General features: G+C 35.6%; 6 protein-coding genes across 7 annotated transcripts in view; 4 read left to right on the top strand and 2 right to left on the bottom strand.

The window, feature by feature from the left end:
- LOC109169583 (UDP-N-acetylglucosamine/UDP-glucose/GDP-mannose transporter) overlaps window positions 1–380 on the top strand; it is a 6481-nt gene extending 6101 nt beyond the window's left edge. The window contains exon 10 of the mRNA XM_019318457.1: window positions 1–380. This exon is cut by the window's left edge and continues 11 nt beyond it. Within this exon, the coding sequence (XP_019174002.1) occupies window positions 1–64 (64 nt within the window). The 3' untranslated portion in view covers window positions 65–380.
- A 24149-nt stretch (window positions 381–24529) lies between these two features.
- Window positions 24530–27071, top strand: LOC109169356. 2 transcript variants are annotated; one of them, XM_019318238.1, is made up of 6 exons: window positions 24530–24540; window positions 24983–25388; window positions 25498–25585; window positions 26126–26225; window positions 26348–26439; window positions 26537–27071. In XM_019318238.1, exons 2-6 carry the CDS (start codon window positions 25196–25198, stop codon window positions 26898–26900), a joined length of 837 nt encoding a protein of 278 aa, XP_019173783.1. In that variant the 5' UTR covers window positions 24530–24540; window positions 24983–25195; the 3' UTR covers window positions 26901–27071. The 2 variants fall into 2 exon arrangements, with proteins under 2 accessions (XP_019173783.1, XP_019173784.1); XM_019318239.1 differs by lacking the exon at window positions 24530–24540 and having other exon boundaries at window positions 25202–25388; window positions 25500–25585.
- Window positions 27072–29784: 2713 nt separating this feature from the next.
- Window positions 29785–30785, top strand: LOC109169594 (ATP synthase subunit b', chloroplastic). Its single transcript, XM_019318476.1, has one exon. It carries the CDS (start codon window positions 29967–29969, stop codon window positions 30615–30617), a length of 651 nt encoding a protein of 216 aa, XP_019174021.1. The 5' UTR covers window positions 29785–29966; the 3' UTR covers window positions 30618–30785.
- An 808-nt stretch (window positions 30786–31593) lies between these two features.
- LOC109169570 lies at window positions 31594–37834 on the bottom strand. Its single transcript, XM_019318442.1, has 11 exons — window positions 37728–37834; window positions 37348–37448; window positions 36564–36674; window positions 35983–36081; window positions 35720–35806; window positions 35054–35162; window positions 34083–34888; window positions 33532–33696; window positions 33190–33429; window positions 32544–32759; window positions 31594–32124 (listed from the first exon to the last, which is right to left on the bottom strand). Exons 2-11 carry the CDS (start codon window positions 37435–37437, stop codon window positions 31891–31893), a joined length of 2157 nt encoding a protein of 718 aa, XP_019173987.1. The 5' UTR covers window positions 37438–37448; window positions 37728–37834; the 3' UTR covers window positions 31594–31890.
- Window positions 37835–47878: 10044 nt separating this feature from the next.
- On the bottom strand, window positions 47879–48870 carry LOC109169452. The gene is made up of 2 exons (XM_019318334.1): window positions 48622–48870; window positions 47879–48541 (listed from the first exon to the last, which is right to left on the bottom strand). Exons 1-2 carry the CDS (start codon window positions 48868–48870, stop codon window positions 47879–47881), a joined length of 912 nt encoding a protein of 303 aa, XP_019173879.1.
- A 14096-nt stretch (window positions 48871–62966) lies between these two features.
- On the top strand, window positions 62967–63723 carry LOC109169450. Its single transcript, XM_019318333.1, has 2 exons — window positions 62967–63233; window positions 63367–63723. Exons 1-2 carry the CDS (start codon window positions 62967–62969, stop codon window positions 63721–63723), a joined length of 624 nt encoding a protein of 207 aa, XP_019173878.1.
- Window positions 63724–72089: the final 8366 nt, after the last annotated feature.

The raw sequence follows: 72089 nt of genomic DNA, 5'->3' as shown, positions 1-72089 counted from the left end.
CGGGCAGCTTCTCGGTTTCATCGGCTCTGGTCTATATGCCTACTACAAGCTTATAGGAAAATGATTGCTGAGTTCTGGAGGTGTCTTCCTCAGAGGCGAGATAACGTTGCAGCATTTTTGTACAATTGATTTAGGCTTCTGAAACAAAACTCGAGTAAGTTTGACACAAGAACCCTGAATCCATTCTTTTGGAATGAGCTTTTGCCGTTGTTTTCTATGTGCAGTACCTTGTGTGCTGAGTGTAATTTAGGGTATGTAGGCATTGTATCTAACTGCAGCAGCTCATAGATGAATATACTGTGTAGACGACTTTTTTTTTTTTTTAATTGCTACGTGAAGAATCAATTCATTCCATCCAATCAATCTCTCATTTCTCCTCTTATTACCATTTCCCGAATCTTTTGATTTACAGTGAAACTCACAGTGATTACTCAATAATGTGTCTTGGGTGAAACACGCCTTAATAAAGAGGTAAATCTATCTAGCTTGTCTATAATTAGCCAGCTCAAATGAAGAAAGGAAAATAAATAATTCTGGAGTCAAATTTAGAACCTTGTAAATACTTAGTCAACTGGGATTCGGGATAAGAAAACCCTTCGCTAGCCAAATTGGATGAAATAAAGGGAAAAAAAATATTCAAGGAATGTTGGTTTCTACTCAATTAAAAAAGTACAAATTTATGATGTATGAAAACTTTTGAAGGTATAGTTTTTCATCTCGAAAACCTTCTTCACATCGAACTTTTTGAAACTCATTCTATGTAGTAAACAAATGTTTATTTGTTTTATACTTACTTTAATGTTGTTTTAGTTTTGTGTTTACGTTTGATTAGTTCGATGTCAGATTGTGTTGTTAGTTTTGTTCGCAGAGATACCAATTTGGTAGCTCATGCTCTAGCTAAGCATGTAAGTGCGGTCTCAGAACAATTTGTCTGGAGGGATGTTCCTCTGTTCGTTTGTTGACTCTTCTTTATGCAATTCAAAGTTTTTGGCCTTAAAAAAAAAATTACAAAGTATCTATTTAAGAAACATTTTTACATCATACCAAAAAAGAAAATAATAATGTGAATGGGTAAATGACATTACTTTGCAATCATTGTACCATGGACCATTTTTTACCTTCTAAGGTGAACCACAGACATAAATACATTGATAATATACTAAAGTTCATTTTAATATATTGAATGTTCATTTTTTAGAAGTACATTATTTATATACGGAAAGCTATCAAATAATGAACATTGAGCATAATGAACATTGAGCAGGGAAAGTGGAATTATGATATGGTTAGACAGCTGTTTGTGTCTGAGATGCTGATTTAATTTTACAAACCCCAATGAATATTAATTTTGGTGATGGTTGGTATTAGATGTGCGATATTAGGGGTTGTTACACGGTTAAAAATGATTATAGAAGTATAGGGGAAATTACAATCCCCATGGCACTGTTTGGAACAACATTTGGAAGCTCCAGATCCCTCAAAATAGAGGGATTTTCTTTGGAGAGCTGTTTCTAATATTAGGAGGAGAGTTGAACTACAACTAGTAACTTAATTAGGAGAGTAGAAGTCCCTAATTTATGCCCAGCTTGTGGTGTTATGGAGGAGGATGTTATGCATATTTTATGCACTTGCATTTATGCTAGGCATGTGTGGAATATTACACAACTTCAAATCCCTAACTTTGGTGGTCATGATTTTATGCAGTGGGGGATGGTTGGTTGGGTAGCTCTGCAACATTTTCTGGTGTTCTAAAGGAGCAAGTTTGTGGAACATTTTCTGGTGTTCTAAAGGAGCAAGTTTGTAGAATAATCTACGGAATATGGAAGGCTCGAAATATGGCTGTGTGGGAGCACTCCTTGCCGTCTCCAGCTCTCTTATGGCGCAAATTCTAGTTTACATGGTCTGCATGGGTAGCGAACAATAGAGAACGCCAGCTTGCCTCCTCTGCGCCTGTCACTACCGAAGTAACCCAAACCACGCTGCTGTCAGCTTCGACAGTGTTTTGTTATACTGATGCTGCTTTCCATGGGCCAAATCACACACCAACATTTGGTTTTTATGTTCGAAGTATGGATGGCACCTTCATCGCGGCAGCTAACTGGCCTCTCTCGTGCCCATATGATCCTCTCCTGGCCGAAGCCATGGCTGTACATGAAGCACTTTCGTGGCTAAGGGAACACGACTACTTGAACGTCAGACTTTACTCGGATTGCGCGGTTCTTGTTTCAAGTTTTCAAGATGCTTATTCGTTTCATACTTACTTTGGTGTTGTTTTAGTTTCGTGTTTACGTTTGATTAGTTCGATGTCAAATTGTGTTGTTAATTTTGTTCGCAGAGATACCAATTTGGTAGCTCATGTTCTAGCTAAACATGTAAGTGTGGGCTCAGAACGATTTGTCTTGAGGAATGTTCCTCCTCCGTTTGTTGACTCTTCCTTGATTTAATGCAATCCAAAATTTTTGGTCTTCAAAAAAAAAAAGTAAAAGAAAATTACAAGTATCTATTTAAGAAACATTTTTACATCATACCAAAAATGAAAATAATAATGTAAAATGATCAAATGGGTAAATGACATTACTTTGCAATCATTATAACATAGACCATGATTCACCTTTTAAGGTGAACCACAGACATAAGATACATTGATAATATACTAAAAGTTCATTTTAATATATTGAATGTTCATTTTTTGAAAGTACATTATTTATATACTGAAAGTTACCAAATAATTAACATTGAGTAAATAATGAACATTCAATATATTAAAAATAAACATTTATGTAGTGTGGACCATAATCCACAATATAATTTGTCATTAGTTTGTAGGCAAATTATTCTACGCACCCGAGTCAAAAGGTACACAATTTACATACTAAACATTCATAATTTACCTTTTAAAAACTCACAATTTATAATAATCATGTATTGTAGTAACAGATTCTCAAAATTTAAAAATAATTTATATTCTAAATATTCACAATTCCAATATTAAGAATACGCAATTTAGGACTAGGGTCCACCTTGCAAGGTGAACCCTGGTCCAAGGTATAACAACTGTAGTTTTTATGCTGGCCTTTTGCCAAATACCTTTGGCTTAGTAGTGAAGTAGTCCAAATTAAAGACTCGTATGTTTGAACTTCAACCCTCTATTTCTCCGTCCATAATTAGGCGTTTGGTTGGAGGAAATTACAAATTTATTCTCACTTAATTCTTACTTAATTTCGAAGGCAAGCAAATTCATTCGTTTGATTGGAGGGAATTACAATTGCATTCCTACCGAATTCCTACTTAATTTCGAAGGCAATCAAATTCCTTCGTTTGGTTGGAAGGAATTACAATTCTGCACTCATTTTTATGGAATTAGAATCTCATGCCCCCTTAGTATTTCAATTCCATGGTTTTTTGGAAGAAAAAGAGATATCATTGAGACAAAATCACCCCTCTTTTTTTAACCTAAAATTAATGTATGACCTCTCCCTCTCAATCATAGTGTCTTCTTCTTCTACTCTTAAGTCTTAACATGGAACGTCAATCAGTAGGCCAACCTCAATCAAGTATGTTTTCTTAGAACTCTCTTATGTATTTTATTCTTTTCAAGTTTCAATTCAATTCTAAGGTTTATATACAACGTCTTACATAAATTTTCAAAAGCAAAATTTGAATTTGGTCTGTGTGTTTTCAACATCAAAATTTGTATTTTGTATAGGCATAGCATATTTGCCTAAATTTTCAACAACAAAATTTTAATTATTATTATTATTACTATTACTATTACTATTACTATTACTATTACTACTACTACTACTACTACTACTACTACTATTACTAGTACTACTATTACTATTACTATTACTATTACTACTATTATTACTATTATTACTATTATTATTATTATTATTATTATTATTACAAGCATGGACATGTTGGACTTTATATTACTTTTTCACTTTTAATTCCTATGTATACCAAACATTGAAATTGAAATTCTCAGTAATTCTATTCTTCCAAACCACTGAAAATTTAAATTCCACATTATTTCTCTCCCATGGAATTGCAATTCCTTTCCCTCCAACCAAACGTCGCGTAAGCTATTGCGAAAGAGGTAAATCACCATATTGCAAATTTACTATGAACTATTGTCCACATTGTAATATGGATCAAAACAGAACTTTTGAAATATACAAAAAGATTCCTTTCCCTCCAACCAAACGTCGCGTAAGCTATAGCGAAAGAGGTAAATCACCATATTGCAAATTTACTATGAACTATTGTCCACATTGTAATATGGATCAAAACCGAACTTTTGAAATATACAAAAAGATTCCTTTCCCTCCAACCAAACGTCGCGTAAGCTATTGCGAAAGAGGTAAATCACCATATTGCAAATTTACTATGAACTATTGTCCACATTATAATATGGATCAAAACAGAACTTTTGAAATATACGAAAAGATGACAAATTTCACAAGTTATTTTTATGAGAAATTCACCATGGGAGATTTTTAGTTTGTGAAACTCTATATAGTAATTGATTCAAGAATTGTGTAAGGCAACGGATGGAAATTTAAGTCCTATCATATGCCCTCTGCCTCAACTAAGGTTCAATCTCAGGACCTCTCACATGAGAGAAGACACTACATGCCCTCAACTAAGGTTCAATCTCAGGACCTCTCACATGAGAGAAGACACTACATGCCATTTGAGCATGCTTGACAACAATAATTTAAATTATTCACAAATAATATATATGTAAAATTGATAAAGAATTTAATATATTAATCTGGTAAGTTCCCGTACGTGGAAAATGAGACACAATACAACTTTGAACCAAGCAGTAAGAGTTTAACCCTTACTGTTAGAAGCGGTATATGTTTAACTCTTGTCCCAAAGTTGAATCTCCAACCCTAAAGGCCCCCATACTCTGACCCGACAGAGCATATGAGAGGATGTAAATCACGGTAACTCAATGGTTATATATGTTTAACTCTGATCTTACTATTAGAGGTAGTACATGTTTAACTATTACTATTGAAAGTAGTACAAGTTTATCTCTTACTATTTGAAGTTTCGCCCAACTTGTATTTTCCACGAAACCTTTACTGCACCTAAAGTCTACTATCCAGTTCTCCAAACTTTACCATAAACTTCCCTTGGAACAACTAACATATATTAAACCAATCAAAAATCAGTAATCAACATTCTTGATCTACAAGCTAGCTAAGTAATTTCAGAAGGCACAAAGTTTCTAAGAGCTTAATCATGGTTTCCACATTGATGAACAAGGCTACCAACTTTCAAAAGTAGGATATATTTGAGGGTGTTGGTTTCAGGTGTTTGGCAAAAGAAGACCTCTCTGAATGTGGTGTACGTGGTAAGTGTTAGTAATGTTATTATTATATGTTACATCTTTGATTAATATTGCAATAGGTTAGATTTCTATGGCTTCCCTATTATATATGATTACTTTACGTTGGTTGTTTAGCTCTTTGTATTGTAACTCCTATCCTGTTGGAATGGAACTAGTAATCACTTATCTCATCTGGTATCAGATAGCTTAGGTAGACTCTCTCTCCTCTCCTCTCAACACCACCGCCGATCATTCACCCTCTCTGCCTCTCCTAAACGCCGGCCAACCACCACATCTCCCTAGCATGTTTACCAACTCATTGGAGCGGACTGTCACGGCCGGCGCCGTTACCCCTTCGGCCACCACCCAAAACCCCTTGTCGAGTGCGCATCACTTTGTTTCGACAAAGCTCACATATCGCAATTTTTTATTCTGGCGAACCCAGCTGGTGCCATTCCTCCGTGAACAGGAGCTTCTCGGCTACATCGACGGGGAGACACCATGCCCGCCGCCTACCGTCGACACTGCCCCGGCCTCCGACGACTCAGTTTCCGCCGCAACCACCGCGACTCCGATGCCAAACCCGGCTTACAAAGCCTGGATCAAGCAGGACCAATCCATCTTGTCTCTACTCATCTCTTCACTCTCAGATGAAGTGATGCATCTGGCCGTTGGCAGAAACACATCCAAGGAGGTCTGGGAGTCCATCAGGGCGGCTCTTGGCAGTTCCACTCGTGCCCGGTGCCTGGGCCTTCTCGGCCAATTTCATTCTCTCCGGCAGGGCAATGGTAGTGCGGTGGAATATTTGGGCCGTGCTCAACTCTTGGTGGAAGACCTTGCGCTCGCTGGCCGGCCTATATCGCTCGACGAACAGAACCTGTTCGTGTTCCGGGGTTTGTGCTCGGAATTCTGAGCTATGGCTTCTTCTCTCACGGCGGCAGGTAAACCCGTAACAATCCCTCAGATCTCCGACTTCCTGCAGGCACAGGAATTCATGTGACACCCCATAAATCCAAACGCTAATCAAGGATTAATTAGAGAATTAATCCTAGTCTCCTTGTTAATTTATCCCTAAAATTCTAAAAATTCAATAGTCGAAGGACTAGAATTTGACTAGTCAATCAAGGTCAAATGGTTGTACCTTATGCTTATTGGGTTGTTCCCTTGTTTCCTTATTCTTCCAACTTTAGTAAGGGCAAAAGTGTCTTTCTACCTAAGATTTGTGCTTCAAGCTAACCTAGCAACATCTCTTCATTTCATTCACCAACAATCTAAACACAAAATCTCTACCTTCTCTCTAAGAATTTGGTAGCTTCTTCTCCAAGCTAAAATTTGGGCATCCTAAATCTTGCAAGTTGTCTTCCAAGATTCATACTTTCCTAATCTTGAGCATAGGGGAGGGTAAGATCCTTGATCTTTTGGTGTTTTTAACCTCCTTTTAGATGTCTTTTTCTAAAAATAGAATCTTTGTTGTCTTTTGGTTTGTTTATGAAGTTGGTGTGGATGAAGAGCTTTAGGAGAAGCTTTCTAAGGGTGAGAAAGTGAAGTTTTAGGCTACAAAGGTAACCCATGCTTTACAAAACCTATTTTCTTACTTATATGATGATTTCTTAGCTTCTACATGTGATTCTTGTGTTGATTTGTGAGATTTGATGCATTGTCTTGTGGTAATGCATGTTTAGAGCTTGTTCTTAGGGTTCTTGTATGCCATTGCTTGGCTATTTCTTGGGTTCAAGTCATATTGTTGTATCGTGTGAGATTTTGGATGTTTTGGACTTGAAGTTGGACTTGTTGTTGAAAATCCTCGAAGGGATTATTTTTGGAGTACAGGTGTACCCGCGCCGGAACGGCGGGCAGGGCACCACCCGCGGGGAACATGGTTCTCGTGGGTTGTGTACCCGCGGGTGGAACCACGGGTGGAGGTCCACCCGTGGCCCCACCCGCGGGGAACATCATTGTCGATGTGCAGGGATTTGTTCCCCGTGATTCTTTTGACTCGGTATTGATGTTTTGACCTCCCGATGTTGTTTTATTGGGCTATTTGTGAGTCTTCTTGATGTTTTATATGTCTAGAACGATGACTTAGGAATCCATGTTAGGATTTGGTGTCTTGAATCGTGCTAAGTGTCCGACTTTGTGATTCGTTGGACTATTGTGAGTCTTGTATGTTCTATGGAACTAATTTTGTTTACCTGTTTGATAAGCATACTAGTTTGATGTTGAAATGCTAGTGTGTGCAGTTTGTTCTTTCCTATTGAGATTGGCAACTTGTGTTGACCATCGTTTGGTGTCGGATTGTGATCCTTCGTTGTTGAGTATGGTTCCATATCTTTGTTGTGATCCGTTTATTGATTCATAATTAAATAAATATTTGAAAGTATATCAATGCAAGATTATATATGAAAAGTTCAACATAAGTAATTTAATGTCTAATTTGTTTATTTAAATATTGGAGAAAATAAAGACAATAAAACTAATGAAATTATTTCTCTTATTTAATTTATTGATAATGAATAATTTTTTTTTGAATAAATGCATTGTAGACACATAATTCTAAATGCATATATATTATTTTTTGTTGTAGCTACTAAATTATTATTTTTATTATTTAATAAGAGTAAAATAGAGTACTAATTATGCCAATTTTGATTGAGATGGGATTCGAACCTAAGACCTTTGTTATTGAAATCAACGAGTAAGTTAACGGTAAACTAACATAAATTAACGGAAAAGATGATATTTAACGGAAAAGTTAACGGAAAATCATATTCATTAAGGATAAATTAGGAAATCTTAAGGAAAAATTAAAATCTGATCAATCTGAGTCATTCATTTGATTAAAACATTTGACAGCCATTTTTTCTACCCATTATAGGCCTAACTCTCTGGGGCTCTTATTAGTATAGTAGATAGATAGATTTGTATAGATACATTATTGTATGTTGTATGTTGCTAATTTAAGAGTTAACAATCCAAATGGTTTAAAATGTTGTAAGTCAACCAGTAGTGTGGTTTACAAATAAATTTTTAATAATTTAAAATTTTGATTAGTTTTTTTCCTATTATTATCAATTAACTTTTTATAGTCAAAATAACGATTGATATTAGACCATAACATTTATGCTTATATGTTTTATACCGTGCATCGCACGGAAAAAATACTGGTTAAAATAAGACAGAGAGAGTATATCATAAATACTTCAAAACTTGTATAAATATAATGTCATTACATAGCTGAATTACATGTACAATCAATACTTTAAACCCATGTACCATACAATCAAAATTCTCATGACTTATCAAGGATCTTGTAGTCCAATGTTATCTGGTTGCTTCCCTAAGTAGGAGGTGATAAGTTTGAGTCTGAATAGAAGCCATCAGTAGTTTGGGTATCTCCTTCCTTTATAATTAAAAAAAAAAAAAAAAATCTCATGACTTGACTCATTGGATTGAGATGCGTGAAAATTTGCTAATACTTTATAGTTTAGTGAACCTACTCCAACTTCTACCATTTGTTTACAACATAGAATGAGTTTCAAAAATTCAATGTGAAAGAAGGTTTTCGCCTTTTCGGGATGAAAAACTATTGGGATTTTTATACATCATACACTTTTTACTTTATTTAGTTGAGTAGAAGCAACATTTCTTGAATATCTTTTTCTCTTTCTTTCTGCCAATTTGGCTACAGGAAGGTTCTCTTATCCCCAATATCAATGATGAGATTTGAAGAATTAGAGACAATCCATTCAAATTGATCAAAACAGTTTGACTAAATATTTACAAGGCACTAAATTTGACTCCTTTGTGAGAATTATTTATTGTCCTTTTTCATTTGAGTGCTCGGGTAGCATTCGTACGAGATTTCGGGATTTGCTCACTCTAGAATTTTTTAGCACTAGTACATATCATCCTTTAGTTTGTAGAATAGTTTGGAAGCATGTACATCCTCTGGTTAGTTGTATAGAAAATTATGAAGGATTCTAGAGAACAAATCTTAGCCGTTTTCTAGCACTAGTACATATCATCCCTTAGCTTGTAGAATAGTTTGAAAGCATGTACATAACACTAGAATATTTAAGGATGTTATAGAATATTCTAGAACCTTACGGAATCCTCTTGGTTGTATAGAAAATTATGGAGAATTCTAGAGAACAAATCTTAGCGGTAGGATTGAATAAATCTCCACTGTCCATTGAGGAGGTGGAATGAGTATAAATATCTCAAGGCACCTCATTTGTAATCACTCCAATTTTAGGACTCTGTTATTTCATTAAAATCTATGAGTAACAACATACAAAACATGTAGAACTACAGTCAAATTGATAAGTAAAAGCATACCTTCAAATTGAAAAAATTTCAAACATGTAGAACTACTTTACCTGATTAAATTGAAAAAATTTCAAACATGTAGAACTACTTTACCTGATTAGTATTAATTTGACCCTCCATTTCCATCATCAGATTGCCCACCATTTCCATCTTCATCTTTAGGCAATCTGAAATTTTACAAAAATGCATCAAGGTAAGATTTTATTTCGCTAACCCACTTCTACGAGAATGGTGTGTAGAGCCTGGAGCCTTTCAAAACACACATTCAAAACTTCACGAACAACAGGCCCGCACTGATTGCGCGGTTATAAACCCATTCGCCTATAAACCCATTTGCCTAACCCATTCGCCTATAAACCCATTTACCTATACCATCCGGCTGAGTGGCCGGATCATCATTGAACCGCGGAGCCTATAATTTTTATCTTTGAGAGACTTCATCTTCTTGAGTTGTTAAAACTATTCTTGATATATATTGGAAGTTTGGCCAATCTAAAATATAAGAATAATACCTATATATAAAAAGTAATTTTGCATGGCAGTTAGGTGACAATTATATCATTTAAGAGGGCGCATAATGTATTGTACATCTTAAGAATTTATGTCTATTTATATTCTGTTATAAAATTATGTACATCCCATTATATAATAATGTACATTCTATAATATAATTGATAATATTGTTGATCAAGTATAATAAAAACCCTATGTAATAAAGTAATAATAATAAAATTAAATTAAAATAATAACAATAACAATAACAACAAATAATAATAATAATAATAATAATAATAATAATCATCAAAACAAAACTATATACAAAATAAAATTTAAATTTTAAAAAAAAAAAAAAAAAAAAAAAAAAAAAAAAGAAGACAAAGGTTTTGTGAATGATGTGGATCATTTTGATCCCACATTGAAGTTTGGAAAGACGAGCTATTGAGCTCCTCAATATAAGAGGAGCAATGCTCATCTTACAAATATATAATTGCTTGCCCATCAATATGGGCAAGTATTGAGAAGTCCAAATGCTTATTTTTTTGTACTATTGACCGGACAAATTATGCTATGGAACTCTGCCCACCTTGTAAGGTAGACTTGGTTCAAAAATTGTTCATAATTATAAGTATATAGTTCAAAAATTATGAACATATAGTTTTATAATTATGAACATAGTGTTGTAAACATAATTATTATGAATATATAGTTTTATAATTATGAACATAGGGTTGTAAACATAATTATGAACATATAGTTATGTAATTATTATAAATATAAAGATTCAATAACTGTTCTCACCCTTTGTGTAGGGCATGACGCCCACGAATTGTCCTGCTTTGCATGTGGTACATGTGGTTTGTAGAATGGGTGTTGGGCCCACTTGGTGGTTTAGAGTTTATCTCCTTTATTAGTTAGCCTTAGGCCTCTTTGCTTTATTCTTTTATCTCTTTGTAGCCTTGTCACTTTTAGGCCTTGGCAAGACTTTGTTTTGATTTTTTAATAAGAATTCTTCTTTTCTTGAGAATATATATATATATATATATATATATATATATATATATATATATATATATATATATATATAGATTTTGGTTCATGTGAGGTCAGGTCTTCCCGTGCGGTCAGTGCGACATACACCATTACGTATACATAAATGCACCATACGTTGTTCGAAAATACACCAGAATGAAATGCCAAAAAATACACCAGAATGAAATGCCAAAAAATACACCACACAAAAAAAAAATACACCACACATAATGGTGTATTCTCGAACACTGTATTGTGCATTTATGCATACCTAATGGTGTATGCCGCACTGACCGCACGGGAAGACCTGACCTCACAGGAACCTAACCCTATATATATATATATATATATATATATATATATATATATATATATATATATATATATATATATATATATATATATATATATATATATATATATATATATATATATATATATATATATATATATATATATATATATATATATAGGGTAGAGTTCCAGTGAGAACATGTGCTTAGGTGAGAACGTGAGAACACATCATATGCATCCATCTAATATTTTTTAATGGTCTAGATTAGATTAAGTGTGTGCGAACGCGCATTAAATGTGTGCAAACACAGTGTGTTTGCACACATTTAATGCGCGTTCGCACACACTTAATCTAATCTAGACCATTAAAAAATATTAAATGGATGCACATGATGTGTTCTCACGTTCTCACCTAAGCACATGTTCTCATATGATCCTAACTCTCTCTCTCTCTCTCTATATATATATATATATATATATATATATATATATATTCAATATAATGTACACTCAACACACAAATAATGTACTTGTAAAATGTACACTAAGTACAAACATAATGTACATCCCCTAAATACAATGTACATTATTTTTGTTTGAATGTACATTATTTTACAGTATACAAAATATGATCTACACAACTTGTGTGGACTATGATCCACACAATAATGATAAATTGGGCTACCGACCATGGTCCACCCTTCGAAGCTTTCAAGCCATATTCTTGCGTACGTTACTTGTTTTTCTAGCCATCTTACCGTTTGGATTTGTGATGTAATTTCTTAGGGATTTTGGAGGAGATTGGTTATCAATCAGGCATTTATTGGGGTTTAAGGTTGACCAAATTTTGAATATCCGAATCTGCAAAGAAAACCAAATTTATTCTAGATGAATTCTTTACTCTCACAACCTACTCATTCTTCAACTGACTGATCCAAGCCGGCCACAGAAATGCAGGTCTAGCCTTTGGTTTTAGAGAACTGATTGTTAGCACTACCTAAGATATTCAGATGCAACATCGCCAGTATCTATTAGTTACTTGCATACCTGATCTATTCTATGCCTGTTGCTAGTTGGTCGAAAAGCTGAACTGATCCACAACTTTCCAAATTACTGTAACAACAAAAGCTTATACAATTGTATAGCGATGCGCTTTACCACTTTCTTAGCATTGTTTACTATGAACTATTGTCCACGCTGTAGAATTAGAAGTAAAATAAAATTCGTGCAGGTTGCCTATCATCCGGATTTGGTGGTGGCTAATCTTATTAATCTCGAACAGGGAAGGTGGAATTGTGATATGGTTAGACAGTTGTTTCTGCTCAGAGATGTTAATTTAATTTTACAAACCTCAATGAATATTAATTTTGGTGATGGTTGGTATTGAATGGGGATATTAGGGTTGTTACACGATTAATACCTCCAATAGTCCTCTGAGTATTAGGGTATTACCAGGTGTGGTCCTCCGAGTTTAAAACGACCACGAGACGTCCTCCGAGTTTTAAAAAATAACCACCCATGGTCCTCCGTTAGGATTGGTGTCAAATGGTCGTTAAGTGCGAGGGCAAACCGGTCATTTCTCGTATGAGTTAATACCTCCAATGGTCCTCCGAGTATTAGGGTATTACCAAGTGTGGCCCTCCGACTTTAAAATGACCACTAGACGTCCTACTAGTTTAAAAAAATTACCACCAGTGGTCCTCAGTTAGGTTTGCTGTCAAAGGGGCGTTAAGTCTGAGGACAAAGTTGTCTTTTCACCTATATTTCTTCCTCATTCGTTCATAGCAATGGTATGTCTGCAACATTCGCCGCCCCCCCCCCCCCCCCCCAGATGCTTCTTGAAATCCTCCCACCATCGCCTTCACGTCCAGTTTCCTGGTCACTGTCACTAGATCCTTTTCTGTATCCACTTTCACCACTTTTTCTTAATCACGCATACCGCATTCATGGAGTAAAAGGAAAAGTGGGGTACATGTATAGGAAAACTTTGTGTTCAAGAATCAGCATAGAGAACTACCTGATAAGTGTAAAAAACACACGTTTTCAAGGTCCATTAAGGGTGAGTTTTAAGCTATAAACAATCCTTTGTGTACCATTCTTATTTAATTTGTGATCTAGATTGCATAATGTATAGCTAGATTGTTGTAGGGATTGGATGATTGCTTAGGTTTGATAGCATCTAGGTATTGGATTGATGAATTGGCAAGAGATTGCATTTCCTTTAGTCCTACTTGTCCCAATCTCTGCCCTACGATCCGAGAGGGCTAGGCCCGAGAGAAGATGGTAGACCGCCCACCTTATGTTTGATTAAATGCCTCCACCGACGTAGGAAATGAGAGTCTATGTTCTACGCAACCTAGTGTAGGTGCCATTAATTCTTCCTAGGTAGAGTCTTGCATTCCTACATAGGTCATCTACCTTAGGCTACTAGATGCATGAACCCTAGGTACATCGTCTATCCAATTTCCGTTTCCTTATTTTGATTGTTTCATTTTCAGTTTATGTTCCTTCCTTCCTTATCCATTGCATATGTTTCCTTTCACATCCCTACCTTGCACCTAATCTTCTTATCAATGCGTTGTGACAACTAATTGTCTTGCATTCTAATCACTCCGATTTTCCATCATTGAGTTCGACACTCGGGGGTGTCACAACCTTCGTTTACACTTCACCATCTTCACATTCCATCACATACAAAACTACAACATCACTACCCTGGAACAGGAAACAATGGAGGAAGGATCGTCCAAAGACTCCATCTTTGAGAAGAGAGAGAGAGAGGAGTTAATGGTATAATCCACAGGTGGTTCGCCAATCATCATAGCTACCCGTTTTCTGAAACCCATGGCTTTCGCCATTGACAGTCAAAGGCCAAAGCTTCCTTCGTTGCCATTCTCGCCGAAGTAGAATGGCCTCTAGAGATGGCATTCTGTGGGTGGAGGGACCAGCAAAACTTGTGAGGAGGAAATATAGGTGAAAGGACATCTTTTCCCTCATACTTAACACCCCTTTGACAGCAAACCTAACAGAGGACCACGTGTGGTAATTCTTTTAAACTAGTAGGATGTCTAGTAGTCGTTTTAAAGTTGGAGGACCACACCTGGGAATACCCTAATACTCGGAGGACCATTGGAGGTATTAACTCTTTCTCATAGTAGAAATGACAAGTTTACCCTCACACTTAACGTCCATTTGACACCAAACCTAACGGAGGACCACAGGTGGTTATTTTTTTGAACTCGGGGGACATCTCGTGGTCCTTTTAAACTCGGAGGACCACACCTGGTAATACCCTAATAGTCGGAGGACCATTTGAGGTATTAACTCATTAAAAATGGTTATAGAAGTTTAGGGAAAATTATAACCCCATGACACTGTTTGGAACAACATTTGGAAGCTCCAGGTTCCACCAAAATAGAGGGTTTTTCTTTGGAGCACTCTCTCTAATATTCTGCCTAGGACTAGTAACTTGATTAGGAGGAGAGTATAAGTCCCTAATCTATGCCCAGCTTGTGTTGTTATGGAGGAGGATGTTATGCACATTTTATGCACTTGCATTTATGCAAGGCGTGTGTGGAATATTACACAACTTCAAATCCCTAACTTTGGTGGTCATGATTTTATGTTGTGGGTGGATGGTTGGTTAGGCAGCTCTGCAACATTTTCTGGTGTTCTAAAGGAGCAAGTTTGTGTTATACTCTACAAAATATGGAATGCTCGAAATATGGCTGTATGGGAGCACTCCATGCCGTCTCCAGCTCTCTTATGGCGCAAATTCCAGTTTACGTGGTTTGCATGGGTAGCGAACAACAGGGAACACCAGCCTGCCTCCTCTGCAGCTGCCGAAGTTAACCAAACCACGTTGCTGCCAGCTTCGACAGTGTTTTGTTATACTGATGCTACTTTCCATGGATCAAATCACACACCACCATTTGGTTTTTATGTTCGAAGTATTGATGGCACTGTTGGGATACCCAGTATGGGTACCCAGTTGGACTTAGCACTCGACACTCAGCACTTGGATCATGACCAGCTAGTCTTGGCAACCAGTCATTATTGGAAGGCAGTCATCCCCGACAAGCAATCATCCTTGGTGGGCGGTCATCCTCGGCAAGTAGTCATCCCTGGTGGGCGGTCATCCCCGGTAACTAGTCATCCTTGGTGGGCGGACATCCCCGGTGGTCAGTCATTCCTGGTGGCCAGTCATCCTTAGTAACCAGTCATCCTTAGTGGCCAATCATCCTTGGCGGTGGAAGAAATTATTATATGGTAATCCCGAGATTTGGCAAGTGAACCCTCATAAATTACCTTCCTAAATATTATTTCCAGTCATATATCACATCTCATTAACTAACAGGGCGTTTGGTTGGAGGAATTTTAAATTCTCTTCCCACTTAATTCTCACCTAATTCCAAAGGCCATTAAATTCCGTAGTTTGGTTGGAGGGAATTGCAATTCCCCAATTTTCATGGAATTAAAATCCCATGTCCCCCCCCCCCCCCCCCCCTTTAATTCCTGGGATTTTAGAAAGAAAAAAAATACTGATGAGACAAAATTACCCTTCTCTTTTTTAACCTAAAATGAATGTCTGATCTTTCCTTTTAACAACAACAATGAGCATTCTGGACTTTATACTACTTATTCCCTTTCAATTCCCATGTATACCAAACATTGGAATTGAAATTTCCAGTAATTCTATTCCTGTCAACCAAACACTGGAATTTAAATTTCCACTTTATTCTCAGTAATTCAACTCACATAGAATTTCAATTCCTTTCCCACATAATTCCCCCCCCCCCCCCCTCCAACCAAACGCCCTGTAAATATCTCCACATTCCCTAAACACATTTACATTCCCTAAATTCCTCGATCTACATTCCACTATACATCCCACTCTACCATAAATATCCAATTACCATAAACATACCACCTTACCATATGCCTTGTATTTATTCTACTATAAATACGAGAAGGGAGTCCAATGAGGGGGGCATCTTGACCTAAGCCATCTTTACCCTAGCCGATCTTCATCTACATCATCTTCATCTCTCCACACGCCATCTTCTCGCCATCTCTCTACATTTACATCTCTCTTTACTTTTCTTTAAGAGAACACAAATTGTACGTATACTTGCTACTTATGTAATATAGTGGAAAATAGTGGAATTTGGCTTGGCACCGCCCAAAAAGCTCATGGTTTTCATCTTTCGGTTTCCACGTTAAAAATATTGTGTCTCCTTCACTTTTCCCCTTCACTATTTATTTATTCCTTCCTTGCATTTACAAACCCTAGTGTTTATCGGTGATGTTGGACCACCGTGTGGTTACCTTTAAAAAATCCTAAAACCAACATTAGCGCCATCTGTGGGGATCGATACAAAAGGTCCTGTGATACCTACCCCATCAATATTATAGTAAATAAAGGTTATTCGAGACGTTTGGTGCTCAGGGCTTGTAGGCAGTCTGTCTCGCCCACTGAGGGACTTGGTGAATTGTTACAGATGATTCAAGATGTGTGGTGCTCAGGGGTTCGTAGGCAGTCTGCCTCGCTCACTGAGGGACTTGGCACCGCGATTGCTGCTCTCGTGATCGAGTTTGCCTCTCACGATTGAGACAACGGTACGGGTGGTGAAGGACGGGAGATCTCCATGTAGCATGTACGAATTCTGGCAAAATTGTTCCTTCTAAATTCATGTGCCGACTTGACATTCAAATCGTTCCTACCAATTTACGTTCACGTGTTAATATCCAAGTGAGGCAATCTCCAGTATACCTCAAAGCACGTGATTATATGGAGGGATAATGCATGCATATAAGCATAAGGTACGCATAGCTTTATACATAAAACCTTGCATAATTAAGGCAATTGATTGTGGGAGTTGAATACGTGGCGGCAACTGGGGAAGGCATGGCAATCTCTACAACAAAAGGCAAAATACAATTGGTTTCTTACTCCATGCCAGCAACACCACGTATGCCGCACCATTATATTATTGTTTGGGGGCTCCCCCACAGTACCACTACCCTTACTATACATGATAAATTTCCCAAATTATATAATTATGGCAATCAAATATGTCATGCAATAATTTTGTGCGTGGCACTACATGCATGGGAGAAAGCCTGGGACCTTTTATTGGAGTGCACACGTGTATGAAACTTCCCTTTTCTTGGTGGCATACAATTATGGCAGTTAGGGGAGATATACATGTACACGCGGCGGAGAAAGGATTCAAAGCCAATACAGACATACAAAGCCAATCTTTCTTTTTCGTTCGGGTATTTATTCATCTGCCGCGACGAAGCATGCGCGAGTCATGATTCAAGACTTCACCCATGGAGACAGTTTTGCCGGTGAACTCCAATCGCAGCTCCAGGCCAGGCCGGCAAGATTTGGTTGATTTTGCCCGGACAAGCTCAACGTTGTTGCACATCCGAGTGTGTTAATAATGTTATTATTTCCTATTATATTTGTTATATATTATAGTTAATAATTATGTGGTGTTAGATTAGTTGGCTAGAGTTAGTTTATTAGTTAGGAGAGATTTACGTTTTCGGATTTCATATATTATTGTAATCTCTATCTTTTGTATCTGAATAGAATTCTGTCTGACATCCACACAATGCATGACATGACAAGAGAGATTCTATTAATTCATAAATTAGAAAATAAAATGAGGGAAGTACCGTTCGCCAAAGGATAACGAGCACATGTTCGTTGCCGGGTCCATTCATTCCTATTTCGGCGAGTCAAAAACAGCACTTTTCCAAGCTAGCTCTCATTTTATCTCATAGTTTCATACAAGTATAAAAACATCACAAAATAGCAAGATATACAAGCTAAACTGAAACTGGCAGAAAATTTCAGAATTTTGACCTGGATTGCAGAATTTTCTGGGAAAAAATGGTAACACATTTTGGCACAAAATTTTGCAATATATATGCAGTTCAGCAAGTCTAAATTTTCCAACACTGCACCAGGCAGAAAATTAACACTGCCAGAACTTTATAGAATTTTTCTAGAACAATCAAAGCATATTTTTAAGAAAATATTTACACAGACATCAAATACCACAAGTCTAAGTTCTCCAGAAAAAATTTCATGCCAAAAAGAGTTTAACAGGTTTTTCACAAATTTAATTTTCAAACTGGGCAAATCAGAATTTTCCAAGCATGCCTCAAATTTTATGCAAATAAATTCAACACTCAAGAGGTGCATTGTAAAAGCTTTGGTGTGCATGTAGCCCATTGCATTAAATAGACATGGATGTCATTGAAAACTTTATCCATCACCACACTTCATATTCCAACTAAGTAGCAACAATTACTAATATCATCAATTAGTAGCTTACTTAAACATAAATAAGCTAAGTAATGAGAGTTTATGAAAGAAAGCTATACAAAATCTCCCTACTTCAGGATGCAAATGATACAAATATAAGCAGCGTGCCAAGGCAATTAATCTCATATCTGCTTTCAGTGCTATACATCTTAGCCAATAAATCTTCTTGGGATATGGTATCAAACTGTGTGAGAAAGGTTGTTCCTCAAGTAGCAATAAAGCAAAAATTAGCTTGGCAATTGGTGGCTGATATTGCTTAAGAGAACTCAATTCAAAACATAGAATAATTGAATGAAGATATAATCAATAGACACAACATTAGAAGTATTCACAAAGCTAGCATTAACATTATTGCCAAGTGTTGGTATATAGTAGTTCGAGTAGCAGGCCTTAGACCATTTTGAAAAGCAGAATAGTTTCTACTGGCAAGTGGATTAGGAACATAGAAGAAACCATTGTCACACTACCAACATTTAGATATGCAACTATATGGTTGAATATTGCCAACATTTAGAGGAATTATTTCTTCGGGAAAAATTCATCAACTAGTCTGGCTAACAATTGAGACAAGAAAAATTGATACCGTCACTTAAAAAAATAAAAGGTATATCATATCTATATCAGGAAGCATCCAAAATTAAGCATACAGCAACAATAATTTATCGTAAATTATTATTTAAAAATAATTATAAAAAAAGGCATCCGCCAGAGACGGTTTTTTAATTAAATAATTTTTATAAAATATTTTATATTTGGGTTGGCCTGTTATTCTGTTAGTAACCTGAAAAACCTCTAAATTAGAGTAATAGAATGAAATTAGTTAGTTTAGGGACTCAATTGTTTTTCTTTTTCAATGACATAATTGCATTATCGTGTGCAGTTCAATGATTTATTTGACCCTTATTCCATAAAATAATAACATAGCAATATTCAATCAATACTTATATAATACCTTATAGCATAAATGTAGTACTTTATAACAAAACCGTAATGGACAGTTTGCAGAAAATAAAGTAAAAACATAATAGACTTACATATATAACCAATACTTTAAGTCTTGTATATAATATATACTTTATAGCATGAATGTAATACACATTTTGTCATAAATCATAAATAAAGTAAAAACACAACAAAATTACATACTCCCTCCGTCTCATTTTATGCGTCGGGTTCGGTTAACGAGACTTAATTTGAGTTCTTTACAATTTAATTTTTCATAATTTTAAGCTTAGAATTAGTATGTAAAATTTATATATTTAGAAACTACATTAATAGTACTATTAAATACAATAAATCAAATTTAAAATTTATAAAAAATGCTAATAAAAATGATCAAAAAAAAGAGAATTGATTTGACTAATAAATAGTAAGACAATATATATATATATATATATATATAGGGAATGGTTCAGGTGCGGGTATAGCTTCTCGTGCGGTTGTGCGGTGAGATTTGAGCCGTTGATCAAATTTAGATCAACGGCTCAAATCAATGAAAATTTAAAAAAAAAAAAAAGTGTCTGGAAGAAAGAAGCATAAGCTATAAATGGCACACCTTAAGTGATAGAAACAATGGCGCACCATAAGTGATAGAAACACGCACCTTAAGTGTTAGATCTTAAGCACAAACTCACGCACATTAAGTACAAAACCCACACACATTAAGCACAACCTCACGCACATTAAGCACAAAACCCACGCACTTTAAATATTAACTCACAGACTTTAAGTTTCAACAACTATTGACATTAAGCACAAACTCACGCACATTAAGTACAAAACCCACGCACATTAAGCACAACCTCACGCACATTAAGCACAAAACTCACACACTTTAAGTATTAAGTCACAGACCTTAAGTTTCAACAACTACTGACATTAATCACTAACCTCACACACATTAAGCACAAACCCTACGCACATTAAGCAAAACTCCACTCACATTAAGAACAAATCGCACGCACCTTAAGCACAAAAGTCCACACTTTAAGTTTTAACAACTACTCACGTTAAGCACAACCCCATGCACATTAAGCACAAAACTCACGCACCTTACGCACAAAACTCACGCATCTTATATACAAAACTCACGCATGTGAGTGGAGTTTGTGATTAATGTGCGTGAGTTTTGTGCTTAATTTGCGTGGGGTTGTGCTTAACGTGAGTAGTTGTTAAATATGTCTAATCTGGGCATTTCACAAGGTCAGGCATGATCGAATAAAAAGCACCGCGTCTCTTATCCGCCACGGTATCCTATCCGTTCTCGACGCCGTCAAGTCGGCTAGCACTCGAGAGTCGACTTCAACCTCAGTAGGTCGTTTGGCAAAAGCAACGCACCATTGGACAGCAAGTTGGAGAAAAAGAGCCTCGGTCTCGAGAGTTGAGGAGGCTTCGAGGCGAAAGCATAGCCCCACCGCAAGGCGACCACATGAATCCCGCAGGCAAGCTCCACCCGCCGCCCCATCAGCCAAGTAAGGCGTGTCCGTGTTAAGCTTTAGTCTCCCCGCCGGCGGTGTAAGCCACCTGATCTACACGGTTGTCCTTCGCGAAGGAGTGCCAAAGCGTGCCACGAGTCCAGCCGCAAGGAGAAAGTCATCTCCTGGGCCTCGGCGGCGACAATTCCGTCAGAGAGATCAAGAACAGTTCATTTCTTACCCTGCTAATAGCCTCAAACGTCGATAGAGGCCCGTCATCATAAAGACCCTAGTTGTACGAGCACCACAGGACCCAAAGAGTTAGCGAAGGAACCAGTCTCGCACACTAGCCTGTTGCCGAACCTGGTTTTGCTAGAAGCCACCATGCATGGCATGCTGCTTTGATTGAGCTTGCAGCAGTCCGAGGCAGCCCAAAAACCCCAGCAAAAAGGCCCCAAACTTGGCGAGCCATAACAGCCTGATACAAGCAGTGCTCCAGTTCAGCTGAATCACGGCGACACAGAGGACAAACAGAGGGAAAACACACCACCCCAAGGTTCTTAACAATGTCTGGAAAAGGTAAAATCCGGCGAAGCAGCCTCCACATGAACAACGAAACTCACGAAGGAATCCCACCACCCCAAATGCAAAGGGAGGACAAACTCTGACCTGCTATCAGTTATAGGCATGGTTGCAGTAAGCGCTAGGCGCTAGTCGGGCGGCCGGACAGCGCCTAGGCGGTCTAGGCGGATTCTAGGCGGCGCTAGGCGGGCACCAAAAAAATTTTTAAAAAATAGTGAAAGACTTGTAGTTCGACAATTTTAATGAGGTTGTTTTCAACGTTCACTCAAATAAAACATCTAAATAAATGAAATAATGATAATTTATAAGTCATGATGTCATAATAATATTAAAATCAATAATTAATGAAAGACGACATCGGTCAAAATTAGACAAAATCGGTTAAAAAGGGTTAAAATCGAACCAAATCGGTCGACTCGACCGAGTAGGACGAGTTGACCGACTCTGCCGAGTAGGACGAGTTGACCGACTCTGCCGAGTAGGACGAGTTGACCGACTCGGCCGAGTTTGGCCTACAGAGTTTTGGCCGCCTTTAGGCCAAAACTCTAAGGCTCAGTGCCGCCTAGCGCCTAGGCGGCCGAGTTTTGCAACCATGGTCGTAGGGACTCATACGCTGACGAGAAAGTAAAATCGCCAAAAGAAGAAGGTGACCAATACAGCGCCCCCTCGGATTTAACCACTGTATTCTCATCCACAGAGTCTTTGAGCTACTCCAGCTGCACGGGGGGGAGCCTAGGTATTTGGCTCGCATGTAATCACTCCACAACGAATCTCCTTGGAGCCAGTTGAAGTAGAGTTTGGCAGAAAAAGTCTGCTGAATGCAATCAAGAGACCGAAGCCCGAGTCCTCCTTCTTCTACAGGAAAACACACTTTTCTCCACGAGGCCCAATGTCTTTTCAGCTTGCCGTCGTCCATACCCCATAAGAAGTTGGCAAACCTGGATTCAAGAGCTTTTTCAATCTGCTTCGGCAGGAGGAGTGAAGAGGTAGTGTATAGCGGCACCATGGAGAGTACGTGGTGGATTAGTGTCAAACGCCCCACCCCCCACCCCCCACCCCCACCCCCACCCCGAGAAAGCATTTTTCGTTGCCAGTTGTGTAAAGTACCATCAATCTTCTCTAGCAAATGGTGATAATATATAAATCGGTCGGTTTCTGCCCTTGAAGAGGTTAACCCCAAGGTAACGAAAAGGCAAAGCTGACCTCTGCATTCCCAAAACCCTCGACATGGCATTAGCCCTACTGTGCGTGCATTTACTGGAGGTAATGAAAAAACTCTTGTTGTAGTTAATTTTTTGTCCCGACCCGTCTTGGTATTGATTTAATACATCGGCAAGGGCGGTTAACGAGGCCGAGGATCCATTTACAAAAATCACAATGTCATCCGCGAAGGCCAAGTGGGTGACCGGAGGGCAGTTTGGTGCAGTGGAATATGGAGACAACAAACCCACCCCAACTTTCAAGATTAAGGGTCGCGACAAGGCTTCTGAGGCCAAAATGAAGAGGAGCGGCAAAAGCGGGTCCCCTTGTTTGACTCCTCTAGTTGGCTGAAAAAATCCACAACTGACACCATTAACCAGCACTGACAGTCTTGTTGCTTCCAAATTGTTCATGACAATGTTTGTGAATATAGCCGGGAAGCCAAGTCGTTCCAAAACCGCTCTTAAAAAATGCAATGAAACTCTGTCAAAGGCCTTCATCAAATTATGATTGACTCCATACTAACAAATCATGGCTCCGCCCCTTAATATATCTTATTAGCTCGTGAATGGACTGATTAACACATAAAGACAAACGGATATGAAAAGTTGTAACATCTCTACTAAACTACATAATTTGAAACGAAAAACATTATCGTTAGTGCTCACTTACGCAAATTATGCCGTGGAATCGTGTTCACCGAGAATGGTGAACACAAGTCAAAACGACGTCGTTTTTAGGCAAAAAAAAAAAAAGAAATCGCGGATGTGGAGTTAACGGCGCGTTACTGATCAAATTATGAATTTTCTGTTATAAGATTATGAATTTTATGAAAATTCATAATCTCATAACAAAAAATTCATAATCGCATAACAGAAAATTCATAATCTCACAACTGAAAATTCATAATCTCATAACAGAAAATTCATAATCTTATAACAGAAAATTCATAATCTCATGGTTCCAAAGTGAATGTGTAGGCATGGTTCCAAAGTGAATGTGCAGGCATGGATTCATAATTTATGAATGTCCGTGATTTCGGACGGGAATATGTAGGCATGGTTCCAAAGTGAATGTGCATGCATGAATTCATAATTTATGAATGTCCGAAACTCCGAAATTATGAATGTAATGAAAATTCATAATCTCATAACAGAAAATTCATAATCGCATAACAGAAAATTCATAATCTCATAACAGAAAATTCATAATCTCATGGTTCCAAAGTGAATGTGTAGGCATGGTTCCAAAGTGAATGTGTAGGCAGTTACGTAATTAATTAAAAAAAAAAAAAAAAAAAAAAAAAAAAAAAAAAAAAAAGAAGAAGAAGAAGATAACGGTGCACTAACACCGTTGGAACCGTGTTCACCATGAATGGTGAACACGGTTCCATGGCATAACGTCTGGCTCACTTATCCCCTACTTTATCTTTAATAAAATGTGACGAAAATTCATTAAACATATTCATAAAAGAATAACAACAATGAAATTAAATTGGGAAGGTTGAATATAAGCAGAGATTTTGACGCTACCAAAGGTTTTAATAATCCATTTTGGTCAAATATTTTATGATTTAATGATATTAGTGTTACTTTTCATAAGGAAGGTCTCATACTTTTCTCAAAAGGTTGAATTTTCAATCTCAAAAGTCTCCACATGCACCCTGACACGATAGAACATTTAGAAGGATGTAAACCACAGTGATTCAATTGTTCAGCATACATGATCAAATACCGATGCGTACAAAGAATCTGCTCACACTTTAAACATAATCTCCACACTACAAGAATGTCTCATGCTATAAATAGGTTAAACTATACTAATAAAAAATAAAAATAAAAAACCATTTTGGAAACTTGACCAAATTGTGGTCATAATCAAACATATTATAATGTTTGGCGCGTGAAATAACAGTGTTCGAACTGAAATAACTGTCATGTCGAGAAAGAGAAGCGGAGAAGAAGGAAGTCGTTCCATTCTCTCTCTCTCTCCCCACCCACATCTTCCTCTTCATTTCTCTCTCTAAACTCTCTCCCACAGACATAAACCAATTCTAACCCTAACCCTAATCCTTGCACTCATTAATTAAAGAAAAAAAAAACACAAAAGATCTTTTCCTTTTTCAAATACAAACGCCATTATTGTATTTCTTGTGAAATGGTGAACATGCAGGCATACGATGAAAGCTGTAATAGCACACCCATGATCAGATTCCAGCGGAACGGGTCATTGTCCTGTCCGGTCGAATTCTTGCGCCATGACGGCCTTCCGAGGAGGAGTTTTTCATACAGCAAGATACCCCAGAGGCCACTCAAGCTCAGCGTTCTCAAATTGGATGGATCTTCTTTCGGTAATTTGAGCTTTCTACAATGTTTTGATTTGTGGGTTCGTTGTGTTTGTGGAGATTAATTTTGTTTCTTGATGTGGGTTCTTTTTGTTTTTGTTAATTTTGATGATAGAGATTGAAGTGCCCAGGAATGGGAATCTGGCGGAGCTGAAGAAGGCGGTGGAGGCGGCGTTTAGTCATTTACCCTGCAAGGTCTCATGGTATGTATGTATGTATGTATGTATGTATGTATTATTGCTGCTATTACATGAATGATGAATGCAAGATTTTTGGATTATTGGCTCAAGATCATTCCCCTTTTGGTGAAATTTTATGAATTTGATTTGGTGTTGGCTGAGTAGTGAGTATTACTAAATTCTCAATTAGTGGGCATTGTTTAATTTCAACTTAGATGAGGTGATTGATTCTTGATTCTCTTCTTGTGAATAGAAACACGCGTTGTTCTTCCAAATAGGGTACAATAATAACTCGACTTTGAAATTAGTTGGAGCCCAATGCGGTCCCATCTTGTATGGCCAACACTTTGCCCCTTAATTAAGCCAGCCTGGTGCGAACGGGGATTAGTCTAGATATGGTATGGGCTTAAAGGGGTCTCCTATAGTTAGGCCTATTTAGGATACCTCATTGTCTAATCGAGGTGTGTCTATTGCTGGTTGAAAACTTTTAAAAAGCTCTGCATCTATGTCTCAGTATCTTTCTAAATTCCAACTCCTGTTATGACTAAAGTTTTGATCTTGCAGGCCACACGTGTGGGGACATTTTTGCTTGAGCCACGATTATGAGAAGCTACTCTCTGAGTCTGATCCTATTGGACTTTACGGGATCAGGGATGGTGATCAGGTGCTTTGTCAATCCACATTTTTGAGCTTTTATTTAGATGAATGAATGGTTATCTCCCATTCTTTTCTTTACCGCTGTGTTAGTGAAATTTCTGAGAATCATATGTCCCTTACTCTTTTCAGCTTGAATTTGTGCGACATGTCTCAATTTCTTACTTGGGAAAGCGAACAGAAAGAGAGGAGGACCCTGATCCCGATCTCTATGAACCCTGTCTGTAAGTTCTTCATTTTCCTTGCATTTTATAGCATAAATCTCCTCCAATTTATACATGATGGACTGAAGGGAAGCATATTTTTATGTATGTTATGCAGTTCTAGTGGCTTTCAAGATAAGCACCCAAAATGGTTAGAACATGACAAGCATTTCCTGGGGAAACTAGAGTACCATAGAGTCGATATTTATGATGATGTTGAGGATGAAGAAAAGGATTCTGTAAATGGTAGTCCTCGGAGTAATCGTAAGCAAAAGTTGCTCCACGTTCTCAGGAAGTGGTTCACGCACCACCGCAAATTGCTGAGCTCTGAGAAGAGGTTGCAACGGAAAGGTAGTATGTCGAGAATCTTCGTAGACAATTGTAGAAATAATATCCGGCTGCTTAGCCAATATAGAAATGGCTCTCGGAAGATAGTTGAATATAATTTTGATACTCGAAGTTGTAACGTCTCAATCATATGAACCAGCAAATCTGGGTTTGTTTTCTGGTTCGATATCAGAAGCAAACAACAATGGATTTTGTCCAAAAATGGATGGATTTATCGCTGCATTTATGTTGATTGTAGCATGATAGAGCTGATTGTATAGTAGCAATATAGAGTTGATGTATGGGCATTTTCTTCTTAGTATGTATATTCTTCACCACATTTTGATAGCAACCACATGGTTTTAGTTGGTAATAATAGATTCAATCACTCACTGATTCACTATTTTTACTCAAGAGTTGTTAGCAAAGTGGAATGTTACCACTTTTAGTTTTCAAATTATTAGTAAAGTGGTGCTTTTGAACCTTTTGTACATTCTATTATTCTTTAAAAATTTTAATTGATCAAGTTACTTGTAAAATTTTACCTCTTATTTATCTTTCATTCTAAATACTACCTGAACTTTACATTTTGGTAGTCAAAATACAGAATAAAAATCGACATTTTGATCCCTCAATTGTTTTCTAACTGTCAATGTAATTTATAATTTTCAATTTCAATCAATTTGATTCTCGTATTGTTTAAAATATTAACTCTAATATAAAATTTGATTACTAATTTAAAGAATTGGCCTATACAAAATTAAATTCTTACACAAAAAGTATATTGATTACACCTACTCAAATAGGTTAGTGTTCTTGTATAATATAGTTATTAAATCAATAATTTGATAAACTCGGTCGGCGTTATCCCTCCTTTTGTTTTTTAATGTGTATCAAGTTCACCAACCTTTTACCTGGGATGCAGTGTTTGTTGTGAAAAGAAACCTCTTTAATCGTAAATCTCCATTATTGCCAACTTCTCCTCCAATAATATGAAACTTAGCTTGTTATTGAAAAATGTATTTTTGGTCTTTTAGTTATACTCATAGTACACACTTAATTCCTGAGTTATATATATTTGACCATTTTTAATCTCTAAGTTAGGTGTAAAGTTGTAATTTTGAACCATGAAAAATCAAATAAATCACTTTATTACTGATATATTAGTGACAAACATAGTCCCCAAAGGACTAAAATTACTACTTTACATATAACTTTGAGATTAAAAATTATCATATATATAATGGAAAAATATTTGATGCACCCCCGTTGTATAGATACTATACAACGGCGGTGAACAAGAAGATACCACCTCATTAAAAATAAATTTAATATTAAGTAAATCCTTTTTTGCAAAATATAATACTTCCTAAATTATTATATTAAACATTACTTAATTTAATTACAACTAATTATTTAATGTATTTATAACTCTTTTTCGTTAACTACTACAGAGTAAAATTTATCAAAACCTCCATTGCCAGCCTACTTTTCTGCAAGAACTCGTATAGCATATTCTTTGGTATAATATTTCTAGATCGTAGACAAAACCCATTTCTACACTAGTAGTGTAGCTGGACTTGTTTGAAAATGAATTATCTAGTGAAGTCCCACCGGTATCTTTGCCTACTCAAACCAGAATACCTACTTTCCTGGGGAAAAATAACTTTTCTCCGAACCTCGCAATCTAATTAACATCGATCTCCCATCTTGAACAACTTGATTTTCATAACAACATGATAACGGGAGAATTCCCAGATTTCATCACTCAAAATTTTACCCTCTAGCTTTTGAGACGTTTAAAAAATAATCATCACCGTCCCCACAAGATTTCGAATGTAACATCAGTCATACGTCTCCAAATCCTTGACCTGTCAGGCAACAACTTGCAGGTATTAGTAAAACCGGCGGGCCGTGAGAGAAAGATTTTCATTTTTCACCATCAATTTCAAATTTATTATTACATGCCCAACTACAGGTTTAGTTCTGCCATATGCTACTTGGAGTGGATGGTGAACTGGAAGAGATCAAAGCAAGCCCTCTTGCCAAGGAGCATCAACTTCTATTCATTCTTGGACTTGTTTTGACAATCAACTCGGGTAGAAATTATTCCAACTTTTTTAGGCAAACTCAAAGCTATGAAAATGTTGAACTCACAACACTTGTCAAGAGAAATACACTCAAGTTTTGTGAATCTTGAGTGCATGGAGAGCCTAGAATCATTTATCCAGTTTCATACTAGAATCATTCATGAATTGAAGCTGTTGCAGATCAGATCAGATCACTATATTGGATATATTTAAGCAATAACCACCTTAGTGACAATAAGCCAAATGAACATGATTAGTGATCGAATTGGTTTCTGATCCTATGCCAATAACAGTGGGCTACGCAAATTCCAAATTCAAGTTCCTTGTCCGCGGAAGGATTTGCCACTGCCAACCTCGCAAGTCGCAACATGAGGAGTGTGATGAAGAAGAGGAAGGAGTGTGGTTCGGCTGGGGCCTGGGAGGGAATGTGAATTGGATTCTCCTTTTTGTTTGTTTTTAACATTCTGTATTCCATTTTTTTTTCCTCATGTGTGTACATTGTTTTTACCTTATGATATGAAGAAAGTTGGGAGAATAGGAGAATGGAGATCATGTTCACAGGGGCGGCAAGAGAGGGGTGAAATTGTTTAGCAGTTTTGATATATTGAGTTATAATTACATTAATTAATTGTACGTCATTAAATTAAGTAATGTTTAATATAGGAAGTATTATATTTTGCAAAAAAGGGTCTACTTACTATTGATATTTTTTTTAATGAGGTGGCATCTTCTTGTTCACCACCGTTGTATAGCATCTATACAATGGCGGTGCATCAAATATTTACTCATATATAATTCAGAGACTAAATTTGTACAATAGGTATAACTAAAGGACTAGAAATACAATTTTTTTCATTAAAGAAAAAAGGGTGGTCACGTGCAGTAACACGTGACCTGAAAGGAATTCTAAACTCCATATGATATCGGCCTCATCAATTTGTGTGGAATAGAAAGAGATAAGACTTTGTTAGATTTTCATCTTTAGGCTCCTCTCCTCACCAATCAAAATTCTCACAAAATATAAAACACAAAAAAAAATAAAAACAAAGAAAAAGAAAAAAAGAATTATTCACTCATTTCCACTTCTGCAAGCAGCAAAGTAGAGGAAGAAGAAGAAGAAGAAGAGCAGCAATGGCTAACATGATCATGGCTTCCTCCAAAGCCCTAATGCCCACCGCTCTCCCTGCCCCAAGGCTCAAAATTTCGGCTTCCCTTCCGAAATTAACCCTACCCGAACTCCCAAAACGCAACCAATTCCACTCCCTCTCCTCCTCCAGTTTGAAATCCCTATCGGTGATTCTGGGCACCGCCCTCGCGGCGGCGCCGCCGTCCATGGCGGAGGAGATCGAGAAGGCGTCGCTGTTCGACTTCAACCTGACGCTGCCGATAATCATGGCGGAGATCCTATTCCTGATGTTCGCGCTGGACAAGATCTACTTCAGCCCGCTGGGGAAGTTCATGGACGAGAGGGACGCGGCCATCAGGGAGAAGCTGAGCAGCGTGAAGGACACGTCGGCGGAGGTGAAGCAGCTGGAGGAGCAGGGCGCGGCGGTGATGAAGGCGGCGCGTGCGGAGATATCCGCCGCGCTCAACAAGATGAAGAAGGAGACGCAGGAGGAGGTGGAGCAGAAGCTGGCGGAGGGGCGTAAGAAGGTGGAGGCGGAGCTCACGGAGGCGCTGGCCAAGCTGGAGACCCAGAAGGTGGAGACCATAAAGGCTCTCGATTCCCAGATTTCAGCTCTCAGTGATGACATTGTCAAGAAGGTCCTCCCTGTTAATTAGGAATTTTTTTCTATCAATCTATGAAAAAAGAAGAAAAAAAATTATATATTACAAATATGCTGCTGCATCTAAATCCCACTCTTTAAATCTAATTTGTATAAATTCTATTTAGAGATTTTCAGTTTTACGTAAATTTCTAAATTATCAAAGGCCTTCAAATTTAGTTGATATTTGATGCAGAAATCATGCCCCAATTGGTTAAAAAGTTAAATTAAATTAAATTAATTAGTTTTTGTTTGTTAATTTTGTTACAATGGAATTGTATTCTGTATTTATTAGTTATTAACGGTTACAATAAAATATGGATATATTTGTTGATTAATTGAAATTGTAATGATGCATTCTATATTGTGTGTATAGAAAGAGAACCCAAAAAAAAAAAAAAAAAAAAAAAAAAAACACTTTATCTTATCTTATATGGAGAATATAAAATATACTCTGTAATAAAAATTTCATGATGATAAGAATCTAAATGAGTGCAAAAAATAAATAAATAAATAAATTTTATTAACTTAATAACTTACATTGTGCTATTGTACTTATTTTATTTTATTGTACACTTATAAATTAATTTTAATTTTATATATTTTTATAATATTTTTCTTATAATAATTATAAAATCATGTAATTTTATATTTATTTTGATTATATAATTTGATCATTATTTTTCTTTATTGGGTACTTTTCATGCATTATGCATGTTTATAACCAGTAATAAATAATACTCCGTAACAAATCATGCCATTGTAATATTAATCAAATTTGCTGTCATTTAAATTTCTGTTAACTTCAAAACTCCTTTCAACTTTCTGCCTAAAAGTTCAATCTCCAATTGAAAGAAAACAATTCTTTGCAAGAGTAAAGAGTCGTTTTAAATTATTTGTATACAATTACTTCTCATCACTTTTTACGTGATTATTTGTTGTAAAAAAAAAAAAAAAAAACCTACTCTCCTCTCACTTAGATCTAAACAGTAAATACTAAATAGGAACCAATCACAAAGACAAAAATGAAAATTACAATGTTAGAATCTCAAGTGTTAAAACTGCTGTCTGTAATATGGACATATCAGTATATTTCTCAACTCTCTTCAAAGATTAAGGTTTGAGAGACTTCTCTGTCTGTCTGACCTGTATACCTAAATGATGCTCACTCACATCAAAACCATCAAGATCCATCCTCCCCAGCCCAGGTAAACCACATAGTAATTTGGTAAATGGAAGCTGCAACATTACTCTATGATACGAGAAAATTATACAACATTTGCGGTTTCTTATTCATCTAATTCATCGTGTTGTATATTTTCACCTTGGGGCTGAAAACACATTTTCGTTTCAAGAGCACACCTCAGGACTGAGTTTACCTGCTTTCTCAATTTACCATTATTAATGAAAACATTTGTTAGCATCTTTCTCATCTTCTCAATTATCTCCATCGTATCAGTATCCACATTATCTGTTGTATCATCAACAGAAACTGAGTTGGCTCCTCGGCTTAGTTGTTGCACCTAAAAATAAAATAAAAATTGGATCGCAGTTAAAATACAGCGTTTTCTGGAAATGGGGAGGATGGGGAAATATGAGAGGAAAATATTATCAACAATTTAGTAATGAAAACATATGCTTGGGATCATATCATCATTCATCAAGAATGTAACAGTGAACAGACATAGTAAGAAGAAACACATTTGAGAAACATGAAACTGCAGCATACAAGTGCAACTGCATCACTTTAAGAGCATGATGCCCCACAGTTTGGAGATGTTTCTCGAAAATACTGTTCAAGTTTCGGTGAAATAGGATTTAAACATGCCCTTAGTAGGCACTATGCAGCATGTGTCCATAGCCTCATCATGTCTGAAATCATGAAATTCAATGTGGGAAAATTCCAAAAAGAATAAATCTGAAAAAGAAACCCTGGAAGTACCTCTGTGAGCAGAAGATTGATTTGATTGTCAGAAGTTGTGAGCAGCTGCATGGCATCTGGTAGTGATTGAAATTTTTTAATAAGGTTTCCCTCTTCATCAGCTAAGTTGATGTTGCACTCTTCAACCCTCTGTTGAAGAATTTCACAATCATGCAGCAGCTTCATCCAAGCAGTTCTTGATTGCTCACTGATTTGTCTTTCCTGTGCATGCCGCCTCTGAAAATCCATGTAAAGTTTCAAGAATGTAAAATATATTAAATAACATTTAACAATCCAGATAGCTGTTAACACATGAAGCCAATTTATCCTCAATATAGAAAGTTATGATTTTCATTGAACAAATATTTTGGTGATCAACTAGCTTTCATATTCACCCATGCCCTTTTGCTTTTTCCAACGTAGTGAAGTAAATAGAGCTCAAGACTATATGAATTGTGAAAATTGGCTTTGATATGGTAATTGTCAAGAAGGGAGATAACTACTTGCAGCCTCAACAAGGTCTAAAGACCATAAGATATATCCAAAGAAAAGGCTAACTAGATGCTTCAAGGAAAGAACATGTACTACTGATTCTAGAGAAAAAGGTTAACTAATTGTTTCAAGGAAAGGACATGTACACTGCATGAAATGGAATACCAAGATATACCTCAGTTTCAGCTTTCTCCTTGAATGATTCGTTAAGTTGATGCTTCAATTCTGATTGAGAGCTTCGAAGAGTTTTAACTTCTTTAATGAGAACTTTAATGTCCGCTTTTGATTTTACTTCCAGCTCTTGATGTCGTTTCAATAGCTCCTCAAACTGTAGTTTTGTGGCTGTTAATTCCTGTTGGAGTGCATCTTTCTCCTGGTTGAGATTGGTTATTGAGGAATCTTTATTTATTTCACCCTGATGAAGTTTCACTAATTATAATCTGGAATGATTACTATACAAAATAAAAAAAAAAACACGATAGCTAAAGGAAAAGGTATATGGTTAAGCAAGCACAACCTGTTGTGAATTTAGTTTATATTCCATCTCCATTGACTTCCGCCGAAGATCTTCCATGTCCCACTGCATCTGAGTAACTCTTTCCCTCTCAACCAAAATTGCCTGTTCAAGGTTCTCTTTGCTTTTTTCTTTAGTTGCTTCAAGCTCCACTTCCAAATCTTTGACCTATACATAGAATACCTAAAACCTCAGATAAATCGAATACAGTAATACCACTGCAATTCATGAAAGTCTTCCAGTGGACATAATCAAATCAATAGATTTTAAACTCTCATTCGTGGTATAAAGAAATTCCAGAAGCAGTAAAGGAAGGTAAATTATCCTTACAATAAAGAGTAGAATTCCTTCTAGAGTCCGTTATCCATCAAGAACACCACCACCACCACCCCCCCCCCCCCCCCCCAAACTACATTGGGCATTTTAAATTTTTTTTTTCCCACATTAGCATAAGAAAAACAGAGTAGGAGTAACAAGCATTCAACTTTTTAAATGCCTTAAATTATTTCTACAAATAAATAGCTTAAGAAAAACTATTATAATTCCCACCTTACCTTGGTTGAGAGGTAATCTTTCACAGCAATTTCCTGGTTTAATCTTGAAATAAGATCCTCCATGTCAGTTTTTGCTGTAACCAATCTCCGCTGCATAGTGGTAAGAACCCTATGCATTTTATGACGCTGATCTGATGGAAGGACCAACTGTATATGATCAGGAAGAGCCAAGTCTTTTCCAAGAATTTCTGTGTTTCCAGATGCTTTGGAAGCTTTAGGTATCTCAGCACACCCATCTCCAAATGAATTGGGAAATGAGGAATTAGCCAATTCACTGCCTCTTTGAGAAGCGATATCACTTCCAACACTCTCAGCTGATAACTTTCTAGCATGATGAATTATGTGACTATGATCTTGCTCTGAAAAATGTGCAGTCGTATCACCTGAAATATATGAAGATTTCATTGCACTTCCATTGCTCATACTCTCCTCCATAACATTACTGATCTCTTTTGCATGGGTCTTATGCCTAGGGAAACTTCCAAGTTGCTCTAAAATAGCCTGTCCCATGAACAAGCCCTCATCTATATTGGACATACCATACTTCATAAACTTATCTATTGGACTCGATAAATCCTCATCCAGTGAGAGATCTTCAGTCCCCAGTTCAGAAGGATTGCCCCTCCCATAGCTGGTTGAGTCAACATCAGATGCCTCATAAGCAGTGTCACTACCATAATCAGATGCAAGTGATGAACTGCCAGCTACTACAGACAAGCCTGCACTAGGATGAACTTCAAGAGAGGAAGCAGCGTTATTTACAGGTGATCTTGGTTCTGAAGTGAGCTGCTGTTCATCTTGAAACGCTGAAACAGTTTATAGCAATAACTTTCATTAGAGAAGCAAAAACTAAAAAGAAAGAAGGCATACCAACATTAAACAGAGTTAAAAATAAATTCCCACACTTGTGTGATAAGTTACATTGTATATATCACTAGTTTCCAAAATGTGATAGGCAATGTAAGACATACAAGATCTAGCAGCTGCTTCGAGTTCAAGAAAGGATGCTGTTGCAACACTCCTTGATAAATCAATATCAGATAGTAATTTTGCCATCCATTCCTCCAAAGAAGAACGTCTCTGCACAATGAAGCCATTGAAAGTGAAATCCACTTTTAGGAATTATTGTCAGAGTAATTCCAGCAATATGATAGAATTGAACAGATAATAGCAGTTATTTAATTAATAAGAATAAAGATGGACACTAAAAAGATGTCAATATAATATTGAAGCACATGGAAATACTAAAATTCCCTTATAACTCTATTTAGTGACCTGAATTGACCTATTCAGCTAAGAAAAAGATAGGATCATAGGATGTACACAAAGTTGAATGATTTGTTATAGAAATAGTATGCATACTGAAGTAGTTGAAAAGGAACAATAGATGAGAAACGGATAAGCATTATATAAAGGTAATATTGTTTTAAGTTAATCAAAATTCGCAGATACTGAAAAAGACTGCACTCAAGGAAGGTTATCTTTTGGAATGTCCCAAAAACAAAAGGGAAATTATAAATCATGAGAAATTGAGGAATCGCTAAAAGTAAATCGTGATAAATGATTCCGCATGCGTTAATATTCATTAGAAGAAAAAGCCACAGTGGTGGTCAAAGTCATAGAATTAGTTTGGTTACCTCTTCCAGTAAGACCTTGGTTTTCAACCGTGAGAATCCCTTTGGTGGGGCTGGTGGGAGATTTTTCTTGGGGAATATTTTTTTTAGCTGTTAAATGAAATTATTGTCAAATAATGTGCTGCAAGATATGATACAAAATTACAAACAAATGTTGACAAAGATCCACCAGTCTATCAACTGAAATCTGAGCAAGAATTAACTTAATATTCCCTTATGACATATTGAAGATCTACACAATAACTCAAAAGAATGTATAGACTTACCGCAGCATGAAATTTCAAGAAATCATTAAATCTTCTAAGTACAATTCGTGTACTTGTGATCCCATCTGGCGACTGTATGCCAACCACAACCCTGTAGAACTGCCCTTCAAGAGTGTTAATATTGCTCTACAACTAGCAGTCTTTAGATGCAAACAAAACTTGAATAAGATAATTGCCAATTTGCCATCATGTGTAATTTAGTAAATCTTTTTCTTGTGACCAGATCTGAATTTTCTCAAAAAGACGGAAGACGATGGAATTAAGACCAATTACAGCCCATATTCTAAACAATATGACACAGGAGTTTTTTTAGTTGGTGAAGTGGTCATTTCAGAGATAAACACATACAAGATATTTTTAATATTAACACCCCCTCCCCCTCAGAACCCTCCCTATGGGTAGCTAGGTTCACTATTCGAACTTCCAGAATAAATCTAAGATTCATTGAATTCTTCTGTACATTACCACATGTGTTTCCTTTCTAAATGTGGCAAATTCTCCAAATATGTTATAGAAAAGCAATTTTTAAGGGATGACATAACAAACATCAAGTTCTTGCATTGAACAAACAATTTGAATACCACTACAGGATCTGAATCTCTTGATTTTGCAAGGACAACCCAGGAAGGAATTGTGACACAATAACTCCACCCTGTGTGAGGATCATGAGGCCATATAGTTTCCTGTCCTGCCTGGAAAGTGAAACAAAGAAAATTAAGTTGCATAGATCACAATACTGATCTGAATGAGATCAATACGTCCCACTACTATTTAACTCATAAACAAAACATATTCATCACCAATGCTTGTAAATCAATAATAAGAAAGTAGTTGTTTTAATGTTGTTAGATGAACATCCATAGCACTATAAGCAAAACAGCTATTACCAAAGTTTTTCAGGTTTCTGTCAATGGGTAAATAACTTCATACACCAAAGAGTTGTGCGGAAGCTCAATATACAAAATTTTCCATGTTTGCTTCAAAATCAAGTTTGTTTTGCCATCAAACTGCTGCTACTTGGAATCTACACTTCCCTCATCATAATATTACTTATAAACTGATATCATTGTAAGCAACAAGAACTGATTAACATTACCATATTTCCAGTTCTCCCCCCAAAAGCTGATCTTAAGCTAAATTAACATAAATGTTCTTCTCTTAGTTCAAAACTAAGCTTATGTTAGCATCAAGTTCAATGAAATCAAAGTATCAGGAATAGAAATAAAATTCAAAACCAATTGATCCTATATTCAATCAATTGACATTGAAATTAGCCTCATTCAAGTGTGACAAAGAAAATAATCCAGAATTCGGGTAATTCAACAATAAACTAAAAATCGGAAATTAAAAAATAAAAAAACTTACCCATTTTTTGGGGGGCGGACTCCAATCCATTCCCAATGGCAAAGGCGAAGTCCCATCGTGCCTATGCTTCGGCGGACTTTGCCTCTGCATCCCTATTCCGACTACAACAGTACTATGAATCAGTTCACCTCTCCTCCTGTATGCGTGCACATATACAGATTGAAATATCTAATATAATCTAAATCAAATCCAATTATTTATGAAAGTGCAGGCAGTATAATCAACGGAATCCTATGAAACTGAAGGGATTAACGATGGAGAAAAGGAACTAGGGTTTTGGTGATCTGATCATGGAAGGAGAAGACGAGTGAGATTTAGAGAATTGTGGGAAAAATATGAGCAGAGAGGAAATGGCGTATTATAACGATAGAGAGTGAGACCTGGCTAAAAAGCGCCCTCTGCGTAGTACATCTCCTTCCTCTTCCTGTCCATCAGGGAGAGAGAGAGAAAGAAAGAGAGTGCGTGTCAGTTGCGAAATGACGCGCGTCGGAGGCTAATGCCGCACGAGAAAAATAAAACAAAATGCTTTTCTTCGTCTTCATTCTAAAGGAGTGTATTCACAACTTTTATAAATTTTTACATGGAGTAAGGTGGAGGGAATTTAAATTCTATTCCCATTTAATTTCTATCTAATTTCAAATGTTATTAATTTTTTTAGTTTTGTTAGAAAGAATTGTAATTTTATAGATTTGTAATTTTCTCATTTTCATGGAACTAGTATTTTCACCGTGCGATGCACGGAATGAATTTACTATAATATTTTAAGAATATTTAGAACAATATATTGATGGATTATATGAACCCGGGGGTCCAGATTATACAACCCGAATATATGATCGAATTATGACAAGTATAAGATTATATATATAATTATATAAATTATAACATCAAATATTATATAGTGTTATTATTATTAACACTTAATTACTTTTAGATATTATTATTACCACTTATATTATTATTATTATTAGTTTCTTTTCAAGTATTGTTAGTATATAATGGTCGTGAGGCACAATAATAATATAACCATAATTAAATATTCTTGTATTGTATTCCGGAGTTAATGTCATTTTTGGTCCTAGACTTATTGAGGCATTGACACTTTTCATCCAGCATAATAAAAATTGCCACTTAGTAGACACTGTTATTGGTCGTTGGACAGTTTTGATCCTCCGTCAATGAAGCCGTTTGTTAACCGTGAATTAGAAGGGCTTTTCTGTCTTTTTATGTCTTATTCTTCTAATCTTGTTTAGACAAGCGCTGCTGTGACTCCTGTGAGGCGAGATGGCGAGACTTGGCGGCTAAGTAGTAACCGTCAGTAGTGAGTAGCAGCGAGGTTCTTCTCCGGCGAGTTGTGGGTACGGCAGCGAGATACGAGGCAGTAACTCCTTCCGGCGACGGATCAGTAAGGCAGATCTGGCGGTGCAGCAACAGATCCGGCGAGGTTGGGGCCTTCACCGGTGGTTTTTGGTTCCGGCGAAGCAGAGAGGGCAGCAGGTCGGCGAACCCTCCTATGGTAAATAGCAGTTGTAGATGGCGTGATGTAGAATTTGCACTTGTAAGTCCTCCCTTCCATATTGACCACAAATATCCTTCCCATCTCTCTCTCTCTCTCTCTCTCTCTCTCTGACCACAACTACTTGGTGCACAACTTCAAAAACTCTGTTATTCTACCTGAAATTCATTGAAGTTTCAAGCTGAAAATGTGGAATCCGCCGCTCCCCAAAAATCGCATTGTCTGAGGTGTTGGAATGGTCGGTGTTGACTTCCTGGCTGCTGTAGCTTCATTCCCCAACCCGGATGATAAAATTCGGAGCACCAGCTTTGAGGTTCAAGGAGGTGGTAACACTGGCAATGCTTTGATAAAACCCGGATGATAAAATTCGTCTTGGTCTTAATCCAAGGATCATATCTAAGGTTGCTGATGACTTGCATGGCGAAAGAATACTTGATGAGCTTGAAAGGGATGGTGTTGATACATCTTTTATGGTGGTGTCCAAAGGAGGAAACTCACCATTCACATATGTCATTGTTGACAACCAAAAAAAAAAACTCGTATGTGCATTTTCACTCCAGGATATCCACCCATGATATATGAGGGTTTACATACCCAAATCAAAATTGTCTTCAGCGCTTGGAGTAAATATTGTCTACTTAGATGGAAGGCTGCATGAGACTGCTTTGATTATAGTGCAGGAGGCAAAGAGTAGGGGCATACCTATTATAGTTGATGCAGAAAGGTTAAGGGAGGGGTTGGGTGATATTCCTGACTTTGCTAGTTATGTTGTATGCTCGACAAAATTTCCACAGGCATGGACTAACGCCCTTTCTATTCCAACTGCACTTGTTTCCATTATCTTGAGATTGATGTCAAATGTAAAATTTGTGATTGTTAGTTGGGTGAAGATGGTTTCTTAATGTTAGAAAGGACTGAAGCGGATAACCTCAGTTTGAAGAAATGGATGTAGCAGTGACCAATGGATGGAGAATACAAGGATTAGAACATAAAAAGACAGAAAAACCCTTCTAATTCACGGTCAACAAACGGCGTCATTGACGGAAGATCAAAACTGTCCAACGATCAATAACAGTGGCTACTAAGTGGCAATTTTTATTATGGAGGATGAAAAGTGTCAATGTCCCAATAAGTCTAGGACCAAAAATGGCATTACTTGTATTCCATGAGTCACAATAATAATATAACAATAATTAAATATTGTTCAATTCTATATTCTTCTAGGATTTCTATTACCATCATTAATTATTCTCAAATTTACCATAATTAAATAATTTGACCAATTATAAAGAAAGATTATTAAATAATGCACGGGACAATTGTTTAATTAAAAATTTTAAAAATTCATTAATAAAACAAAATGTTCTCATAGTTTTTTCTTAGAAACTCTTTAATAAAGTATTTTTTTTTTTTTTAGAAATTGGTGGGCCAAACCGCCTACGGCAGTTTGCGGTGGATAGATCTCGAAAAAATACGCGATTTCAAAAAAACATTTGTCCAAAACGGACAACGGAGTCAAAAGTTATGCCTTGCCGAACTTTGGACACTTTACAACTTAAAAAAAAAAAAAAATTAAAGGCCGGTTCAGCCGGCGAGGCGGCCGCTGAGGAGGCCGATTCCGGCCTTCTTCGCCGCGGCCAGCGACACGATTTTTGCAACACTGATATATATAGAATAGATATAGATTAGAATAGGAATAGTATTACACAATTTTATAATATTACAATAAAATTTTAACCCAGAATTATTGTAGAAATCAATATATTTTATTAGGAAGAGAGATTTTTTAGGAATTAGGAGGGAAGTTAAAATTTCAGGATTTTATTTTTATATATAGTATAGATTGTATTACACTATTTTATAATATTAGAATAGAATTTTAACGCAGAATTATTGTACGAATGGAAAAGTAGAAATCAATATATTTTATTAGGAAGAGAGATTTTTTAGGAATTGGGCGGAAAGTTAAAATTTCAAGATTTTGTTTTTATATATAGTATAGATAGAAGTAAAAATTGTATTACACTATTTTATAATATTAGAATAGAATTTTAACGTAGAATTATTGTACGAATGGGAAAGTAGAAATCAATATATTTTATTAGGGAAAGTAGAAATCAATATATTTTATTAGGAAGAGAGATTTTTTAGGAATTAGGCGGGAAGTTAAAATTTCAGGATTTTGTTTTTATATATAGTATAGATTGTATTACACTATTTTATAATATTAGAATAGAATTTTAACGCAGAATTATTGTACGAATGAGAAAGTAGAAATCAATATATTTTATTAGGAAGAGAGGTTTTTTAGGAATTAGGCGGGAAGTTAAAATTTCAATAGAATTTTAACTTCGAATTATTGTACGAATTGGAAAGTAGAAATCAATATATTTTATTAGGAAGAGAGATTTTTTAGGAATTGGGCGGGAAGTTAAAATTTCAAGATTTGGTTCTTATATATAGTATAGATTGTATTACACTAATTTATAATATTAGAATAGAATTTTAACGCAGAATTATTGTACGAATGGGAAAGTAGAAATCAATATATTTTATTAGGAAGAGAGATTTTTTAGGAATTAGGCGGGAAGTTAAAATTTCAGGATTTTGTTTTTATATATAGTATAGATTGTATTACACTATTTTATAATATTATAATATAATTTTAACGCAGAATTATTGTACGAATGGGAAAGTAGAAATCAATATATTTTATTAGGAAGAGAGATTTTTTAGGAATTAGGCAAGAAGTTAAAATTTCAGGATTTTGTTTTTATATATAGTATAGATTGTTTTACACTATTTTATAATATTAGAATAGAATTTTAACGCAGAATTATTGTACGAATGGGAAAGTAGAAACCAATATATTTTATTTGGAAGAGAGATTTTTTATGAATTGGGCGGGAAGTTAAAATTTCAGGATTTTATTTTTATATATAGTATAGATTGTATTACACTATTTTATAATAATAGAATAGAATTTTAACGCAGAATTATTGTACGAATTGGAAAGTAGAAATCAATATATTTTATTAGGATTTAGGAAGAGAGATTTTTTAGGAATTGGGCGGGAAGTTAAAATTTCAAGATTTTGTTTTTATATATAGTATAGATTGTATTACACTATTTTATAATATTAGAATAGAATTTTAACGCAGAACTATTGTACGAATGGGAAAGTAGAAATCAATATATTTTATTTGGATTTAGGAAGAGAGATTTTTTAGGAATTTGGCGGGAAGTTAAAATTTCAAGATTTTGTTTTTATATATAGTATAGATTGTATTACACTATTTTATAATATTAGAATAGAATTTTAACGCAGAACTATTATACGAATGGGAAAGTAGAAATCAATATATTTTATTAGGAAGTGAGAGTTTTTAGGATTTAGGCAGGAAATTAAAATTTCTGGATTTTGTTTTTATATATAGTATAGATTGTATTACACTATTTTATAATATTAGAATAGAATTTTAACGCTGAATTATTGTACGAATGGGAAAGTAGAAATCAATATATTTTATTAGGAAGAGAGATTTTTTAGGAATTAGGCAGGAAGTTAAAATTTCATGATTTTGTTTTTATTTATAGTATAGATTGTATTACACTATTTTATAATATTAGAATAGAATTGTAACGCAGAATTATTGTACGAATGGGAAAGTAGAAATCAATATATTTTATTAGGAAGAGTGATTTTTTAGGAATTGGGCGGGAAGTTAAAATTTCAGGATTTTGTTTTTATATATAGTATAGATTAAAATTCGATGCTCTTTTTGAAATTTTAATTCCATAGATTTTAGGAAGAAAAAAAAAATAATGATGAGATAAATTATCCTCCTTTATTTAACATAAAATTATGCCTGGCAACAACGTAACAATGACATTTTGGACTTTAGACTATTTATTCCTTTCAATCTTTTTTTATATCAAACATTGAAATTCCCAGTAATTTTATTCATGTAAACCAAACATTGAAATTTAAATTCTCACTTTATTCTCAGTAATTCATCTCCGAGGGAATTGCAATTCCTTTCCTACGTAATTCTCTCCCTCCAACCAAACGCCCCGTTAAAGAAAGTGTGGTGTTATTCAATTTAAAGAAAGTGTGGTGTTATTCAATTTAGAGTTTAGACTTTTAAATATTATTTAAAAATTTATTGTTATTTAAGTTAATTTTTTTTAAAAAAAGTTTAAAAGTATATTGATATTCCATTCAAACTATTATAATTTTACTGGTATTTGATTTAAATTTTTCAAAAAATTTTAAAAGTATGTTGTTATTTGATTTAGATTATCATAGAGTTTTAAAAAGTTTACTGGTATTCAAAAATTTATTAACTTTCATAAACTTATTGCAATAGGATTTCTGTACTTTTTTATTAATATAAATAGATAAAATTCAACCCTACAATCCCAAACTTTTTTCTTCTATCTGAACCAGGCAAACTTTTCATCAATTTCTATCAAATTTTACGATACGTTTCAAACCTTTCATAAATACTCATATACTTTTTATTTTTATCTCTTTATTTCATGCACATTTATAAAAAATAAAAAAAAAATCATAGCAAAAATTATTACGAAAAAAAGATTATTATTTACTGCTATTCACACCAAATTTTTTTTACTACACGCAATAGAATTGACCTAAATTTTTAACTCAAAATTTTTATATAATTTTATGTAATTGCATGTTCATTAATTATTAATATATGTATTTATTGTTGTATTGCAAGTTTGTTGTTAACTTTTGCAGACCTAGCTCGCGGGGAACAGTAAAATAAAGAGCAGTATAGAGAAGATAAAGAACAGTGAGAAGAACAATTTTATTGCCTTGCAATCTCCAACTTCTGTACATGAATACAATAATATATAAAGTACAAGTGTAACCTTCTCATTAAGTACAAAAACTGTTTCAGCTGTTACAAATAATCATAATAATGTCCATTAAGATTTGATTTATAACACTCCCCCTTGGATATTATTTTGCCATAATCATGCCTCGTTAAAAACTCGCTAGGAAAAACCCTGTGGGAAAAACCTAGTCGAGAAAAGAGTACACGATTTATGGATAATGCATGTGTTGCTTCGGTTGCCTCATTAAAAACCTTATACTAAGAAAACCCTGTGGGAAAAAAACTCAGTTAAGGAAAAAAGAGTACAACCGTAAACCTTCTGGGTTTAGGTATAAATCATAAGAGTATATCTTGATCTTCTGGATCAAAGTGAATGAGTTAATCTTCTGGACTAACAATTTCATTACTTTGAAGATGTTGTTGCTCCCCTTGAAGACAACAACCTTCCTAATCTACGCATACCAATTTTATATACATACTTTTCAAAAGTAGATGTAGGTAAGGACTTGGTGAATAAATCTGCTAGATTTTCACTTGATTGGATCTTTTGGACTCGTATTTCACCACTCTTCTAGAGTTCATGTGGATAAAAGAATTTTGGTGTAATATGTTTGGTGAGATTACCTTTAACATATCCATTACTCATTTGTGCAACACATGCTGCATTGTCCTCGAACAGGACAGTGGGGATCTTTCCATTATTCATTATTCCACACGAGTCTTGAATATTGTGTATTAATGACCTTAACCATACACATTCTTTGGAGGTCTCGTATAAGGCAATAATCTCAGAGTGGTTTGAGGAGGTAGCTACTAATGTTTGTTTAACTGATTTCCATGAAATAGCAGTACCTCCAGAAAGAAACACATATCCAGTCTGAGATCTAGCATTATGCGGATCCGACATAAAGCCAGCATCCGCGTATCCCACTAATGTGGTGTCTTGGTTTCTCTTAAATAGAAGGCCAAGATCCTTTGTACCTTGTAAATATCTGAGGATATGTTTTATGCCATTCCAATGCCTTCTGGTTGGAGCAGCACTAAAACGAGCTAGCATGTTTACTGAAAATGCATTATCAGGTCTAGTGCAATTGGCAAGATATAGAAGTGCTCCAATGGCACTTAAGTAAGGAACTTATGGTCCTAGAATATCCTCATTATCTTCTTTAGGTCTGTATGGGTCCTTATCAACTTCAAGTGATCGGACTACCATTGAAGTACTAAGTGGATGGGACTTATCCATGTAGAATTTCTCCAATAACTTGTCTGTGTATTTGGATTGGTGTATGAATATCCCTTTAGGGATGTGCTCGATCTGCAGGCCGAGACAGAACTTGGTTTTTCCCAAGTCTTTCATTTCGAATTCCTCTTTTAAGCACAAGTATGCCCTCTTGACATCCTTGCTTGTCCCTATGATATTTATATCATCTACATAGATTGATATAATACAGAAACCATTAGTTGATTTCTTTGTAAAGATGCAAGGACTAATATCTTTATTTTCATATCCATGTTTTAAGAGGAATTCACTCAATCGACAATACCACATTCTTCTTGACTGTTTTAAGCCATACAATGACTTTTGTAGTTTTACGCTGAACATATTTTTATTTATATTTCCTTTACATAAAGGATTTTGGATGCTCTCAGGTACTTTCATATATATGTCAGCGTCTAGTGACCCATATAAATATGCGGTCACAACATCCATTAACTGCATTTCTAAATTCATTTTTACTGCCAGCGATATTAGATAACGGAACGATGTGCCACAGGAGAGTAAGTTTGTTCAAAATCTATTCCGGGTCTCTGTGAGAACCCTTGAGCTACCAGTCTCGCTTTGTATCTGACCACCTCATTTTGTTCATTCCTCTTTCGTACAAATACCCATTTGGATCCTACTGGGATCACGCCTTTAGGGGTAAGTATAGAAGAACTAAACACTTTTCTTTTATTTAGCGAGTTGAGCTCAGCCTCAATTGCTTCTTTCCATTTCAACCAATCGGAGCGCTTCCGGCACTCCATTATAGTTTTTGGTTCTGGATCCAGATTATTGAAAGAAATGTGAAGAGCAATTGTAGAGGCGAATTGGTCGTCGACGACTGTTACATTTCTATTAAGATTTTCTCCTGTTTCGAAAAGGTTTATGGCAGATTCTATATTTACTTCAACCAAATCTTTCTCATTTGCTATCATATCTTGGTGAAGGTGTTCCGTATTCCCAGTGTAAGATTTATTTGTAGCACGTGCATTTACACTGGGTATTTCGTCTTCAGGACGATTTTGGAGTAACTGTGATTGTTTATTGTTTTTAATTTTCCACGGATTTACATCTTTTGCACCAACTGGTCTTCCACGCTTCTGGCGTCGGATAGTGTCGGTGTTATTATTTGGTCCTTCGGGGACAATTATCCTTGATGGAGCATTTTCTGCAGGAATATAGGACCTAGTTACTCTTTTATAATCAGTAAACGCATCTGGCAGATTATTTGCTAGTTTTTGCAAATTTATTATTTTCTGAACTTCAAGTTCAGTTTGACTAGTACGTGGGTCAAGATATTGAAGATCTTTTTTCATCCCATGAAATTTCGTGGCATTTTTTCAAAGCTGGGCTTTTCTCTCCCCCTAATGTCGGGAAATGATCTTCATAAAAAATGCAGTCAGCAAACCGTGCAGTAAACTGATCTGCTGTCACAGGCTCGAGGTATTTAATGATAGAAGGGGATTCATACCCAACATAAATACCTAATCGACGTTGCGAGCCCATTGAAGAACGATCCGGAGGTGGTATAGGTACGTAAACCGCACAGCCAAAGACACGCAAATGAGAAATGTCTGGCTCATTACCACGTACAAGTTGTAGAGGGGAATAATCGTAATATGCAGTTGGCCGGAGTTGAATTAGGTTTGCAGCATGCAACACTGCGTGTCCCCAACAATTTACTGGTAGACTGGACCGTTGCAGTAATGGTCTAGCTATTAGTTTAATTCTTTTGATAAAAGATCCAGCTAAACCATTCTGGGTGTGGACGTATGGTACAGGATGTTCCACCTTAATTCCCATGGCCATACAATAATCATCAAAAGCTGACGAAGTGAATTCACCAGCATTATCCATTCTTATATTCTTAATAGGATAATCGGGAAATTGGGCATTCAACCTAATGATTTGGCTCATGAATTTTGCGAATGCCATATTTCGAGTGGACAACAAACACACATGTGTCCATCGGGTGGAAGCATCAATAAGGACCATAAAATATCGAAATGGTCCGGATGAAGGATTAATTGGTCCACAAATATCACCCTGTAGCCTTTGCAGGAAGACATGTGACTCAAAATCAATCTTAGGACGCGAGGGACGAACAATAAGTTTTCCCTGTGCACATGGAACACATGTGTAATCTTTTGTAGAAAGAATGTTTGTCCTAAGAAGGTTATGTCCAGTTGAATTTGAAAGAATCCGGCCTATCATAGTTTGCCCAGGGTGACCTAAGCAGTCATGCCATAGACTGAAAGAATGTGTATCTTTAAACTTCACTGCTAGTGCAACGCAGGAGTGCTGGGGCCTGATATATGAATAATACAGGCCTGAAGAATAGGAAGGAAGTTCTTCAATTTCCTTTTTCTAGTTATTGACCGTTTTGGTCAAAACAAGGAATTCTGTATTGTTTTTAGTTTTAGTTTCTATGTGGAAACCGTTGGACCGAATATCCCTGAAACTGAGCAAAGTTCTTTTTGATTGAGGATATAGGAGGGCTGAATCAATGATCAACTTTGTTCCTTTAGGAAGAATAAGTGAAGCTCTGCCGGAGCCCACAATAGGAATGTCATCATTCGCTATGGTTGAAAGGTTGCCTTTGTGTTCCTTGAACGTTTGGAAAAATCTCCGGTCTGTCAGAATAGTGTGCGTAGTCGCACAATCAACCAAGCATAGGGTTGATTCATCTCCCATATCTCTAAAGAAAAAGAATGGGTATCAAGATAATGTCCAAGAAGGATCCATTGTATTTATTCAAATAGAACAAAAGTGTTCAAAGATAAAGGATCCATTATTCATATAGGACAAAAGAGTTCAAATATAAACATGCACGCAGGCATGAAGTAAAATGGATGTCCATAAGGGAAAGAGAGAAAAAAAATAGGAGTATCACTCCTGATCTCCATAATCAGCTAGTTCATCGCCTAGCAGGTCATCATTCCCTAAGATGAGGGCATTTACTTTAGGCAAAGATGATTGCCCAGAATCTTTCTTCTTTTGTCCTCCTTCCTGCTGGAGCATCTTTTGGTAAACCTCGACCAGATGCTTAGAAGTCCTGCATGTCCTAGACCAATGTCCTTTGCAACCACATTTATAACATGGCTGCGACTGACCGGAGTTCTGTTGTGACTTGTCTGGTCTATTTCTTTGAGTTTGCTTGTTCTGAGGACGGGAGTCACTACCACTAGCTCCCCCTCTGCCACCTCGCTTTGGGCCCCTGCCACGACCTTTCCCCCTTCCCCGGCCCCGACCCCGCCGATTGTTGCTCTGCTGGGCAACAGTGTGTGCTTCAGGCACAGGTGCAGCGCTAGTTGGACGCGCATTGTGATTTTGCATCAATAACTGGCTATGCTTTTCAGCCACCAGTAAATCCGTAATGAGCTCTGGATGCGTATCATATTTTGTATTCCTGTACTGCTTCTGGAGCACAAGGTCATTTGGATGGAACGTGGATAGAGTTTTTTCAATCAGATCCTCGTCCGTAATTGTTTGCTTACAGAGCTTCAATTGTGACACAATTTTGTGTAGGGCGGAGTTGTATTCAGTCACAGACTTAAAGTTTTGAAATCGGAGGTTAAGCCAATCATGTTGGGCCTGGGGTGGACCAATGACGTCTGTTGGTCAAAGCGTGCCTTAAGAGATTTCCAGAGGACATAGAGGTCTTTTTCTGTTAAGTATTCATTCTTGAGGTCGTGGTTAAGATGGTGGTGGAGGAAAATGAGCGCTTTTGCCTTCTGGGCTGCAGTGCTCGTAGATGTCTCTTCAATGGTGTCCAACAGTTCTGTAGATTGAAGATATATCTCAACATCAAGCGTCCAAGTGAGGAAATTGCTTCCATCGAGGGCGAGTTCAGCAAATTCCCTTTTTGCGAGAGCAGCCATTTCTACAGAAAATATTTAAATGAGGACAAAAGAAACAGAATGTGTGGCCTAGTTTATTTCAATAAACAAAAAGGCCCAAGGAACATATAATATTGCATACAAAAAAAATGATCCAAATAAATGAGGGCTTGAATAAGTATAAAAATGGCCCATTAGAATGAAGATGATCCATTAAAAAAATGGTCCAATCAAATAAAGATGGAAGGATTTTTTTTTGTTTTATGAAATAAAAAAGAACCCTAGTGCAAGGGAAATAACGCTTCTGGCGTTATTAAAATTTGAAGCCACTCCCCTGGCCATTTAATTTAGATAGAAAAACGGTTTCGATGAAACCGATGAGAAAGCGGAGAGATTTCGATGAAAACGAAGAGAAAACGGAGAGACGTCCGCCACTCCCGCAGACTTCACGAACCACCATCGATCGCCGCTACCGCGGAGGAATCCGGCCGTCGCCGCCGCCGTCCTTCTGACGCGACCGGTGAGGGGCGACCGAAACTCGCAGCGATCCAGTGCCACCGTGCCGGAGGATTCTCGGTCACCGGCGACAACGACAAAAACCGGGAAAGGGATTCGGTAGAAGAATAAATAAATGACAGCAATAATAAATTTCTTACGGTATTTGCAAAAAAAACACCGATCAGGTATTTTTAAAAAAAAAAATGATTTTGCAGAACAAACTACGTATTCATTCACAAATTGGCATATATTTCAAAAACAACATGTATACATTCAGATACAGATGATTTTGCAATCAGTATGCATATATACGGAATGTTATATATGCGAAAGATTGGCAAAAAAACAGGTTGTTTTTGTTGTTTTTTCTTTTAATTTTTTTACTTTTTTTTTTTGAAACACATGTACATAGCTATATATATAGATATGGCTAGAAACTGTATACATGGTTACCCAGAACTATGCTTTTGTGTATTGTTCGAAAAGAACATGTATATATATCAGAATAATATGTATCTATACAAGCATATACATATACAAGCATAGGCAAGAAACATACAAACATATAAAATCACATAGCATAAAAACAATATGCGATTTGAGACGACTGGAAAAAAAATAAGGCATAAAACTCATAAAATTACCGTTCACCGGGATTGAGCATGCCGATAACGTGTTGTATTGCAAGTTTGTTGTTAACTTTTGCAGACCTAGCTCGCGGGGAACAGTAAAATAAAGAGCAGTATAGAGAAGATAAAGAACAGTGAGAAGAACAATTTTATTGCCTTGCAATCTCCAACTTCTGTACATGAATACAATAATATATAGAGTACAAACGTAACCTTCTCATTAAGTACAACAACTGTTTCAGCTGTTACAAATAATCATAATAATGTCCATTAAGATTTGATTTATAACATTTATGTAATTGCATGTTCATTAATTATTAATTGATGGATGTAATTGCATGTTCATTAAAGATTTTAGAAAAATCTTAAAAAATCTACAAAAGTCATTTAACATCCATCAATTAAAAAGTCTTTGAAAATCTTCAAAAGTCTTCATTGAATACACCCCCGTAAATGGGGCTAGGGGGGGGGGGGAGGGGGGGAATTGCTCCATATGAATATGCCCCAGTGATTTGTAGTAGTCTTGCAAAGTGCACCATATAGTATTCTAATATTCAATTTAACATTTGAATTATTTACCAAAATTCCACACACACACACACACACACACACATATATATAACGAATCATGTGCGAAAGAAGCGTTAAGTGGAAAATAGGGTTTAATCTCATCCATTGATTCAGCCTAGATCAAGGATCAGAATTAAACAATTTAAAAAAACAAATGAGGTGGCATTATGGTAATTTTGGGTAAGTTATTATTATTATTTTTTTGTCTAAAGCATTTTTTTTCTTCTTGTAGAGCACATTGTTATGCCATCCAGAGCACAATGGTGTGCCCTCCAGAGCACAATGATATGCCTTCCAGTGCACATTGCTTTGGATAAATAAGTAAAGTTTGTCTTCCAGTGCATTTTTACTTTCTTGCAGAGCACAATGTTATGCCTTTCCAGAGCACATGATCTTTATATTTGCACTTGATCCACTCCCTATATACCATTCACCTTAAGCACACAAACAAAGCACCTTAAAAATACAAACCACGCACCTAAAGTTTTAAAATTACGCACCTTAAGACCACAAACCACGCACCTAAAGTTTTAAAATGGCACACATTAACTTTCAATAACTGACGCTCCTTAAGCACACAAATCACGCACCTTCAGAAAGAAAACAACGCACAAAACCACGCACCTAAAGCTTTAGCTCGACACACATTAAGTTTTAACAACTGACACACCTTAAGCACACAAATCACACACCTTAAGAAGGAAAACTACGCACCTAAAGCTTTAGATCGACGTACTTAAGTTTTCAACACTTGACGCACCTTAAGCCACATGGTACAAAAAACACTTACCTTAAGCACAAAACACACGCACCTTAAGAAGGGAAAACATGCACCTTAAATTTGACCTAGATGCAAAAAGACCAAATTGCCACCGCATATTTTTTTAATCATTGTTAATCCTGGACGTTGATATATATATATATAAAAGATCATGTGAAAAGGTTCCATTAAGTAAAAAAAAAATTGGGGTTTAATCACATCCTTTGGTTTAGTCCAAATCAAGAGTTAGAATGAAGCTATTTAAAAAAAAAAAAAAAAAAACGCGATAGCATTATGGTAATTGGTGTAAGTAAGTTAATCTTTTTAGTTTTTCATAGCATTTTTTTCCTTCTTGCAGAGCATAATGTTGTACCCTTCAGAGCACAATGTTGTGCCTTCCAGAGCACACCGATGTGCCTTTCAGAGCCCATTAATTGTCTTTTAGTACACATTATAAACCTTTCAGAACACATTGTTGTGCCTTCGATATGCATATTGTTTTGCCTTAGAGTACACATTGTTGAGCCTTCTAGAACACATTGTTGAGTATTCCAGAGTTGGCGAACTTCTTTTAAAAAAGATAATGATGGTGTGTCCCTAGGCAGTTAGGAGATTCCGGTATGATCACTTAGCAGATGGGAGGAAAGGGCATTGACAGCCTAGCTCTCGCCTACCATTTGTTTAGCCCGCCAGTCGGTCCGACTTAGCGACTAGCCTAGGCAGTCGGTTGGGTCTCGACTAGGTGCAGAGCTAAGTGGCGATGATTGTGAATTTAGAGGAGATTCATTGCATTGGTGGTGTGGAATTTTTCCTTTTGCATATTAGGAAGATATTCCAACAGTTTTATAAGCTTTCTTAAGCTCATTTTTGGAAGATTCTTCTTCCTTGCCTTTTTTTTTTTTTTTTTGCCTTTTTTTTTTTTTTTTTTAGTACTATTGACTTTATTACGGCAAATTATATCATGCACCACGGTGCATAATGGATTATGTACCGAGCTTCTAAATGTCGTCTTTTTGTTTAACGAAAAGAAACGACACCCATTTCGCGCCGTTCCGCACCGTTCTGCAAAAAGTAACTCTGTTATTCAGTTTCATTTTGTATACACTGCAGTTTCATTTCAACACAGCTACAGTTTCATTTTGATATAACTACAGTTTCATTCGATATTTATACACTCAAATATGTGAAAATGTTATTCAATTTTATTTTATATACACTATTGTTTCATTAAAACACAACTACATTATCATTTCGATATAACTACAGTTTCATTGCACAATATACACTCAAATATGTGAAATGTTATTCAGTTTCATTTTATATACACTGCAGTTTCATTTGATAATATAAAAATAATACGTGAGGCAGTGTTAGTTTAGATCGTTTTTGGACCGCAGTCCACAACAGCCCAAAGAGTCAAGGCCCTACCACTAGGGTTCAATCCTGTGACCTTCCCTCAATGGGGAGCCACAGAGGTGCCATCTGAGCACAAGGTACTTTGGCTTTTTCAAGACCCATTTATCTTGTATAAATACCTCACTGAGGTCACATTCTAAAGGGTTCTGAATTTCAATACAAGCATAGTGCACATTGTTGGAAAAAGTAGGTGGCATATTTTTTTTTAAAGAGCACTTGTTCTAAGGCTAAAATTTATCCGCATGTTTCACTCGTGCTCTTCTTCGCATCAGAACCACTCCATATATATATATATATATATATATATATATATATATATATATATATATATATATATATATATTGGATCAGGTGCGAAGATAACTTCCCGTGCGGAAGTGCGGATAACACAAAAGGATGCACTTTAAGTATAGAATTGACGCACCTAACTTTAAACATTAAAATGACGCACCTTAAGTACACAAATCACGCATCTTAAGCACACAAACAAAGCACCTTAAGAACACAAACCACGCACCTAAAGTTTTAAAATGGAGCACCTTAAGTTTCAACAACTGACACACCTTAAGCATACAAACCACGCACCTTAAGAAGGAAAACCATGCACCTTAAAAGTAAAACCACGCACCTAAAGCTTTAGACATGCTAACCTTAAGTTTCAACCAATGTCGCACCTTAAGCACACAAACCACACATCTTAAGAAGTAAAACAACGCACCTAAAACTTTAGATCGACGCACATTAAGTTTCAACAAAAACGCGCCTTAAGTTCTCAACTGAAGAACTCACACACTTTAAGCACAGAAACCACGCACCTTAAGAAGGAAAACCACGCATCTAAAATTTTATCAATATGCAAAAATACCAAAATGCCACTACGTTATTTTTTTTTAATCTGTGTTCAATCTGGATAGTTGATTTTAGCGAAATTAATGGTGCAGATTTAACCCGACACACACAACTGCATGAGAATCAAATAATAGGACACTAAAAATACGTAAACAAACATGAAAATAAATACCAAATTCAATAATAATGTACAAAAGTCACCAACTAAACGTGACCTCACTATTGTTAAACAAAATACTTGAGGAACTGCATTTATCAAATAGTACCTAAAGTTGATGTTTTAATTTATATGATTTGGTATGGTTAGTTTGTACTATTTAGGTGTGATATAACTTGTATTTGGTATAAATCCAGTCAGCATAATTTTGCTCAGTACCCAATTAGCCTTCTAAGAAACAATCTTGTCTACTCCTATTTCCTACGATGGAGTTGGTATAAATTATATTTTAAAAGTTTAATTTATGTCAAACACTCAAACAAGAATTAATATAAATATTTGGGAGAAGAATTAATATAAATATTTAATAAACAGAACCTTCTTTATTAAGAAATCTAAGTGCTCAAATGATTAAACTTCGCAGAGGAGCCTCAACCAACACAAAGCCCCAAGCAAATAATATAGATATAGATGAGACCAAATGGTGGATCAGTTACATAACCTACTAAAATATTAATTAAAAATATTGACAAACCTATCGAAGTATATGCTATAGCCAACTGAAAAAAGTAATTTCGATCAATTTTATCGATTATGGAAAAACCAAAATCTACGCCTACACACTGTAGAATGAACATACAATTATACTGTACAAAAATTTACATAAAATATTTCAAACACACTGTACAAAAATTTACAATAACACATTATCCAAACACATTAAAATTTCAAATATTAATGAACAATTAAAGCAATCGCAGCATATAATGTATGAAATCTCTTTTAACTTTAATATATGTAAAAAAAAAAAAAATACAGTGAGCCTAAAATGGTAAACATGAAAATAGGCCTGTAAACGAGCCGAGTCAACTAGTTGAGCTCGAGTTCCCATCGAGTCTTAAAATAGAAGCTCGAGCTCAGCTCGTCAAATTTTTATATAGAGCGAGCTAGAGATAGAATCTTGATTGTCTTGAATTTTTAAGTTCGAGTCATATTACTTAAACTTTCAAGCTCAAGTTCGAGTTCAACCTATTCTACTTCATTCTTCAATTAATATTTAGTAATATAAATTGTTCCATCCACTATCCATACATAAATAATAAAAACTTGATAAAATTTAAAGTCCAAAGTAAAATATAAAACTTATGTTCGAAGTCCAAACATCAAATATTCAAAGTTCAAAACATACAAAATAAATTAGACATAACTACTGCAACAAAAGTGGTCTCAGAATAAGTTCACAGCAACTACAACCATTATATATATATATATATGATCGCGTTCAGGTGCGAACTGTCTATCTAGGAGAGGAATGAGAACCAGTCAATGTCGTCCACGTGTCCAGATGAATGAATCAGATGTAATTTTTAAAAAAATAACACGGTGGGATTTTCGTAAATAACTCAAACTTTGGTGCATGTAAATGTGTTATAAGTGCAAGTAGTTGGTGCACCTTTGCAAGTAAAAAGTGCAGGTAAAATCACTTACAAGTGCACGTACTTTCACCTACAAGTGCATGTAATTTTACTTTGTTAATATTCATGCACCTATATACAACTACTTATAACTATAGGTGCACCTAGCTAAAATGGTAACTATAGTTATAACTTGTGAAGAATTGCACCGCAACTACTACATAATTGCACTACTATGACTCCCAAACATACTTGGAGGACCTTGTGGTGCAATCGTATCAAAGTGCGCTGCAATCATGTAGTTAGCATAGGGCATGTGTTTTCTTTGTAGAGTTGACTTGTGACACTCAAGTCTCTGTCGTGTGATTGTTTGTGGTTCCTTTTTAATAGTGCATACAGCATACTACATATATCATTTCTAATAATATATATATGAGAGAATAACACTAAAACAAGGAAAAAAGTCTTAGGTATGACAACATTTCATACAAACTCTGTAGCAACCCAGTATTTCAAACAATGTATGGACTATGTTATTAATAAACAAGGCCCTTTAATATTCTAAACTTTGAATACTTGAGAATCTTTTCTCTGAAAGATGCATGTATATATTTATAAACAAACAATATAGGAACTATGATATATATAGATTAATACATATGGGGAGTGATATACTGCAATATACATACATATATGTATGTGAGTGTGTATGGTAAGATTGTAAGAACAATAAAGTAAAACCAACACACGTAGGAAAACAAAATGTGTTTCCATTTCTTCTAACTTCAGAAGCAAAATGTGTTTCCATTTCTTCTAACTTCTGGATGATTTGAGTAAGGAAAACAAGAAAATATCACATTACAGGGAGCCTAAAATGCATGGTAAACATGAAAATGGTGAAGATGAAACTATATGCAAATGATCTCCTAAACTGAACGAGAAGAGATTGCCTCTGGGATTGCTTTCCATCATCTATAAATATGATCAACAGCAAATAGAAAGAAACAACCTCAAGTAGTATTGTTGTTACCTTCCTTGGTTCTTCAGCGAACCAGATGGTTTATCCACTTTTTTTTCCACAAAGTCAGCAAACCGTCGTGCGTCGTCCGTGGGCTGTGGTTGTGGAATGGTCGAATGGAGAAGCAGAAGGCAGAAGCTGAGGGATTCCAGGGAATGAATGGATTATGGGTTAGGGGATTTGTGTTTACTGTTTTGTATTAATTGGGCTTTTGGATATATGGTTGGGCATGGGCTATTGGGCATTATATTGGCAGAATGAAGTCACTACTCACTATATTGATCCATTGGATATATATATATATATATATATATATATATATATATATATATATATATATATATATATATATATATATATATCTTATTTTACTATATAAAAAAACCACACACCTTGGGATGCAAAATAGAGCCACAATTCCCGCTCAAATATTTTGGCTTACAAAAGATTCTAGACAAATCCTCTACTAGAAAAAGATTCTACATACACAGTGTATTTATGAATAAGTCTTTTACTAGAAAATAATTACCAATAAGGAGTAATGACCACATATTATTTTCAAGGTGTCTTTTGAGTACTACAGAGCATTGTTTGTACGCATTAAAGTAGATAGCCATATCTGTATATAAATTGGATTATCACATTGCAGAGAACTTAGAGGTGGAAGGATGAATTTTAACGATCTAGAAGAGGCGATGTTCTTGAGACCGTAGAACACGAAGCATCAGCACCAACTATTATCACACACTAGTGAAGATTGTCGGAGGATGAATTTTAGGTGTAGGCTTTATATATTTGCTAGGATGTTTGTGGTTTTTTTTGTCTTCTTTTTTTGGCAGATCTGAAGTTGGCATCAGTCTAGCTTAGTAGCATGTTAATGGCGGTGGTGGGAAAATATTTGGTGATATGTGACTACAGTGGTGCATGGCAGCTGTGCTGGGAGAAGACCGCAGGGGGATGACCACTCTGCATGTAGATGGGATATACATGTATATTAATAGGATATATTTAAACAAAACCAAAGCTTAAAGAATGTGTTTTCTTTAATGGAAGGAAGATACATTCTTATCTGTACTTGGATTAAAAAAATGTATGTCATGCCAAGTGTTTGTGAAAATATCAAGGTGAATTCTATAAATAATTTAGACAGGGAAGGAAGGATGCTACAATGAACAAATAAGCTTGGTTGCAAATTGTAATGTGCCACAAGAGGAAACAGATTGCTGCAAATAGAGGTAAAATCCAAATGCATACCTAATTTCAATGCTTATTCAAATGTGTATACTGTTATATACTAATATATACAACAAGTATGTGAATATAAATATATATATATATGTGTGTGTGTTCAATATATTCATACTTTATTTTAACACTCACCTTATTATTATGCAGCACACTCGGTTTAATCTTGACAATTAGCAGGAGGAAGAAACGCATCCTGCAAGAGACGCATAGGAACAAATATGAGATAGTTTTCTAGAAAATAAAGCAATAGCAAGTAATGCATGCATTCATTGTAGTTTTCTTGAAAATAATATGCTTAATATTTATTAAATTAATATAAATGTTAGTTTAGGTTAGATATTTGTATCCATCCTCATATACATAAGGATCAGTTGAAAAATACATAACTCTATTCAAAGAAGGTATGCCTTATTTATTTTTTGATTGAGGATGCTGAGCAAGTTCATATGTTAATATAATATGCTTTCTTTGTCCCTGTTTACACCTTTATGATATAAGGTGTGGTAATTTTATAGCCAATTTTTTAAAAACAGATTTGATCAAATATAATAGCATACTTTGAATACGACAGATTAAATCAAGTTTCATGTAAAATGGACATATTTAAGCACCATATTTATCTTTCAGATCATTCTTTAGAAAAATATAAAGTTTTTCCTGTGGGAACACTTTTTGAGTACACAAGTGGTGCGATGGTTGTTGCTACAATCACTGATGTGTATGCTAAGAAACAGGTACCATTTTTGTATTCTTTGAAAGAAGGTTTCCCAATGAAGAGCTTTTCAGCTCTTGCTTTGAGAGAGGTAGAATTTAAATTAGAGAGTGACAGGAAGCAGCAATTCATCATGACAGAAATATATACTGCAGTGTTTTTTGAGTTAAATCTTTCTTAAATCCTTAGTTTTTTAGGAATAAAATGTTAGATGAGTGATATATCAAACATTTTTGCATTTGTAAAATATATCAAACAAGTCATAACACTGGACAATCATATTAGATGACTGAGAAAATACATACATGTGCTATTTAAAGATTTTCTGTTTTATTACTTCCCTTAGTTGCCTTTAGTAGAGCATTTTTTAGTACTCTTATTGAAATACTATAGTAATATAAATTTGCAACACATATAATTGCAGAAAAACATGTGTCTTTTTTTGAATTTTTATTTAAAAAGCTTTTACACTGTATTAGAATAACATGCAAGAACATATATGATTGCAGTCATACACACAAATCATCCAAAAGTTATTTTCTATTAATTTTAAGGTTGAATCACATGATTTAGAGAGTAGATGAGATACCCTAGATCTAGATCTAATTTCATAGTTCAAATATGTAGAACAGAAGATTAAAAAAACTGTGCATGAACCTTCTACAACAGCTACGTCCATATGTTCCTTCAAAAAATAGAGTTGGTCAGATCTCAGGAAACTGGATAAAACCCCTAAAAACACGCCTCCATTTGAGTATAAATTGCTAAGCATTCTACTAAAAAAAAAACAATCAAAGACCAAGAAATTTGTACAAATATGTTCGACAGTTGCATGAAGTGAGATGAAGGTTTCTAGAGCTCCAAGCTCAGAATTGGGAGAATAGATGCAAGAAGAACACGCCTCCATTTGAGTAAAAATTGTAAATCATTCTACTCAAAATTTAATTGGAGAACAAGAAATATGTACAAATTTGTTTGACAGTACAGTCGCATGAACAAGAACACGCCTCCATTACAGTTTAATTATTAAATGTTATATTTTTAATATTTAAAGTGATTTTAAAATATGATTTATTATCATATATTCAATCAATTTATTGTGATATCATATGTATAGCTTATTATCATATATTCAATCAATTTGTTTATTGCAATAGTACTTTAAATTAAAATATAATTTGTAGACTGTGCATCACACGGGTACAATGCTAGTATATATATATAGGGAAGGGTTCAGGTGCGAGTATAGCTTCCCGTGCGGTTGTGCGGTTAAATGTGAGCAGTTGATCAAATTTAGATCAACGGCTCAAATCAATGAAAATTAAAAAAAAAAAAAAACGCGTTCCTGGAACAAAGAAGTATAAGTTAAGGTGCACCTTAAGTGTTAGATCTTAATCACAAACTCACGCACTTTAAGTACAAAACCAACACACATTAAGCACAACCTCACGCACATTAAGCATAAAACCCATGCACTTTAAATATTAACTCATAGACTTTAAGTTTCAACAACTACTGACATTAAGTACAAAACTCACGCACATTAGTACAAAACCCACGCACATTAAGCACAAACATCACGCACATTAAGCACAAAACTCACGCACTTTAAGTATTCACTCACAGACTTTAAGTTTTAACAACTATTCACGTTAAGCACATCCCCACGCACATTAAGCACAAACCTCACGCACATTAAGCACAAAACACACGCACATTAAGCACAAAACTCACGCACATTAATCACAGATCCGCTCACCTTAATTTTGACCTAGATGCAAAAATTACAAAATTGCCACCGCATTTTTTTTAAAACTTTGATAATCCTGGACGTTGATTAAAGCGAGATGAATGGCTCAGATTAAACCGCACAACCGCACCTGAAGCCCTCACCCGCACGAGAACCTAAATATATATATATATATATATATATATATATATATATATATATGGTTGAGATCCGGTGCGAAAGAGGTTCCAGGTGAAACATGTAGGGTGGTGATATCTGAGTTGTTGATTAAATCTAGATCAACGGCTTAAATCAATGAAAATTAAAAAATAAAAACAAAAACGCGCGTATGGAAGTTGGCAGAAAGCGAAGTGTAAAAACAAAGCACCTTGAGTGTTACAAAGACGCACCTTAAGTGTTAAAATGACACAATTGAAGTGTTAAAATTACGCACATGAAGTTGTAAAATGGCGCCCCTTAAGTGTTAAAAATGGCGCACCTTCAGTGTTAAAAATGACGCACCTTAAGTGTTACAAAGACGCACCTTTAGTGCTAAAATCACGCACCTTAAGTGGAGAACTTATGCACATTAACTGTATAATTGACGCACCTTAAATGTTAAAATAACGCACCGTTCCTCTCCATTCTCCTCCTCCTCTTTCTACTTCTCCTTCTCATTCTCCTTCTCCTCCTTCTCTCCTCCTCCCCCTTCTCTCTTCCTCCTCCTCATCCTCCTCCTCCTTCAGTGTTAAAAACGGCGCACCTTAAGTGTTACAAAGATGCACCTTTAGTGGTAAAATCACGCACCTTAATTAAGTGGAGAACTTATGCACATTAATTGTATAACTGGCGCACCTTAAGTGTTACAAAGATGCACCTTTAGTGGTAAAATCACGCACCTTAATTAAGTGGAGAACTTATGCACATTAATTGTATAACTGGCGCACCTTAAATGTTAAAATAACGCACCGTTCCTCTCCGTTCTTCTCTATTTCTCCTCCTCCTCCTCCTCCTCCTCCTCCTCCTCGCCACCCACACCATTTCGATCTTCTTCTTCCCACAACACCCACCACCGCCGCACCACTGCGTCACCGCTACTTCCACTCCACCGTTGTGCCACCGCCACTGCCACTCTACCTTGGATAAGTAAAAAATAATTATTTTTATATATTTGAAATTATTTTTAACATATTTTGAATTTAAAGAATTATATATATATATATATATATATATATATATATATATATATATATATATATATATATATATATATAAAATTCCTCCTCCTCCTCTTTCTTCTCCGTTCCGCACTAACACATCCGCCACCCACACCATTTCGATCTTCTTCTTCCCACAACACCCACTGCACCACCGCCTCACCACTGCGTCACCGCTACTTCCACTCCACCGTCGCGCCACCGCCACTTCCACTCCACCTTGAATAAGTAAAAATAATTATTTTTATATATTTGAAATTATTTTTAACATATTTTGAATTTAAGGAATTATATATATATATATATATATATATATATATATATATATATATCGAATTTTAGGAATTATTGTATATATTCATATTTTTTGAATTATTGTGTATAAAATTTGAAGTTTAGGTGATTTTGTATATATATTTTGAATTTTAGGAAATATTGTATATATATTTAGAAGAGTTTATTACCAAAATGGTACCTCGACTATTGCAAATTTACCAATTTGGTCCTCACTAATTTTTGTTCCCCAATTAAGTCCTCGGACATTGAAAAAGTTAACTGTTTTGGTCCTCCGTTAGGTTAATGGTTAAAAGTCCGTTAAATTATAGGGCATTAATGGGATTTCACATGAAAAAACCCATTTCTTAATTGATTAACCCATTTTAATATGAGAAGACCACTTTAATCTTAGAAGACCCATTTCAATATTCACGCTTCTCAACCTCTCTAATTCACGCTTCTCTGCCTTTCTCTCTGCCTCTCGTTGTACCAGAAAACTAATGTTTAGTCATTTGCTTCTTCATTTTTCTGATCTTCAACAGCATGGTCAAAGAGATTGTTTTGATGGTAGAACTCTTAACAGAAATGGGATCCAACGTCCCCTGTCCAGTAGCACCTAACCCCATTCCTTCATGGTACCCCATATTTGCCATCATCTTGGAAGTTATGCCTCGGGTGTGATTCTCCCACTTAGCAAAAAGTGTTGTCTTTGTCTGGATACCACTTTGCAGGTTCGTACTTTCTACAAATCCCAATCCTTGTGGACTATCCTCCACCTCATAGTCACTAGAATCAGACTGCTCAGAACCTGCACAACTCTCCTCTTCATCACACACCTCTGCATACTCAAAAAGAGAAATAGACTCCACACCCAGTTTTATAAAACTTCCATTATCCCAGAATACGACATGCCTCAGTTTGAGATTCTCGTCCCAAGATTCCAGTTCAGCTTTGATGATGGTTGCGGCGGCGATCCGGAGGTCCATAATTGGCGGCTTTCTTTGATAATGACTAAACATTAGTTTTCTGGTACAACGAGAGGCAGAGAAGCGTGAATCAGAAAGGCAGAGAAGCGTGAATCAGAGAGGCTGATGTCAACAGATAGTGGTCAATCCTCAAGTCAACAAGCTGACTCATCCACAACTTAGTCCAGATCATCCAACCTCCCTAACTAACTCTGTAATAGCTTTTGTTAGTTTAGTTGTAGAGTTTAAATTCTTTCCCAATTCTCGCTTCTGTAAGTTCTTTGTAACATTTGAACAATCTGTAAAGATTCTGAGTACAGAGAGTTTGAGAGCAAGAATACATCAAAAACCCTTTCAGTTTCCTTCCATTTTCTTCTTGAATTGTTGCACCATTCTCAACATGGTATCAGAGCCCTAATGGCGTGGCGTCTACCAATCGCGAATATGGTCTTGCAAGCAGCTTCAAATCAAGTAGGAGGAAACCAGAACCAAGTGGGTTCATCTGGTGCAACACCCAAATCCCATCCCAGTTCCCGCTGCGACTCCGATTGGAAGTTTCGATCCGAACGATCTGACGAATCCTCTCCACCTTCATCCGAATGAGAGCACAACTCTACAGCTCGTGATAGTGCAGTTGGAAGGAAAGTCCAACTATCATTCTTGGTCAAGATCCATGAAGATGGCATTAATGTCCAAAAACAAGATGAGTTTTGTGAGAGGGCTTGTAGCTGTTCCGAGAAAGCTCGATCCGAGATATTATTACTGGGAGCGCTGCAACACAATGGTCCTTTCGTGGATACTTAGGGCTGTCTCATCTACTATAGCTTGGAGTGTCCTTTGGATCAATACTGCTGAAGGTGTATGGAAGGATCTGAAAAAGCGCTTCAGTCAACATGATGTGTTCAGAGTTGTTGAAATTCGTCACAAATCTACCATACAAAGCAAGGTAACTCCACCATAATGAGTATTTTACACAATTGAAGTTGTTGTGGGATGAACTCCTTGTTTTGAGACCCCTCCCTATCTGTGAGTGCTCTACTGGTTGTGAGTGTGGAAACAAATTATCTGAAAAAGTGAAGGCACATCTTGAGAATGATATGTTATCTGCTTTCCTAACTGGCTTGAATGATAGCTACATTAACACCAAGCATCAGATCATGCTGAGGAAACCCCTCCCAGATGTTAGTGAAGCCTTCTCCATGATTTCACAACAAGAGAGGCAAGTGTGTATTGAATCTAGTACTCTTGAAGATAGTATGACAGGGGCAAACATCTTTTTTACAATAGCAGATAATAACAATAGAAGAACCTTCTCTAATCAGAAGCAGAAACTTGTATGTAGTTATTGTGGTTATACAGGACATACTATTGACAAGTGCTACAAGAAGAATGGCTATCCTCCAGGTTGGAAGCCAAGAAACAAAGGGTTTGGATAAGCTAATCAAGTCCAAGGTTCTGTGCAAGAAACTGAAAGTTCAGAAACTAATTCCTCATTTACTCAAGTGGACTGCAGAAGGTTTCTGGAGTTTATGCAACAACAAGAGAGAGCCAGGGCCAATACCCCTCTTGATCATGCTCCACAGGCCCATACCATAGCAACCAACTTCATTCCAAATGCCCAACATGAAGGTAATACCCACATCAGTTTAGCTAAATCTGAATCATTGTGGATCATTGATAGTGGTGCTACACACCACATTGTATGTAGCATACATTTACTGCATATGTCCAAGAAAGTACAAGGAATTTATGTGGATCTACCAAATGGACATCAGGCAGAAGTGTCACACACAGGGATTGTACACTTATCTACTGATTTGGTCTTGCAGAATGTATTATGTGTCCCAATCTTCCATTATAATCTGACATCCCTAGGAGAACTGATGAGGGGATCCAGTTGTAGCACACTCTTCCATACTAATCAATGTATTATACAGGATCAACACCATGGGAAGACGATTGGTATGGCTAAGCTGGAGAAGGGACTCTACCACCTTGTTTTTCCTGTTTTTTCTCAATGTAAACCTGCTGTCTTGCCTGTAGTTAATGCTTGTAACTTCTGGCATGCTAGGTTAGGGCATGCTTCTGAAGGAAAAATAAAGTTTCTACAAACACTAGACAACAAAATTTGTAATGATAAGCCTACTGTTTGTGAAAGTTGTCATTTGGCTAAGCAAAGAAGATTACCTTTCCAACCTAGTTCTTCTATTTCAAATCAATGTTTTGATATGATTCATGCTGATATATGGGGACCATACCATGTTCCAACTATCTATGGACATCAATATTTTCTAACCTTGGTAGATGATCACAGTAGAACTACTTGGGTGTATCTTTTGAGAAAGAAGAATGAAGTAAGACAGATTATGCAGTGCTTCTATGAACTTATCAGTACTCAGTTTGGGAAGAATCTTAAGTGTGTGAGGTCTGATAATGGAAAGGAATTCTTAATGGAAGAATTCTACCAGAAAAAGGGAATTATTCATCAAACATCATGTGTCTATACCCCTCAGCAGAATAGTATTGTGGAAAGGAAACATGGACACATCTTGTCTGTAGCAAGAGCCTTGAGATTTCAGGCCAATTTACCTGAGGAATTCTGGGGTGACTGCATCCTTCATGCAGTATACTTGATAAATAGGCTTCCATCTGCAGCCTTGAGTAATCAGATCCCATACCAGATACTATTTGATAAAATACCACAATATCAACACCTTAGAGTGTTTAGATGTCTAGCCTTTGCTACTGTTCCTAATTGCCAAAGAGACAAGTTCTCTCCAAGGGCTAGGAGAAGTATTTTCTTGGGATTCACTAGTGGCGTGAAGGGCTACAAATTGCTAGATACTCAGACCAAATAAGTCTTCCTATCTAGGGATCTTTCTTTTTATGAAAATATATTCCCTTTTCAGAGTTCACAAGATAGGCAGTCAGTCCCCTAACTTGATTCTACCTTTTGAGGGTGTGGCACATTTCAACTCTGATGAAGACACTAGTGTACCTGCTGATGCTTTTGAGGTTTCACCTAGCTCATATGATTTACCTGAGATTCCACCAACAATTCCAGTCCAGGGCAATGAACCTGGTAGTACAGAGTCAACACCAACCCCAGAGCCAAGGAGATCAACAAGACTAAGAGCCAAACCCTCCTATCTTAATGATTATACTTGTCAGAGTACTATTAGGAGAACATCTCCACATGACATCTCCAAATTTTGGTCTTATGACAATCTGTCACAAGCATACAAGGCCTTTGCTGTCAATATATTGGATGTTAAAGAACCAAGAACATACAATGAAGCCATTAAGAAAGAATGTTGGAGGAAAGCCACGGAAGCAGAAATCACTGCCCTACAGGCCAAGAATACATGGGCTCTCACTGATCTCCCATCTTCTAAAGTTCCTATAGGTTGCAAATGGGTGTTCAAGACCAAGCTTAAGGCTGATGGAACCATTGAGAGGCACAAGGCTAGGTTAGTGGCCAAAGGTTACACTCAAACACCTGGCCTAGACTACCTAGACACATTCAGCCTTGTGGCTAAGATAACTACAATCAGAGTATTACTTGGGGTGGCTGCAATCAAAGGGTGGACACTCCACCAGCTAGATGTGAACAATGCCTTCCTTCATGGGGAACTCAATGAAGAAGTATATATGACATTGCCTCCTGGTTTCACTTCTGCCAAGCCTCGTCAAGTATGCAAGCTAATAAAGTCTCTCTATGGCCTGAAACAAGCTAGTAGACAATGGAATCTCAAACTTACCCAAGAATTATTAAGCATGGGCTTCAAGCAAGCAGTGTCAAGCTCTTCTTTGTTCACAAAGGGCAAAGGTAATGATTTTGTGCCTTTACTTGTATATGTTGATGATGTGGTAATTGCCAGCCCAAACTTAAATCAGGTGGAACAAATTAAGAGTCATTTGGATGCTGTTTTTCACATTAAGGACTTAGGTCCTCTAAAGTTCTTTTTGGGGCTAGAAGTAGCAAGAAGCAGTAAAGGCATATCTGTCACACAAAGGAAGTACACATTAGAATTGCTTGAAGATACTAGTTTTCTAGACTACAAACCAGCCAAAACACCCATGGAAACAGGAACAAAACTCAGTAAGACAACTGGGAACAAAATTGAAGACATTACTCAATATAGAAGGCTTGTGGAAAAGCTATTGTATCTTACAATTACAAAACCAGATATAAGCTATGTTACACAACAATTATCTCAATTCCTAGACTATCCTACTGATGTACATATGTAGGCAGCACATAGGGTCTTGAGATACATCAAGGCAGCCCCAGGACAGGGGCTATTCTTCTCAGCATCTTCATCTTTGCAGATTAAAGGATTTAGTGATTCTGATTGGGCTGCATGCCCGACACTAGGAGATCTGTTACTGGCTATTGTATGTTTCTTGACACTACCTTGGTATCTTGGAAGTCAAAGAAAGAACACACCATATCTAGAAGTTCATCTGAAGCTGAGTATAGGGCACTTGCAACAGCAGCCTGTGAGATACAATGGCTTATTTACCTGCTGCAAGATCTGGAAGTGGAGCTTGATTCCCCAACCACACTATATTGTGACAAAAAATATGCAATTGCCATAGCTGAGAACCCATTATTCCACGAGAGAACAATGCATATTGAAATAGATTGCCATTTGGTGAGAGAAAAACTACAAAAGAAAATATTGAAGCTGATGCATGTCACCACTGCAAATCAACTAGCTGATGTGTTTACAAAACCTCTTGCTACTGCTACCTTCTCCAACTTCATCTCTACATTGCTTGTACACTCCAGCTTGCGGGGGGTTGTCAACAGATAGTGGTCAATCCTCAAGTATACAAGCTGACTCATCCACAACTTAGTCCAGATCATCCAACCTCCCTAACTAACTCTGTAATAGCTTCTGTTAGTTTAGTTGTAGAGTTTAAATTCTTTCCCAATTCCCGCTTCTGTAAGTTCTTTGTAACATTTGAACAATCTGTAAAGATTCTAAGTACAGAGAGTTTGAGAGCAAGAATACATCAAGAACCCTTTCAGTTTCCTTCCCTTTTCTTCTTGAATTGTTACACCATTCTCGACAACTGAGAAACGTGAATATTGAAATGGGTCTTCGCATATTAAAATGGGTTAATCAATTAAGAAATGAGTCTTCTCATGTGAAATTCCATTAATGCCTTCTAATTTAACGAACTTTTAACCCCTAACCTAACGGAGGACCAAAATGGTTAACTTTTTCAAAGTCGGGGGACTTAATTGGAGAAGAAAATTTGTTGAGGACCGAATTGGTAATTTTGCAATAGTCGAGGGACCATTTCGATAATAAACTCTATTTAGAATTATTTTCAATTATTGTGTATATATGTTGAATTTTATAAATTGTTGTGTATATATTTGGAATTTTTAAGAATTATAGTATATATATTTCAAATTTTATGAATTAATATGTATATGTCAAGCACATTGTTTTATACGTTGTTCAATCTGGACGGTTGAGTTTGGCAAGATGAACGGCTATTATCCACCCGCACATTTCACCTGGACACCACCTCCGCATTTGATATATATATATATATATATATATATATATATATATATATATATGTTGACGGTAACTTCACAAAAAAATAAATGAAGGAATATTAGTGGTAGCTTTAAAAAAATTGAAAACTTATATTGATAGGTTAGTAAGTTGAGGACCAAATTAAGCTGGTAACTCCTCAAACTCAGAGGATATTTAGTGGAATTTATTCTTACAAAAAAGTCCATAGCTGCAATTTGAAGATTGAAAGTGCACTCTGGGTGATGTTTACCTTATGACTTAGTTGACAAAAAATAACAAAAACATAAATCATCATAGGTTGGTCAGTTATGAGGACAACCTTAATTAAATTAGTTGAGTGCTATTTTCAAAAAAAAAAAAAAAAATTAGTTGAGTGCTAGGTAATCACAAAGTTCCAAATTTAATTCCTAATGAAAGGTTGAAAGCCGTCTACAGTCTACTACTGATGTTCTTAGCTAGTTTGAGTTGGTTAGCACTTAGCAATCTGCTATATATTCATACATTTATATGTATACATAAAAATTCAATATATATACCGGTGTCATGTACAGATATACTATGCGACTAAGCATATAAAATCAACACGATTTGTTCTCTAGTATCTGATACAGCATCCCTAGCTACCCTACATGATGATGGCATGCCAAAAATTCAAGTATAGTGATTGACCATAAAGTTGAAAGTTACCCAGAAATGGCAACAAGATAAGACCACCCGTTCTGATCTCATCATGTTAGTTTATTTGAATTGGATATGAGATTCACATGCATTTCTAGCAGTAGTCATATGATACGGTTGTAAGTAGTGGGTGCCAACCATTTTTTTTTTAAACAAATTAGAAATGAACTCATAATCTAAAATCTAAAAATTATGTAAAAATAATTGATGGTATGATTTTCGTAGGAATAAAAAGCTGGATTAATAATTTGTATCTTGTATTAACTTTTTGTGTGCTTACAAATTCTTTCTAATTTTACATTTGTTTCAGTATATATGGTAAGATTTTAACAATAAAAAAAAGTTTTTAAGTATAAAATCACTTAGATTAATAATTCCTAATAGAGCCAGTAGCATTCAAAAAAGATTAATAATTTGTATTTTGTGTTTAACTACTTGTATGCTTACAAATTCTTTCTAGTTTTACCTCTTTATTATTATTATTATTATTATTATTATTATTATTATTATTATTATTATTATTATTATTATTATTATTATTATTATTTATTTATTTATTTAAATTGCAAAGGTCATTTGATACGTACGTTAATTACTGAAATAAATTAAAGGGAAAATAGGATTTTTTCCACTGAGTTATATACTTAATTACAACACTTTTTTCTCCCTGAATTATTTAAGTGGCTGTTTTTTCTCCTTAAATGTTAAATGGACATATTTACCCTTAAAATAAATATTTCATTTTTGTTTTCTTCTCCAACAAATTATGATCACAATTTGGTTCAAACCAAACAGACACTATAACAACCAAACCGAAATATTCCAATTACAATTTAGAATCGAAATCTGATATTTAGAGTTTATTAAAATCGCAAACCGAAACGGCCGGTTCATGTTTTGAACTGGAAAAAAATAAAATACATTTATTCTTGAATTTAGACTATTTTAAAATAAAAAATAAAATTTTAAAATAAAGACGGTTCAAAATCACGAACCGGATCCGTAACCGTCGGTTCACGGTTCAGGATCCAGTTTTTTCGATTCATAATTTTAAAAACTGAAATTCAAATATTGGGTTCTGGATCTGAATTATAACCGAAAACTTTTAATTCGATTGCTATAATGTCCGGTTCAGTTCCAACCGAACCGTGGTCATCCCTACGTATACGCAATAATTTGTTGGAGAAGAAAAATAAATAAAATGTTTACTTTAAAGGTAGAAATGTCAATTTAATATATCAAGGGGGAAAATTGCCACTTTTAAAATAATTGAGGGGCTAATGTGCTTAAATGAATAATTCTGAGAGAAAAAGTGCTATAAGTATATATAACTTAGGGGGAAAAAGTGTCATTTTCCCTAAATTAAATAACTTGTATATTGTGTTTATTTTTTTACACTTATAAATCCTTTCAAATTGAATATATCTTCTTTGTTACCTTCTTGATATATTGACTATTTTTATTGTCTTTACCTCCTCATAATTCTATTACCTTTTTTTTCTTTTTTCTTTGAGCATTTGTTTTATAAACTACTAAACTACCAATGCATGATATTTGACTAGTAGACCTGGATAGAGGTAGAAATTGCAAATAAATCAATGATCTTTGATTAATTCGAATTTTAACATTGACAATGACCCTGTTTGGTAACATAGTTGATAAATCAATTTTGTCTAGTTTGATTGAGTTTGTCTGGTTTGATTGGTCAATAAATTACGTAAGAGTTTGATAAAATGACTTATTACATTAGTTTATTGGGATAATAAGTCAAAATCTGAAAAGAGTATATTTGTTTTTCTTTCTTTTTGATTTCACTCATAATAATAATAATAATAATAATAATAATAATAATAATAATAATAATAATAATAATAATAATAATAATAATAATAATAATAATAATAATAAATAAATAAATAAATAAATAAATAAATAAATAAATAAAAAATTATAAAAGTAATTTAAGATCGAGTTAATAAATTAGCACAAATGCAAAATATGTTCATGCCCTAGCTTATAAGTCATTTCACATACAATCAGCTAAAAGTAAACATCTAATTTATTAAATATTTTTTTACAACCAGTTAATACTATCAACTGATCAAATCTGCTAATACTATCAATTGGTCAAGCCAGCTAACCCAATCTTGCTACTATCAGCTATCAGTTATTTGCCAAACGCTCTAATATATCTAAATCCTAAATATGTATAGCGAATATGTAGAGTAGGGTATGCACTTCTCTAATCATATAGGATTGAAGATCAATATATCTTTAACCTTCTTGAAGTTATAGAATTAAGTAATGCCCAAAGATTACTTGAATTTGTGTGATAGTTTAATTTGTGTTCTCCATTTCTGTGTTTTTAGTAAATTAAATAGGTAAAATATTATGCAGATTGCACATCAAATCTCAAAATGATCTCAAAAAAGTTTGCACATGTGTGCACCTGTACCACAGACGCAATATTTGAGTGTTCGAATATTTCGTACTAATCCATTATATCCAATGAAATTGATGTTGTGCCGCAATACTCTTAACACCTCGGGGAAACGAATTGGTTTTAAGGAAGGTGTATTTCACATGTCTTGGATTAATCGTTTACCGTACAATTTTTTGAGAACTTTTATTTTGATTTTTTGTCAAAATTCCTTACACTCCAGTTAAACCTCGTTAACTGATCCACACGTATAAAAGCGACGAATGGAGTATTATTTGAGGGGTGCGGGTATTGGTTCTTCATATTGATAGTTTCTTAATTAGAAATAACTTTTGAAATAACACATTTGATCTAAAAATAATAATAATAATAACATACATTCGGCCATAGTGTACAGATATTTATATTTTAATTTGCTATAAGAAGTTGTGTTATATGTGTTACTTGTACATATAAGCATATTAAAATACACACACTAAGCTAGCTGCATAGTTTACAACATGTTGAGACTTCACTTTAGTATGCCTAATAAATCGACCAAGAATGAAGGGCATTGCGGTGATATATGATAAATATAATTTTCCTACAAAGGGAAGGAAAATAAAAAGAGATTATATGAGTTTCTACTACATGTCACCATTCCAACTAAGGTTAATAGAAAGTAAGAGTTTTTAAGGATATGTTTGAAGGCTTGAAAAGTGAATGAAGGCCAAATGGCAAAGCTACAAATAGCTTACAATTTAGTGCGCAATTTTGCACACATTAATGACATTATGAACATTCTCAATAGATATGGTTTTTTTTTTTTTTTTTTTTTTTTTTTTTAGTGAATTCCATTTTTGGTCCTACTGTTATAGGGGCGTTTTCAATTTTAGTCCACCTTAATTTTTTTTGTCACTTTATAACCACTATTATTGAATGTGTTCCACTTTTAGTCCCACCGTTAGTATTTCCATCAAGAGGCCGTGTAATCTAGGGGTATTTTGACATTTCTTCTCATCCAAGACTATGTTTGACTAAAGAAATGAGAACATTAAACCTAAAACCTAAGAAACCTCGCCGGCCCATGTTGGAACGAACGAAACGATGTAGCTTTGGCTTCCCATTCTCGTTGTTCGAAGAG

The sequence above is a fragment of the Ipomoea nil genome, unplaced genomic scaffold (genome assembly GCF_001879475.1).
Source record: "Ipomoea nil cultivar Tokyo-kokei standard unplaced genomic scaffold, Asagao_1.1 scaffold3314, whole genome shotgun sequence".
Lineage (NCBI taxonomy): Eukaryota > Viridiplantae > Streptophyta > Magnoliopsida > Solanales > Convolvulaceae > Ipomoea > Ipomoea nil.
This window is presented reverse-complemented; position numbering and strand designations above follow the sequence as displayed.

What these genes read in the sequence shown, in the direction of transcription:
- LOC109169356 (XM_019318238.1), top strand. Translation starts at nt 25,196, where the DNA reads ATGGTGAACATGCAGGCATACGATGAAAGCTGTAATAGCACACCCATG. An exon ending in TTACCCTGCAAGGTCTCATG is followed by an intron (nt 25,586 to 26,125) that starts GTATGTATGTAT and finishes TTGATCTTGCAG; the next exon opens with GCCACACGTGTGGGGACATT. An exon ending in GGATCAGGGATGGTGATCAG is followed by an intron (nt 26,226 to 26,347) that starts GTGCTTTGTCAA and finishes TACTCTTTTCAG; the next exon opens with CTTGAATTTGTGCGACATGT.
- LOC109169594 (XM_019318476.1), top strand. Translation starts at nt 29,967, where the DNA reads ATGGCTAACATGATCATGGCTTCCTCCAAAGCCCTAATGCCCACCGCT.
- LOC109169570 (XM_019318442.1), bottom strand. Translation starts at nt 37,437, where the DNA reads ATGCAGAGGCAAAGTCCGCCGAAGCATAGGCACGATGGGACTTCGCCT. An exon ending in AGGAGAAAGCTGAAACTGAG is followed by an intron (nt 32,760 to 33,189) that starts GTATATCTTGGT and finishes ATGGATTTTCAG; the next exon opens with AGGCGGCATGCACAGGAAAG. An exon ending in TCAATCTTCTGCTCACAGAG is followed by an intron (nt 32,125 to 32,543) that starts GTACTTCCAGGG and finishes TTTTATTTTTAG; the next exon opens with GTGCAACAACTAAGCCGAGG.
- LOC109169452 (XM_019318334.1), bottom strand. Translation starts at nt 48,870, where the DNA reads ATGGCTGCTCTCGCAAAAAGGGAATTTGCTGAACTCGCCCTCGATGGA. An exon ending in TCCTCTGGAAATCTCTTAAG is followed by an intron (nt 48,542 to 48,621) that starts GCACGCTTTGAC and finishes CAAAACTTTAAG; the next exon opens with TCTGTGACTGAATACAACTC.
- LOC109169450 (XM_019318333.1), top strand. Translation starts at nt 62,967, where the DNA reads ATGGCATTAATGTCCAAAAACAAGATGAGTTTTGTGAGAGGGCTTGTA. An exon ending in AATCTACCATACAAAGCAAG is followed by an intron (nt 63,234 to 63,366) that starts GTAACTCCACCA and finishes GAAAAAGTGAAG; the next exon opens with GCACATCTTGAGAATGATAT.